Genomic DNA, 65,160 nt, shown 5'->3' with positions numbered 1-65,160 from the left:
AAAGGAAACAGGAGAATATATTTAACCCAGTATATCCAAAATATTACCATTTTCCATATGTAATCAATATAAAAATTATTAATGATGTACTTTACAATCGTTTCTTCAGGTCTTCAAAATCCACTGTGTATTTTATACTTACAGTACATCTCAGGACAGACAGCCTCAGTGTATCAGTTAGGATTCGTTTCAGTTGACAACCCAAATAACAGTGACTTAGACAAGACAGAATTTCTCTACAGTATATATGAGGTCTCAAGGTAAGCAGATAAGAGTTGGTATGGCTACTCCATAATCGTTGGGTCCCAGTCTTCTAGAATTTTGCTCTACTATCCTCAACACATAGCTTCCTATGTGGTCCATGATGGCTGCTTAAGCTTCAGTATCACAATTGTATTCTAGCCAAGAAGGAGGTGGAGGAGAGAAAGATACCTATTATGAGAAGTTTCATACAGCATTTCCACTTGCACCTCTTTAACCAGAACTTAGTCATTTGGCCATACCTAGCTGCTAGGAAGGCTGGGAAATCTAGTCTTTCTTTCAGGCAGCCAAGTATTCAGCTAAACAAGGACAGGAGGATGGATACTGGGGGGAAGCTAGCAATCCTTCCATAGTACCAATCTCATAAGGTTGATGGAGGATTGATTGAGAGTACATTGTACAGTCATTAGTGTTACATGACGAATGCTTTAAAGTGTGGTTTTATTACTATGATCTCACTCCATTTTAAATCCAGCCCAGTCCCAGAATTAACAAACACATGCTAAACTCCAATGTATTGTTCATCTGGTGCACCCTAATATTACTGAAATATAAAATAATTACTTTCTTAGGTCCTTGGATATTGGGTGGTTCTAGATGCTTTATCTTCATAAAGGCACATAAAAGGAAAAAACTTGCATAATTTAAGCGCCATGAAAAATTGTTACGCTGAGTTAAGGGAAATGTGCTCAGCAAAATGTATATAAGCTTTTATTGGTCCCCAAAGACATAGAGAAGTTAGTTTGAGGCATTTGGTGCATTCTAAATACATCCTCTTCCTAATCCAAAATGAACATTCAATGACATTCAAAATGGTTTTGTGAGACAAAGGAAAGGGAGACCTCTGATACCTTTGTGATTTTAATGAAGACGTGTGGGTCAATAATAAACAGCAAAAAAAATTTTTTTAATAAAATTTTTAAAAATCTCAGTAGATCTGCATTAATTTGAGCCAATTAGGTTGACATCAGTTTGTCTAATTGTCTATTTGGGCTGATTTTATAATGAATTTTTAATGCTAACGTGACTTCTCCCAGCCACCAGAATGTCTGTAGGCTATTCATCAGCCTTCTGTATGGTGTGCATGTAGAATGCAGAATAAGTTAACATTGGCCTAATTCACACATAGTTAAAAGGGAAAACTGGAGATTTGAATCCACAGAAGAGGACGGGAACACTGGACCTAGGGGTCAGGAGACCTGGGTTCTAGTCCTGGATCCACTGCCGACTTATCTATATAAGACCTTGTACAAGCCTCTTAACCTCTCTTGCTTCAACTGCCTCCCATGTAAAATAAAAGTTTCAACTAGAAGTTTATTTCAGCACTCAGTGTCTTTGATTTTCTAAGAATCCAATTATTTGATTTATATGTGTCACTGCTTCTCTCCACCATTCGATTAAAACTCACAGCATTGTCACATTTTACAATGTCATTTCTCCTTCATAAATGTCCTGTGGTTTCAGTCTGATTATGATTCTCTCTTGGCTGTGTAGTGGGCTGGAAACAGCTGCCTTTCTTGAGAATTGTCAAATTTGCTTATTGTACAACCCCGTAGCTTTCACTTTAAACTACTCTCACTTTAAACCCATGGTGGAAGTATCTCCTCTCTATGAACAGGACCTCTACACAAACAGAGCCTGGAGTTGAGAGGATGGGAAAGCACAAACTTCCCAAGTGGGTCACTAGGATGATGGTAAGTGGGGCCATTTCTATTTTTACACTTTGTTTACCAGATCCACGTGTTCTACTTTTGGGAGACATAGCACCATATAAGAATCAAGTGTTTAGGGAATGTACTACATCCTGGGGGATGATACCCCATCATCACATAGTATCATCCCCAACCTGGAGCCCCAGTTATGCCTTTAAAAAACCACTCCATCACTATCAGGCCAGCAGCTTCTGGATGGTGCAGTATGTGCTAGGACAAGTGGATCATATGGTCATTTACAAACTGCCACATCTCCTTTAAAATAGGTATTTTGGTCCCTTAGTCTGAGTAATGTTATGCAAGATTAATGTGTAAGCCCTTGGACAGTGCTGCTGGCTGAGTCCCCACTGGCAGGAAAGGGAAACATATATCCAAAATATATATCAATTCTAGTTAAGATGAGTCACTGATCCTTTCAGAGTAAAAAGAATCTATGTATTCAATTTGCTGCCAAGTAGCTGATTAGTCTTCTCAAGGATTTGTGCCATAAAGATCTCACTTGATATTGGTCTCTACCACTAGAAAGTTGGAGATTTGTTAGCAACAGTTATGATCAGTAATGGAAAGCAGGATTCCATGCTTTTGGGTCCATGCATAGCCTCTGTCCCTGCCACCATGACTACTCTATTCATGAACTCATTGTGCCAGCACTGGGATTGCCAATGACAGAGGCCGACTGACATCAACTGGCCAAGTCATTCTGTCTACTTGATTGGCCAGTGCCTCTTCCATGGTTGATGCCCTTTGGTAGATGTTATACAATACAAAAATATTCACATTTAATGACCACTCCCACAGAGACTTGTGCCCAGGTTTTAACTTAAAAAAATTAATTACCTACATTTCCTGAGAAAAGGGGGCAAGCCATGCCATGCAGGGCCACAGTGGAAACATAAGGTTTTGGTTAGGAGACAGAAGCAGAAGCTCAGGGAAAGCCTAGGTTTTGTTGGGGTAACCGCTGTAAAGACCAGGCAGGGCAGAGTAAATAGTTTAAGGTTGTCTGGTTTGAATAATTCCAGCAGGCTTTTGGGGCATAGGGGCTATCTCTAGCTCTCTGGTTCCTGGCCTTGGGTTGACATAGGGCAGGGGAAGTATTGGCTTGGTGTTTGATTGTTCAATAAGAAGGTGGTTGACTTGCATATGAGAGGCATGCTGTCAAGTAAGTTGTTTTCTCTCTTTAGGTACTAGCTACCTGTGGGAGGAGCAATCTCTCCCTGGGTCTTTAAGGCCCCCAAGATGTCAAAACATAAAATACAGAAAATTAAAAACATGATTAATATGCACAGATCCATTCACAAGCCTCTTTTTTTCTCCCCAGCCTTCCAATCTTTCTCTTTTCAGGATCCTTACCAACCAATCAGGGCATTTGCCACTGCCCATGAGTTTATATATTATCTAAAACCACTTTTTTCCCCCAAAGTAGATGACCCTTTGGGGCATTTCCTGAAGCTTTATTCGTTAGAAGGATTTCCCATCACCACTGTCATAAGAAGAGTGTGGCTCTTACAGCCACGAGAGGTGCTGAAGCAGTGGTGTATGATGTGGAGATTGGGGCCATATGCCTTTCTTGTGTCCTGTAACCCTACTTGTGCCTAATCCTGGATCTATCACCTCCAGCTTACAATGGATTGCTGCTAGGCCGCCAGACGGTAATACTTGATAGGTTTGATAGAAACCAGCTCCACCACAGAATCCCTTGCTTCCCCTTAGTCAGACATTTGTCTTTACCAAAACCCAATAACACACTGGGAGCTATTTTTCAAATGGTCAGTAATTCTCTGCTACAGATAGTATAGACTTTCTCTAGAATCCTAGGAGTCTGTCTTATAATTTTCCTACTGGGACTTACCATAAATCCCATATCTTCCACAATCAGAGACACCTCTAATAGCATAGGCTCTGCTGATTCATATGGCCCAAGTAGCAGGAATATTTGTACCCAGCCTGGACCTGTTGCAGAGCCTTTTACTACTCTGGGCCCACACAAAACTGGAAGCCCTCTTTGTCACTCAGTAAATGGGTTGGGTGAATATTCCCATTGGGATATCCCAGTGGAACATGACGCCTCTGAAACCTGGAGAGACTACTAGGCACAGTGTTTTCTTCTTTGTGGTAGAAAATTCGAAATGCAGTAATGTGTCCTTTATTTTGGAAGGGATGTCCTGGAATGCCCAAGACTAGGGATCAAAAACATTTTCTATATAGGGCCAGAGTAAATATTTCAGGCTTTGTGGGCCAAACAGCCTGTTATAACTACCCAACTCTGCCATTGTAGCACAAAAGCCACCACGACAATATATAAGGAAATGGGCATGACTGTGTTCCAATTAAAACTTACAAAACTAGGTTGTGGGACAGATTTGCCCTAGACCACTGGACTCCTAAAAACTTCACTAATACGGTAGGCCTGTGATGGGTTTCTCTACCATTCTCCAGAGAACAAATGTCACTTTTGCTCTTCCAGTCCAATTAACATGATATTATGGATACAATGGACCAATGTGATGTTCTGAGGAATGTCCAGATGGTCCAGGTCACATATACAAATAGTAAGAGAGTTAATGTAGTCCTAGGGCAAAACCATAAACGTATACAATGATCCATCCCATGCAAATGGAAACCACTTCTTTTCTTCCTTGATTGAAAGTCTGATAGGTTTTATCCCATCAGCACCCTCAGTATCAAGTCCCATGTATAATCCTCCAGATCCTGTATATATTGATCGAGTCTTTGCTCCTCTTTTGACCTATAGTCCCTTTCCTCCTGCAGCAGGCCCAGCATGTCTCTGGGTGGTGTACGATGTGAATTGATCCTATTTATAGGTCTGGTAGCCAGGAGGGGAGGTGGGGATACATCTCAAGGGGGCACATGTTTCCTTGCCAGGCAGAAGCCTCTGCCTTGTCTTCAGGCAAGGAGTGCAGTGCTAGCTTTTAACAGGGAGGATTAGGTCACTTCTGCAGGTCCAGAGAGTTGAGGGAGATCTGAGGATTCAAGATTTCAGATGCATCACTCAGGACCCTAACCTTGGGGTGGCAGACCTGTCAGGGTTGAAAACTCAATCTTTCTTGGAGCTCTGCTTTTCTTAGTTAAGTCCTGGGCCCAGTCCTAACTTTTTCTGCCATCTGGCTGTATCAGCAACATCTGATATATTGCCCCTGCCAGTATATTCCTGGCCTCTAGTATCACATCCCAATTCAACTCTGGTAAAAGTTGTAACAATGGCATGACTACAACATTCCGGGGGCTCATTGCCAGCTGGCCAATGGGTGTCCCAGCTCCTAAAATCCCATTTTACAGACCCCTTCCTATACCCTGCTATCACAGATAGTCTTGCCCATGAAACACATAGTGAGACCCTGAGATTTTCATGCAGGACGTTTAGTGAGGAGTGCTCTCCAGAACAATGCCTGTGAGCAGACAGGGACACAGGATTGAGCAGAGGGAGAATTTGAGCTATGATGCATTTGCTGAAGCCTCAGCCAGTCAGGAGTTATAGAGCTGGAATGACCCTGATGGGTTGTCTCAATTGAGGCAAGAGAATGAAGATTTTGTTTCTCCCACATTGACCAGCACTGGATATGAGCTGCTCCCGGGGAGTGGCTCTAAACTTGGGTGAGACAACCTCCTTCAGCCAAGGGCAATTCCTGCAGAGGGAGCCAACTATAGGCCATCAGAGACCAACACTTCTGCCATCTGAGTGCTTTGGTCCCAAGGGAGACCTGGGTGGGTAATATACCACAGCATCTTTAATAGGAGCTTTATCACCCATTTTGTGTCCATGGGGGAACCATTACCACGCACTGGAGACAGCAGAGCAAAAGATGACATGAGCCCGAGTTGCCAAATCAATCCTGGATAGCTTATCTCTAAACTTAATAAGAAGGCCTTTCCGTTTAAGACACTGTAAGGTATTCAGTTGCTGGCAACCAAAAGCATTCTAATCCATGCATTATCTCAGTTAATCCTCAGTTACTCTGAAGTAGGTATTGTTACTCCCATTACAAAATTAGAGAATTAAAGTTTAGGGTAACTTCTCCAAGGTCATACAGCTTAGAAATTGGTGGAGCCTAGTCTAAAATATCACACTATCTAAATCCAAAGTCCATGCTCTTTTCCATTTTAAAAACATCTATGTGATCAAACTGGGAAGGGGATGTGACATCCCCAGATCTGCAAGGAACAGTAGCCTGTGTGTAGCTAAAGATTCAATATTTACCAGAAAAGCTGCCCTCAGGAAGCTTACTCTTCCCTGAGTGGTGGCTCCAAAATCCTGTGTCTACATCCTAATTGCCAGAACCTATAAGTATGACCTTATGTGGAAAAAAGGTCTCTGTAGTGGTCATTAAGTTAAGGATCTTGAGATGATGAGAACACGTTGGGTTGTCTGTGTGGGCCCTAAATCCAATGACAAGTGTCCTTATAAAGGTCAAACAGTGGAGACTGACAGAAGAGGTGATGTAATTAAGAAGGCAGAGCTTGGAGTGATGCAGCCTCAACCAAGGAATCCCTAAAGGTACCCAAAGCTAAAAGAGTCAAGACCATCTCCTCTTAGCACCTTTAGAGAGCACAACCCTGTCAACACCTTGATTTTGGACTTCAGGCCTCCAGAACAATAAGGGAATAAATTTCTATTGTTAGGTACACCACCAAGTTTGTGTTACTTTGTTACAGTAGCCTCAGTAAATTAATACATCTGCGACCATTCTTTGATTCTAAACACACATATATCCTTTCTCATATAAAGGTAATCAGTATGCCTTTCTTCTACATTTGATTGAATATATTCCTTATGTGGTAAATTTCTAATGAATCCTTTATACTTTAAAGACAGAGTGTAAACTTTTTCCTTAACAGATGTTGAGCATCTGTAGAGATGTGAATGAATGTTTTGCTGAGAAGAAGGTCCATAGCCATTATATGTACAATAGGGTCTCCGTAGGATCCAAAGAACATTAAGAATTTCTGAGAAAGAGTTGGGCAAATGGAAGAATGAGAGGCACCTGAGCTCTGGGAGAAGCAAGAACAAAGACTATAAAAAATAAAAGTTGAAGATTCTAGTATTTGGAAGCAGGAATAACCCAGTGCGTCTGGTTAGAAGACTGGAAATCCATGTCTTTAGAAATAAGCTTTGGTTTCCTCATACATGCAGGTGAGGAAGCAGGAGTTACAAAGGTTTCATAAAGGAGACTACAAAACGAGAAGTCCAGACAGCCCCAAGTCCAAAGGAAAGAGAGTGCTTTCTCTGAATAGAGGGTTAGGAGGTTAGAGAAATTCAGATTTTTGCAGTTGAATCTCGCAGGTGATTGAAAAGGGTATATTCTGTTTCAATGACAAAGTAAAATGTTGTTTCAATAGTTATTTCTATTATATTGGGGGGGAAAAGGGAGAAAAAGCAGGTTACTAAGAGTAAAGAATGGTGTGAACTTAAGTCTAACTGTAAAAAGGAAAGGAAGGGACATTTTCTGAGACTGTCTCTATGAAAACCTATGAGATGAGATTTAGAGGATTTGGACTAAGTCTTAGCCAGAATCTTGGCTGCCAAAACCCCAAGCCCCATGTGACAGCTGCTCCACTGAGACCGTGCAGACTGCCTCCCAGGTAGTGAATGGGCTAGAATCGCCTGCTTTATTCCTCTATGAAAGTACTTGAGGGGTTGGGCTAAACACGTGGCGATGAGAGGGAAAAGTGATGTGAGAGCAGCTCTGCTTCCCAGAAAATTGGAATAGAGTCCATGTGACCCTCCATAACGAAATTACAAAGTGTTTTGATACAAATTACCTCACAGGTGTTTGCAGCTCAGGACAGCCTGCTCCTCTGCCAGTGCTGAGAGGAGCAGGTGAAACAGGAAGCCTGGTTTTCTGCATATAATTTACAATTCTAACCACAAAAAGACATCTATTGGGCTGCACCCTGCAGGCCTGCAAGCCTTGTAATTGCCCGGCCTTGAGACTGAGGAAAGAGCCGGGAGACAGTGACAGAGGCATCAGTGGCTTATTGGGTAGGGGATAGGGGGTCTTAACACGTCCAAAACAAAGGGTCCACCGCATCCGGCAGACGGCAGGCAGGACATGGCGGCGACCTCCGCTTCTTGGGGGAGAAGGAGGCTACCGTTTATAGGGGGAATTGATGTCAGGTTGGCTTATCACTTACCTGGGAAACCAGCAGCTGGGGCAGGGGGCAAGCATGTAGGCAGTTACTGATTAAGCCCTATGATTCATAGGATTGGATGGTCACGGGAGTGAAGCAGGGACTGGCTGAGCAGGGGACGCACAGAGAGCAAGAGAACAGCCATCTGGAGGGGCTGACCACACGCTCCATCCCCACGCATCCTGCACGGCCCTAACCATCTGGGTCTGCCCCTCTTCTGCAGTACCCCTGGGGTCAGGTGTGTAGAGGTACACTGCAACCAGATGCCGCAAATGCAGCACACACGCCAGCAGATAAGGAGTATCCACAGGAAGCCCGGCGCTTATGTCAGGTGTCCCTGAAGTCCAGAGGAGGACGACAACAGCGTCTCACTGTCGACCCAGAAATCAGACTCGTTTTCAGTGAGGCCACCACTGCTGCCCAGTAGGAACAGATTCCCTCTGCTCAGACTAGGGACGAAATGTGAGATGTTTAACAGGCACGATACCGGGAAGATCATGACCGTTAAGCGACCTACAAGCAGTAACAGCGTTCTAGATGACACCACCCCTGCCTGTGCTCTTGTCCTGGCCGGCAGCGCCATCCCGTCTGTCCGCCCTCAGTGCCCACAGCCGGTGCCGAAGCCGGGAGGGGCAGTGTAACAGCAGACCACAGGGTTAACACAGCGGTGCCTTTCTCAGTAGGGCCCGGGTTACTTACCTCAGTAGTCTCGGCTGGGGCCAGGCAGAAGACAGGGGAAACCGGCAAGTCCTTCCTAATCCTGTTACCCACAGGGTGGCAAACTCAAACCACCGGGGGCTTACCTGCCAGTCCCAGGGCCTTTCCGTGGTGGGTTCCCCTGGGCGTAGATCCTGTGGCCAGGGCAGAAGCGAGTTATTGTCCTGACCAATAGCTGGCGGTGGTCCTTCCATGGTTATCAGTTGAACTTGGATGATGTGGACTAACTGCCTCTGGGTTAACATGGCGGAGGCACTGGGACAGTTGCTCCTGGGGTGTGTCCCTGTGTTGGGAGCCTCAATTGTTGTTGAAGTCGCCCATTCCTCCTTTCGATTAGCCCGGCAGCGGTGGGGTCTTAAGGCAGGTGGAAACGCCAGTGTATGGTGTTTTTATCAGCCCATTTCTGAACTTCATGGCCAGTAAAGTGGGTTCCTTGGTCACTCTCAGTGTCCATGGGCATCCTGTATAGCGTGCATAGCTCTTTTAGACCACAAAAAGTGGTTTTTCTCGTTGATGACTTGGGTAGGCCTTTTGTAACGTCTCCCACCTGTTGTAAGGCACTGTAGGCCGCATATGGCTGCCGTTCCATCACACTGTATCCTGGCTCTGCCCTCTTCCAGAGCTGGGGCTGGAAGTCCAAGGGCACCTATTGTTTTGCCGTTGCCACAAGCCGCAACCAAACCCTTCCAGGTAACTGGCCACGTCCATTTCACAAGCCTCTCCCCGAGTAAAGCCTCTGTCTGTAACTGTTTAGGAGTGGTGGGTCAGGGGTTTGCTTGTGTTTTGTAGATAATCCAGGTTGTTGCATTTTGTCTGTGTTCACCAGCCACCCCCATGCAGTCAGATGAGCCATGAGCACAGGGCTGGAAGTATCGTCAATGTAATGGAAGAGAAAGACATCTCTCATGGTGGTCGGCTGCCACAGGGCCCCGCATGCTAGCGGACGGCCACCTCCGGGGTACCCCCTCAACTTTCCATTTCCTGTCCTTAGTTCCTGACATCTTGGTGCTCACAGGAATCTCCTTGGCCTCTTGGCTGACTCGCCAATTGTTGGGCTGCACCAGCAGGACTGCAAGCCTTGTAGTTGCCCAGGCTTGAGACCAAAGAAAGAGCCCAGCAACAGAGACAGAGACATCAATGGCTTATTGGATAGGAGCTCTTACACATCCAAAACAAAGGGTCCTGGAGCAACACCCTACCATGTCTGGCAGATGGCAGACAGGACATGGCAACAACCCTCACTACTTGGGGGAGGAGAAGGCTACCATTTATAGGCGGAATTGACATCAGGTTGGCTCATCAGTTACCAGGGAAACCAGCAGCTGGGTCAGGGCGCAAGCACATAGGCAGTTACTGATTAAGCCTTATGATTCAGAGGATTGGATAGTCATGTGAGTGAAGCAGGGACTGGTAGAGCAGTGGACTGAGAGGAGCTGGACGCACAGAGAGCAAGAGAACAGCCATCTTGAGTGGTCTGACCATACAACATCCTTCACAAAACAGTAACCTGGTCCTTGAAATTTTCACAGACTACAGGCTTTCCTGCCACACACCTAGGATATAATTTCCAATAGCTCATTTGCAACTCATTACAATAAATGTTTTAAGAACTCAGGAGAAGCGAAATGCATATATGTATAAAATAAGCCACAATTTCTAAGAATTCTGCTCTTCTTCTCTGAAACAAATACAGTGTTTCTAAAATTTATATGACCAAAACATATCGAGTAAAAAGGGCCTAATTAAGTTTTTTCTTTTTTTGTTTTTCTTTTAGGAAAAATCATGTTAGAGTCTAAATTCCTCTTTGCAGAGAATTATCAAATCAGCAGAGGAATAAAATGTACTAGCCATTTGGCCATGCAAGTTACATGATGTAGAAGCACATTTTGTAACATGAGTAGTCAATATAGCACAAAACATTCCTTATCACATTACTTCATCCTTCTTATCTCATGTTCTTTGCAAGTAGGCAGCAGCTCTAGAATGGCCTGTGGCAACTTCTACGGTTTGCTGCTCTCAGACCTCCCATCTCTCATCTCACCCATAAAGTCCAGTGATGACTTTCCATGTAGGTCTAACAACAAATGAAAAGAAGGTAGGATTTTTCATTTAACAAACACAGAAATTTCTATGTGTCGGGCATAAATACTACCATTGCTCTTTACAAACATTAATTCATTTAATCCTCAAAAAAACCTATCAGGTAGGTTCTATTTTCATATCCATTTTACAGATGAGGAATCTTGTCACAGAACTAGTAAGAGATGGAGCCAGGATTTAAATGAGTTTGTGCAATCAAACACGGCACCATACCGCCTTAAGTAGCAGTATCATAAAGGTGAATGCAGAATTATCAAATAATACTAAATACTCTTAGGTAAGTATTTATTAAAACTGAAGACAAAGGGCTTCCCTGGTGGTGCAGTGGTAGAGAGTCTGCCTGCCGATGCAGGGAACACGGGTTCGTGCCCCGGTCCGGGAGGATCTCATGTGCTGTGGAGCAGCAGGGCCCATGAGCCATGGCCGCTGAGCCTGCGCATCTGGTGCCTGTGCTCCGCAACGGGAGAGGCCACAACGGTGAGAGGCCTGCGTACCGCAAAAATGGAGACAAAAAGTTTAAATAAATAGAGATTTTTAAATGGAGGAAGGTTATCTAGAATGTTCATGTGCACAAGTTTTCGTCATGGATTGCTAAAATTATAGTTTATGAAGCTTTATGGTATATATACAACAGTAGTGTTAGATAACTGATACAAAGATAACCACCACTCAGATCTGCATACATCTTTAAACCATCAGTTAAATTTATTACCCTGATTATAAAATTAATAAATGTGAAAATCACATGACAAAAAAAATAAAAATCACTCATAATCCCACCATCCAGAAATCATCATTGCTGATATTTTCATAAATATAGTCTCTAGTCTTTCTAGATGTATATTCAACCACCTGGGTATTGACTTACCACTTATTAAATGTGGCTCTTTGTGCCAAAGTGATGCATTCTTCAAAGACAAACCATTTACACTTTTCTCAGTGCCTCAGTGTATACTAAATATTCTTTAAGGGTTGTAAAAGTCATAAAACCAATACATTAAGATTACAAAAGTACTTTTAGAGTGGAAATATACTCCCAATGATACATATGCTAGAGCATTCTTAAGGACTTAAGTATTTAGTCTAATTGAAGTCACAATGGTGATATTTTTCAAAATATGATATTATCATTACATTTTCTGCATTACCAAGGAGCAAGTTTTAGCATCAGTAGGATGAAAACAATGCTGACTTCTTAAATTTGTGCACAAAATTAACTGGTATCACGCCTCCATTGATTCATGATTATCTTCTTAATGAATGGATTTTAAAACTTCTCTAAGATAGGAAGGAACAAGACCACTGAAATATTGATTTATGATTATTCTAATACTGCTCAGCATTTGTGAAGTAAACTGTGTCCACAAAGCATGTTATAATTACTCATTCTGAAACACCTTGCTGAGCTAGTATAGAAGAATTCTTTCATGTAGGCATGAAATGAACGCTATAAATCAACATACTAGTTGAAATTTTGCAGGTCTACACACTATGATTTCCAGCATCACAAGTGGCTTAAGGAATGCCTCAACTGAGAATGGACTCCCACTGGTGGCCACAATGTTACAGCTTTGAAGTCAGCTTCCTCTTGACTGTACCAGTAATTCTGCCATATGGATTGTCTAATGGTAGCAAGACCTGTAGAAAAACCACATGGTAAATTCAGAGACATTAAAACAGACCTACCCTTTTTTCTACAAATCAATATGAAATCAACAACAAAAAACAACTTGCTAAGCAGGAAACTGTATAGGCCCTACAGTAGTTACTTCAAGCAAGGTAATACCTTACTTTTCTGGCAATAGTTGAGACATGAGGCGATTTTGCAGAAAATTAAAGAGTTGTTTGAAAAATTTTAATCATCAGGATATAAATGTTTCTCAAATTCATTACATTTCCCTGCTTTTTAAACAGAGTGTGGTGAACATAATATGGCATTTGCTTAATGACTCGCTCTGAACGCCAATCATTGTCAATGCTAAATACTGCCGTGCCCTCAGGAACATTTGAGGTCCTCAGGGCTCTTAGCCCAATGCTAAATGGCTCCAGACAGCTGTGCATTTACAGTTCTTCTGTCTTCTTACCCTGTCATTTGTCACTTCTCTGCTGTTCTTATCGTGTCCTAACTCACTGAGGGCTTCTCATATGTTGCCCTCACTATGTACACACCTGCTGAGTGAGGGCCCGAGAGTGGCTCCGGCCGTCCCCAGAAAGCAGACACAGACGTGGGGACAGCTTGTTCAGCCACTCGGGTGCCTTTATGCGGAGCCCTGGCCCAAAGGGACTCGGGCCTTCCTGTCTCCAGGTCTCCAGAGGAAGCTTCGTGTCTTACTTCTTGAGCAAAAGACACTGTGGCCTCAGTCTGCTGGCACACCTTCGAGCTAGGATCACTGCAGGCCCGAGGCATCAGGGGGCTCTGGGAGACCCTTCTCTCTCCATCGGGGCTCCTGAGCTAAGCACTGCTCTAGTCATGATGCCTGACCCTTTCTCTGTTTGGGGCCCATTGGTTTCACCTTTGTTGAACATGGCCAGGTCCCTTTCCTGCCCTTTAGAAAGTAATCAGTCGGGACTTCCCTGGGAATCCACCTGCCAAAGCAGGGGACACGGGTTCGAGCCCTGGTCTGGGAAGATCCCACATGCTACGGAGCGACAAAACCCATGCGCCACAACTACTGAGCCTGCTCTCTAGAGCCCGCGAGTCAAAACTACTGGGCCCGCGCACCACAACTACTGAAGCCCATGTGCTCTGGGGCCCCGTGCTGCAACTACCGAAGCCGGCGTGCCTAGAGCCCGTGCTCAGCAACAAGAGAAGCCACTGCGATGAGAAGCCCGCTCACCGCAACTAGAGAAAGCACATGTGCAGCAATGAAGACCCAACACAAGAAAAAAAGAAAAGTTCTGGAAATGTATAGTGGTAAAAAAAAAAAAAAGTAATCAGTCAAAAAAGTCTTTACATTCTATTTAACGGCATTCTGGGAATCTACATCCTCTCCTTCCTCTGAAGTAAATAGTGCTGCCTCTCCTTCAGCTGAGTGGACAGCAAGTGGGATCAGGATTGCATTCCTCTTTAACTCAGGGCCCTATACCAGCTCCACCTGGCACCCGAGCATGACCTTAGGTACCCAGCACTGCTCCCCAGCCTCCAGCTCCAGCTGTAATGGTACAGAGCCCGATGGAGCCATCAACATAATTTGCAGAACAGAAACAAGGTACCTGGCCAGAGGGGCTGTGACTAATAAGGCTCCTGGATCAGCAGGCCCAGAATGTAGGACCTTTTGGACTCCCTTCATTGGCCTTTATCCACCAAAGGATATGAGCAGCAGGGCCATGGTAATAGACAGTCCCTTCCTATCTCACTCCCCCTACACACTAAAAGCAGCCAATAGAATGGTATTTTTTTAGCATTCTAGAAGCCCATGGGAAGATGGATCCGATAGGGGAAACCTGCCATTGTGAGAGTGGTCCAGCTGGGGAAGGGACAGTTCTGATCTCCCAGGACTGACCACAGCAGGCTACCTGTTGGGACTTCAGGCTGGCTAGTCAGACACACTGACTTGGCCTAGCCTTTTGCATGGCTGAAAACAAGTCAGGGTAAGTGCTTTTTTCAAGGCAAGGTTTCCTTTCAAAAAATGAACTTCCTCATCTTGCCTGCTGTAATGGCAACTAGAAACACAAATATCTTCATTTTTTGTGTGTATAATGTATTCCACTTAAATTGACTACTTAAAAGTTAAAGATGATAGAAGAAAATGAAAATAGAATCTTTCTTTCCTCCTCATTGCTTCATGATAGAAGAATAATGGAGCTGTGACCTTCTGTGGCAATTTTCAGAGAAGTAGATCTCAAAGCTATTTCCTTGGGCACACTGTTCTTTCTTTGTCTTTTACTCTCTGCAACTTCCAACCTTCCTTTATAAGTATTCATCCACTTCTAGCATGCTCCAGCCTCAGATAGTGAAAGGCCAGAGTCTAAGAGGGCTCTAAACAGTGGCAACTATAAACATTCCAAAAGCAAGAGCTGTTGGGGATAGTATCATCCCAAGTTTATAAAGAGGGGTAAAGAGGGGTAAAGACTGGGTGGGGGGAAACGTGCTTTAAATATGTTTGAGGTTCTCTTACCTCTTCCCTGTTGATCAGTCCCATTTGGGACATGTCTATGGTAAAGTAGTGAATATTTGGCAGGCTGATTTCCATAGCTTCTATCTGAAATCCACAACAATATGCATTACATGGGGAAACTGTGAATCTGTCTCCGTTACTCCTTCCCCACAACTACCCACTAGCTCATTACTCAGATTCTACCTGTCTCTGAGATGTTCCTCTGATGTTCCTCTACTGCTTGACACTATTCTCTCCTGCTAGTACTATTATTAAATGATGGACCCACTCTTCTCTCTGTGTATGAAATCCGTTTCTCAGAAAAGTAAAATCTCCTTGGGTCAGAAACCTGGGACACGTGCAGCATCCAACTGGCCTCCTGGTGCTGGCTCGTCAGCCTCTTAAATTCCCTCTCCATCCATTCCCTCCTCTCCAGGCTTGTCCCTAACATTTGCAGGTCCTGGAGTAAGAGTATAATTGGACGTCCCCATACCAGATGTTTAAAGACTTAAAAGTTATGAATCAAGCTAAAACACTTTCAAGTGAAATATATTCTGTCCCTCTAACTTGACAAATATTCCTTCATCACAATCTGGAAGGTCAGGATCGAATTTAAAATTCTCTGATTCCTTGTAGCATCATGCCAGGACCTGGCATCATGGGAAGAGCCAGCCCTCAGCCCTGGCCATCCCATCTCCTCTCTTGGACTCATGTGGGTGGTTACCCCAGCTTGCATGTCAAGGCCCATTCATACCTCTAGCAAACATCTGCCCCTTTTCTCACTCTCGGGCTTAAGGGTACACTGATGGCATGACCTGCACTCTAGGGGATAAATCTGGGGAACAGGCTTACGCAGGTTCTGGGAGTAGTCTCAGGGTTATTTGGGCAGGACATTCTGGGATGTAAACATCCAGAGAATGGTCTAGAAGGGGAAGCACGGGCTCCTGAAGTGTTTGTTGCCTTGGTCCCACCAACTCCTCATCCAGCGGAGAGAGGCGTAGCTAAAGGAGGGCTTGGAGGGGGTGTGTGGGCCGTGGCAGGAGTCCCTTGTGCCCAGGTCTAAGGATGGCACTGTTCCTCTCCATCCCATCATGGCCTTAGTTCACATCCTCATTGCCAGTTTTCTGCAACAGCCTCCCAACAGGTCTCCTTGTCTATGGCCCATCATCCCTTTAATCTATCACATGTCTTTCAGAGTGGTCTTTGTAGAGTGAAAATCTGGTAGTGCCACACCTTGCTTAGATCCCTCAGTGGCTCCTAAGAGTTTTCAGGGTAAAATACAGACTCTACAGAGAAGCCCACAAAGGGCTTCCCAATCTGCTTCCCAACTCATCTCTAGGCACATGGAAAGACTTTAGCTCCTGGAGCTTCACTTGTGGCAGAGCCTCAGCAGTAAATGACTGTTCCATGTTGCCTCCTGTCTCCATCCCTACCCCCTCCCTCACCCTTGAGTATGAACTCAGATAACCCCTACCTGTCCCTTAAGACTCAGCTCAAATACCTCTCCTCCAGAAAGCCTGGCTTGCACTATCCCTTACACTGGAGTTAGGTGACTTCCTCTGAATTTCCATAATATTCTATTCTCTATTGAACTGTAAGTTTAATTATTTTCTTCCTTTACTTAATGATGAACTCTTTGAGGGTAGGGAGGATGTCTAATTTATCTCTGATTTCCTCATGTGCTGACAGAGACATAATAACCATTCAATAATATCGAATGGATGGATGGATGAAATCTCTCTGCATTTATCCTTCATTCTCTGGCTCTCCTGAAACATAGACCCTTGGGATAATTACCCCTCCTTCGGGGCATTTGAGTGTCCTAAATTGTAGCAGGTTGAAGAGACTCAGAATTTTCAACAAAACTAAAGAACTACAGCAGTGGCCTGTGTTTTCAGGTCAGACAGATTTTTACTTTTTTTTATTCTCTTCTCACTTTCTATAACAAGCTTTTGAGCAACAACAGATGTCATTTTTCATGTGTCTTCCACTTTCTTATTTTAACTCTCTTTCTCAGAGCTGACAGGAGACACAAGTTCTCTCAGTCCTCGGAATGGCAAGTGACAAAACCTACCTCAGGAACCTGGTTCAGGGAGAGCACCTGGATGTCATAGAGGGTCTTCTGGATAGAGGGCGAGTACTCGCCTTTGTCATAGGGTCCAGCAAATTTCTTCAGGACAACGTCCCTAACAGTGTCCCTAAGACACAGAAAAGAGAACTGAGGGCCCTCACAGGGTGGTCTTTGGGGAACATATTATGAAGCTAAGAAGCGGTACCCTCTCTGTCTCCCCGAAAACAATTTTATTGCTGGTTTTAGAGAGGATTAATATCCTGTAACGCCAAAAAGAAAAAATAAAAAAAACCCTAACTTCACATTTCCCTACACACACACACACAAGTCAATAAACCTATTGAGCATAACTAGGTTATCTTCATAATCTGGCACCAGGGCCCAGTGGGCCTTCCAGGGTGTTTCCCTCCATGCTGGAAGAATTTTTGAAGAGGACTTCCTAGTATTCTAATCTGCTTGGCTTGGCCCGTTGCTTGAATTGGTGCATTTTCAGGGGTATTACCGTGTCAGGCTGTGTGCTAAGTATTTTATGTAATTACTTCATTAAATTCTCTCAATATACCTGAGGCAGGTACTATTATTATCTCCAGTTTAGAGATGAGGAATCTGAGCTAAAAGTTAAATGATCTACTCAGTCCCCCTCCTTAGTGGGAGGCCCAGCTTGTACCCCGACTGGCTCAATTTCGTGCTCTTTTCAACATAAATACATCAGACTGCTGCCCATGGGGAACACTTGAAAAAAGGAGAAAAAAAGATTGAGGTGAGGTTCTCTTCAAGCATTTCCAACCTATCACATAATAAAAGGAGCAGAGTAACACTCTGCCCGTGGGAGGAAGCTACCAGGGGGCAGATTCCAGCTTATCACAGGGTAGAAGTTTCTAACAATTAGAGCTTCAGCAAAGGAATGAGATACCTGCTCAAAAAGCAAACTGGGATTCAGAGGCCTAATCACTGCTTGTTGAGGATGTTAAAATAAGAGTCACACCTTACAATGCTCAAGCATTTATCACTTATAAAATGCTTCTGTAACTTCATCTCATTTTGAGTTTAGCCTAGGGTGGCCGCTTGTCCCAGTTTGCCTGGGACCAAGGGGTTTCCTAGGACATAGGACTTTCAGTGTTAAAATCAGGAAAGTCCTTGACAAACTGGGACAATTTGGTCAGCCTGGTTTAGCCCTCTCTGCATCTGCCATGAAGTAACAAGGCCATTATCCTCATTTGATCCCGTGTTTCTTAAAGTGTGGCCTTTGGTCCAGCAGCATGAGCATCACCTGGGAGTTTGTTAGAAATGCATGTTCTCAGGCCCCATTCCGGGCCATAGAATTAGAACCTTTGGGGTTGGGCTCAGTGATCTGCAGTTTAATAAGCCCTCCAGGTGATTCTGATACACAATCATGTTTGAGTACTACTGATTTAGTCAATTAAAAAACAGAGGATCAGGGAAATCAGGTGGTCTGCTCAAGGTCATTATAGCTAATAGCATCTTAGCTAATAGTGCAGATTTACTAACTCAAAGTAAGACCAGTATTCTTCCTGTTATCCATCAGAAGGTGTGTCTTACAATGGGAGGCAGAATTGAATGGCTTCCAAGTTTCCCTTTCAGATGGAAGACTCCATGAACTCTGGGCCCCTGGAAAAGAGGGTGGACACTACCTCCACCAGCGCCAGGCCCTAGCACTCGTTCATACCAGGTGGCCTCAAAGTCCACGTCTCTGTCCTGGTGGTAGCGCCACTTGCAGTACACTTGGGTGGCAAAGCACCGGTCCTTCACCTCAGGGAGGGTGGTGAACTGGTCCCTGATGAATCCTTCAAATCCGGACTGGGTTGTTTTCAAGACTTTGAGGTCTTTGATTCCAGAATTAATGACTGGAGGTCCTGTTTTACGTCAAAAGGTAAGAGGGGATGAGGTCATAAAGAAAACAGTGCCTTCTTACTGCCTAGCCCTGAGGATCCTGGTCATTAAAACATGGCACACTCCATTTGTACAAAGAGCTACATCACTGCCTGTGTTTTCTCTCTCCCTGTCTCCTCTGAAGTCCACATGATGAAGACGGCGTGCCTTTCCTTCTCTCTGAATTCCACAACTCCCTGCCTTCTCATGCCCTAGGAGAACTTATGGTCAGAGACTAAACGTCCATGCTGTGTTGAAGCCCACAGGAACAAATACCTTCTTCTCAGCTATGTGCAGAGGTATCTTCTAGGCCAATTACCTTCCACATTTTGAGCTCCATCTCATTCAGCAGGCAGTCATGCTGGAATGAGTTAATAAACTCAAAAGCAGCTCCTCTGTCTGCTCTTGTGATGCCCTTTACTGGGGGTGGTCCTCATGTGGATTGTCTACACGGCTGATGGCTCCAATCACCACCAGACCCCTCAGTTCCCTTGTGTTTATGAACTCAGCAACACCAGAAAATTTCATGAATAGGTAGCATCATGGGCGTGGATGAGCCTAAGTAGAGACTGGGAAGATGAGGTCAGTGACCCATGAGGTACCAATTGCCTATGTGGATTCTCATAAAGGCCTTTGTTTTTTGGCTGAACTGAGAAGGCGCAAAGTTGGCTTGTGGGGACCTGGGCAGGGTGGGCAGAGTTGAAAACAATGGAGGAGATGACATGGCTCTCCGGCCGTCCCTACATTACCTCATGAGGTGCATCAGGGAGGTGGAGGGGAGAGAGGCATAATCAATCTGAAAAAGCTGTTTACTTATGCCTGGCAGTTCTAGGTCAGGGCCCAGATGACAGGTAGGGTACCGAGTTAGTGAGGGGAAGATTCTCTCTTTCTTTTTCTATGTGGAACACACTGTAGTTCCAGCAGTTTGGTGAAGCCTGAAGAACACATGGCACCAGGTGACACACTGGGAAGCCCCAGGGTACAATGTCTGTGGAAAGCAGCCTTCTTCCCAAGGAGGAGTGGCAACTGGCACAGCAAATGCTGGGCAGAGCCAGTGAGGCAGCAGTTGTACTCAGTGGATGCAAACTTCTCCCTGAGCACGTGTGAGACAGCCCTCCAGGCTGGGAGAAGGTAGGAAAGTTTGGCTGGAAAGGTACAGCAGTTTTGTAATGAGAGAGCAACAAGGTCAGGGAAATTCGGGAATTAACTTCACCATGGCCTTATTTGTATGTGCAGGCTGGTGAGGCCAGGACACTCAGGGGGCACTTGGGTACAAACTCCCAAAAGCATAGTCAAGGCAGAATGACTTAGATCACCTCTTTTCAGTCCTGAAATTAGTCCAGACTAATATCTGTGCTTTTTGACCTGTTGAATCTTAAGCCAAGAGCTGGAGGTATCAGGCATCACTATGTTATACATGGTCTTAGTTGAAGAATAAGAATGTAACCCACAATCCTCAATTAAAATCCAGGGCAGCTCTTAATAATCCAATGGTTTACATCATCCTGTGTGATTTCTATTGCTGTGGTTAACTCAGGAGTTGTGGACTTTCAGAAGTAGGTAAATAATGACTATATTTTGATATTTTCCCAACCACATGTGTGTACCTGCCAGAGAGAGCAGTGGCCATAGTTAGTGGTAGATTTGCTGATTAAATATGTGCTGATTAAATAAGGTGTTCTGGTCACAGTGTTCTAGGATAATGTGGTAAGAGAGAAAATGGTATTTTCTCAATTAGAAAATACTGAAGTTCTCATTGGAAGCTATATCTGAATCAGGATCAAGAGAAAGATACCAGCAATGATTTCATGTCTTAGGTTGGCTGGGTTTATCAGATTCTAAGTGTTATCAAGACACGATTCTGCAAAATCAGCATTTCTAACAGTGTAAAGCTGACCCAAGTGAGTCTTAAGTCTCAGACCCAAGAGAATTGCAGAAGCAATCAATAAGTATCAGTTAAATGAATGAATGAGTGCAGTAAAATTGACTCACCTTAACAACTTAGCCTTACAACTTAGTGTCATTTTCTTCTAGACAGTTCTCCTCCATCAATCTTTACCATTTCCCTTCCTGATCTGCCCCCTCCCCTCAACCCTCACACACAGACAGTGTGACAGGCGGAGAAGGGGAGGGCATCAACACTGAATGAGAAGGTCCTGACTGCCAGCATGCGTTCTAGTCATATGGCTAGACACTGGCAGAGGTGGAGTTTGAACTCAGCACCCCAATACGAGATTTCATGCTTTTCTTCCCCCTTTTTGGATCACTCCCCATCCTCAAAATGTTTCCTCCTTCCTTTAACTCTCTCTTCCCATTTCTGTAATAAAAGAGGACTTTCCAAGAGACAAGAAAGTTGCTACCGCCATTCCGCAATGCGCATTCAGGGCTCAGACAGAGCCCCCAGTTGAAAAATATCATCCCCGTTGGTTTGAAATGAAGATTGAAGCATCACTTTTAGAAATGACCCCACGTGTCTTGAAAACATTTTATCATTTTAAAATTTCCTATTGAAATACCAAGACCCCTTAGAGGAGTGACTCCTTAAGCCTTTATAAACTAATATCATAATTTACTTCCAACAGTAATCCCTTCTAGAAAAAAAAATCCTATAGAAATGAAACTTGAATTTGTAATCAGAAGTGGGGTTAGAACAAGTAGTGGGAATCCTCAAAGGGGGATAAAGAGAAGTCAAGGGAAACCAAAGGCAAACTTTTATCTATTTCTGCTTTTCCTATACAGCTGGCCTTGATCACCAGCATCTATGTGAGCCAACCAGACTTTGAATCCTCAGTTGTCTCCATCATAAAAGGATTTCCAGATGCAGGGTTACATATGTTTGAGTCCACAGTCTTGGGACTCAGGTTCCTTGAATTCAGCCTCAGTACTCTCCATGCCTCTCCTCCCGTATTTATGGGCAGTATTTCCTTGATAGAATGACTTAACCTCTCTCTACCTTAATTTTCTCATCTGCAGGAGATGATAATCATAACTATTTCCTAGAGATGATAGATGTCTAAGATGATACACATAAAGGACTTAGTAACTTAGTAAAATGGCTGTCCAGGAGGAAATGCTCTATAAAATTATTATGGTGATTTTGCCCTAATTGACCTTTTCTTATTGACATCAACTCCCTGTAAATACTTCCCATGTTTCACAAAAGTTCATTGGGTTCTGAAAACTCCTTCTGACATGCCATCCCTATCCACCTCCAGCCCTGTGATGAGATTTATTGATCTTTGGGGAGTGTCAGTCTGCTAGGCAACTTTGAAATGATCTACTTTCTTGCTAGAATCTGAAAATGGAGAAAGCAGTTGCATTTTCTAATGTGTTTTGACCTCAGTTTCACGTGGAATAAAACATCTCACGTTCTCAAAGACAGTTCACTACTGCCACAGTTTAGGCAGAACGCAAAACATCTACTCTGGTGTGCTCATCATTCTATGAACAACGACAAAAACCTATTCTCTTTGAATTTGAAAAATACATTTTCTTGGCACGCATCAGACACCCTGGATGAAATCTGGGAGCTTATTTTATCTTCTCTGTTGGCGGTGCCCCAGCTTTCTGAACACTGGTAGGAACCTGAGCCTTTCAAATTCATGGGCCCATCAACTAAAAATACGATGCTTCACACACTCTTAAAAAAAGATTCCAGTTTAGACTAACAAGAAGTAATTCAACCCAAAAGACTGTCCTTTTCTAGGTTACTTCCTATGAAACCACTTAATCAGCTCTTTTTTGCCTTTCTGCCATGGTTATGGAGTAACGCAAAAGGAAGATTTTCACATTTTACTTTGCTAGAACATAATCTTTTCTAACTTTCAGTGTCCTCCTACACACTTAACAGATTGTGGTTTATCTCTCAGAGAAGCATACATCCTACCCCTTCAGGTCTCTAAGAAACTGCAAATTAATAGAAACTAAGCCTGATTCCTTACCTACGCATCAGGTGTCACAAAGCACAAAGCTTTACCGAGCCAAGAAAAAAAAATCCTGTCATGAAGGGGATAATTGCTTCCACACTTAACACCTCCAAAAAGGACACAAATAGCTAAAAGAAGGATATTTTAAAACTATATTAAATCATTCTAGTAGAAAACCTCAAATTTGTAACGTGCTAGGAAAAGTGAAGATCAATTAAATATCATTTGCCTTTGAGAGTCCATTTAGCTCATGGAGGTAGGTTGAAAGCTCCCTGTGTGCAATTCTGGATGGGGAGAGATGATGCACCCAGATGGAAGGAAGTTAACTGGGTTTTTGTACAATAAGGTGATGATCAAGATGATTTTTAAAAGATCTTGTGCTTGCCAAGAACTTTTATTTTGGAATAACTGAAGAGTGTCTTAGTCTTGATATCAAAATGACACAAGCAGCCTTCTTGGCAGTGGCCATCTCTGTCCTGAGTCTCCCACTTTCCCCATCTCATTTCTTCCATCTGCCCTGCTTGACACCTCTTAAATCTCTTCTCCTCCAGGACTTTAGTTTTATCAATCCCCTTCCTAAAATCTTCCTCCTACCCCTACTAGTCTCCATGTCAATAGATCTTTTTTTCACCACTACAAGACAGTATCTCTTATTTGAAACCTCTTCTCTATCTTCCATTCCTCTATTTGGTTATGCTTTAGTTGAATTTTTATAATTAGTGTCAGATTGGGAGAAATTTGATGCTTAAAGAATTATGAATTATAATTCTAATTGTGTGTGTGTGTTTGGGGGGCGGGTGTTGGGGAGATTCTCTGCTTAGTTCAACTAGTTTAAATTAGTGACTCAACCATCCCAGTGACTTCAAGGCTTGGCTAAGCTTGTAGTTCACAAAGACTCACAGAGAAACAGTTTGGAAGATTGAGGTTCCATATAACACCTACATCAACAGCCTGTACCGCACACGCAGAGCCTAGCTCTCCTCTCGGAGCTGGGGAAGTCACAAAAATAACACCAGCCCTCATCCCTTTGGTGAAAAAATTTCTCTCTCTCTTCCAGATTCTCCCATGGAACTAGCAGACTTTGAAACAGCTAAAAGAACACTTAATGATGTAGCTTAAAAAGATACCCTAGGAAAAAATAGTGTAATGGGAGTTTTATAGCAATTCTCAGGGCCTAAAGTGGGTGCTTCAGATTCAGTAGGCTTTCTATAAATGTTTGTTCAATTAATAAGAATGAATCCAGTCCACCAGGAGAAACCCAGTTACATATCCTGCTGGGAAAATTTGCAGGCTGAATGGGTGATTAAGTACATGTGTTTGAGGGGGCAGAATTCTCACTATCCTAGCCAGCCCCCCACAAAAAGCCCTACTTAGAGGTTTGTAACAACAGCCTTCAGCATGTAAATTGGGGTGTGTGTGTTTTTGTAAGATGATTATTTTCTTTAGTTAAGCCTATGCAAGGGCATTTTTTATGACAGTGATTGTACACTGAATCACCTCATGATATCTGCAGTTTTAGCTCCTGGAAAATAAGCAAATTAAGAATTAAACTTTGTTACCAAAAAAAAACGGCATAGACCCCTACTCTCCAAAGAGGGACAGAGTACAAATGTCATCTTCAAATAGACAACACAGGAAGATACACACACTCAGGAACGTGCGCACACATACCGCACACACCCAAGCCAGCAGATGCCTGCTTCCCTGCTGACCCCTGCCAGCCCCCACATGCTATGGGAGGGGGGAGGTGCTGGACTCCAGACAAGTCAAGCTGGAGCTCTGGGAACACTGCCACAGTGATCGCAACACCCTGAAGTTTTCTGCAGAAAGAAAAAGCTTTGGCCTGATTCTGTTGATTAGTTTCCTCCCGGTAGCAGCCAGGTGACTAGAATTCAGGCTGATGATAGCTCCTGGTAATTCCTGGAAAGAACAAGGGTGTGAAGAACAGCCTGTTTTCTTCCTATGATCAGCTGAGTCCTATATTTGGCCACTGCACTTCCACCTCCAGGGGTCTGCTAAATATTCTTGCAGAGGGAGGTCACCAATGATGCCTACTTGCCAAACTGCACACTCTCTTCAGTCTTCTTTTAAACCAAACTTCTTAACCTTCCTGTGGCAGAGACCACTAGCAGGTCCTCTTCCTCCTGGGTCCCCGGCTAGACTACATTTCCTGGCCTTCCTTGCAGTTAGGTGTGGCTGTGTGATTGGGTTCTCTTCATTTGATGTGCTCTGTGCTACTTCAGGCCTTGAGCAGTTTCGCCTCCTCCTTTTTTTCTTGAAGGTCTTTTCTTCTCCTCGTTGTCTGGTATGCGGAATCTACTCTGAAGGTGATCCCAGAAAGTGAGGATCAAAACTGTCTGGTTGCATCAACCTGGATTCCTGAATAACTTCCCGGAGAGGAGCATCCTCCCAACACACACACACACACACACACACACACACTCTGAACTTGACTTTTACAAAAAGCTGTAAACTTCATGTGTGAAGCCACTACATATAAGCCTACTTATTATGCATTCTATTATCTCAATAACTATCCCTCATTTCTTGAAATGTATTTTCCCTTTGCTTCCATGGCACCACTGTCTCCAAGCCTCCGCCTGTCCCTCTGACCATTCTTCTCTCTCATTCTTTAAACTGTCCAACACTTAAACTGGGGAATTTTCCCCCAGGCCCTCTCATTGCTCTTCTCACTTTATATGTTTTTCTGGATTGTTCCTTCTTCACCATGCCTTCACCAACCAATTTGGAAATAGATAGTCTCCAAATCCATCCCTTATTCCCAAACTTACCAGCTTCCTCTGGAAACTTCCTCATTATATGTATTATTCTTAGTCAACACCCACAAGTCCCTGACTTTAGGATAACTTTAACCCCTCCTTCTCTCTAACCTTCCATCCTTACTCAAATACTCAGACTTATAAGCACACTTCAGAAATGCCTCACATAATGTCTCTCCCCAACTTCTGTAGTCTTTTCATCTCTACCTCTTCTGCCTTAGTTCAGACTCCATCATTTCTTCATCTCTGCAACAAGTCTCCAAATGTCTCACTACTGCCTGTTTCTCCAGCCAGTTTACCATAACCTTGGTCAGAATTACTAAACAGTACACACATACACATAAAGACCTTTCCTGGATCTCTATTATCATTCAAAATAATAATAATAACAGCTTTCTTTCAAGGAGTGCTTCTTATGTGCCAGGTACTGTGCTAAATGTTAAATTAACATTTATCTCCTTTCATTCTCTGGGTAATTGCTGAGGTAGGCACTGTTATTCTCATGTTAGAAATAAAAAAAAAAAACACTGAAGTAGTATATTTAATGTGCTCACAGTCACAAAGTTATTAAGTAGAGAAGCTCAAATTCAAAAACAGTTCAGTATTCATACAATAAAGTTAGGAAATCATCCACATGCAATGCTAGTAGGGAGGTTAAAAGACAAAAGTAGTCAATTCATTTGTATCCATGATAAGCAGTTAAGAGATACACAGAACAATTAGATGTAAAATATAATATCAAAAACAGTAATCATGAAGGGAGCAGAGTACAAATGCAAGGTATCTATATATAGAGAGATTGCTATACAAAAACCTCATGGTAAACACAAAACAAGAATACCCACAAAAAAGAAAAAGAAATCCAAACATAATACTAAAGATAGTCATCAAATCACAAGAGAAGGGAACAAAAGAAGAAAGGGGAAAAAAGAGAACTACCAAAACAAATCCAAAACATTAACAAAATGACAATAGGAACATACATATTGATAATTATCCTAAACATAAATGGACTAAATGGTTCAACCAAAAGACATAGACTGGTTAATGGATAAAAAAGCAGCATCCATATATGTGCTGCCTACAAGAGACTCACTTCAGACCTAGAGACACACAAGACTGAAAGTGAGGGGATAGAAAAAGGTATTCCATGCAAATGGAAATCAAAAGAAAGCTGAAGTAGCAATACTTATATCAGACAAAATAGACTTTAAAATAAAGACTGTCACAAGAGACAAAGGACACTCCATAATAATCAAAGGATCAATCCGAAAAGAAGATATAACAATTGTAAATATATATGCACCCAACATGGGAGCACCTTAATATATAAGGCAAATGTTAACAGACATAAAAAGAGAAATTGACAGTAACATAATAGTAGTGGGGGACATTAGCTCTCCATTACATCAATGGACAGATCATCCAGATAGAAAATCAATAAGGAAACACAGACCTTAAATGATACATTAGATCAGCTGGCCTTACTTGATATTTATAGAACATTCCATCTGAAAGCAGCAGAATACACATTCTTTTCAAGTGCACATGGAACATTCTCCAGGATAGATCACACACTGAGCAACAAAGCAAGCCTTGGTAAATTTAAGAAAATTGAAATCATATCAAGATCTTTTCCAACCGCAGCACTATGAGGCTAGAAATCAACTACAAGAAAAAAATTGCAAAAAAACACAAACACGTGGAGGCTAAACAATATGTTGCTAAACAGCCAATGGATCACTGAAGAAGTCAAAGAGGAAATCAAAAAATACCTAGAGACAAGTGAAAATGAAAACACAATGATCCAAAACCTATGGGACACAGAAAAAGAAGTTCTAAAGAGGGACGTTTATAGCAATACAAGCTTACCTCAGGAAACAAGAAAAATCTCAAATAAACAACCTAATCCTATGCATAAAGCAACTAGAGAAAGAAGAATAAACAAAACCCAAAGTTAGTAGAAGGAAAAAAATCATAAATATCAGAGCAGAAATAAATGAAATAGAGACTAAAAAAAAATAGAAAAGATCAATGAAACTAAAACTGGTTCCTTGAAAAGATAAACAAAATTGATAAACCTTTAGCCAGACTCATGAAGAAAAAAAGATAGAGGGCCCAAATCAAAATCAGAAATGAAGAAGGAGAAGTTACAACTGACACCACAGAAATACAATATGCCAATAAATTGGACAACCTAGACGAAATGGACAAATTCTTAGAAAGGTACAATCTCCCAAGACCGAACCAGGGAGAAATAGAAAATATGCACAGGACAATTAACAGTAGTGAAATGGAATCAGTAATTTAAAAACTCCCAATGAATAAAATTGCTGGACCAGATGGCATCACAGGTGAATTCTATGAAACATTTAGAGAAGAGTTAACACCTACCCTTCTGAAACTATTCCAAAAAATTGCAGAGGAAGGAACACTTCCAAATTCGTTCTATAAGGCCACCATCACCCTGATACCAAAACCAGACAAAGATACCACAAAGAAAGAAAATTGTAGGTCAATAACACTGATGAATATAAATGCAAAAGTCTTCAACAAAATACTAGCAAACTGAATCCAACAGTACATTTAAAGGCTCATACAACATAATCAAGTGGGATTTATCCCAGGGATGCAAGGACTTTTCAAAATCCACAAATCCATCAGTGTGATACACCACATTAACAAATTGAAGAATAAAAACCATATGGTCATCTCAATTGATGCAGAAAAAGCTTTTGATAAAATTCAACATCCATTTATGATAAAAACTCTCCAGAAAGAGAGAACATACCTCAACATAATAAAGGCCATATATGACAAACCCACAGCTAACATCATGCTCAATGGTGAGAAGCTGAAAGCATTTCCTCCAAGATCAGGAACAAGACAAGGATGCTCACTCTAGCCACTTTTATTCAACATAGTTCTGGAAGTCCTAGCCACAGAAATCAGAGAAGCAAAATAAATAAAAGGAATCCAAATTGGAAAAGAAGTAAAACTGTCACTGTTTGCCGATGACATGATGCTATACATAGAACATCCTAAAGATGCTGCCAGAAAACTACTAAGCTCATCAATGAGTTTGGTAAAGTTGCTGGATACAAAATTAATACACAGAAATCTGTTGCATTTCTATACACTAACAATGAAAGATCGGAAAGAGAAATTAAGGAACAATCCCATTTACCATAGCATCAAAAGGAATAAAATACCTAGAAATAAACCTACCTAAGGAGGCAGAAGACCTGTAATTCAAAAACTGTAAGACACTGATGAAAGAACTTCAAGATGACACAAACAGATGGAAACATATACCATGTTCTTGGATTGGAAGAATCAATATTGTTAAGATGACCATACTACCCAAGGCAATCTACAGATTCAATACAATCCCTATCAAATTACCAATGGCATTTTCCACAGAAATAGAGCAAAAAAAATTTTAATTCGTATGGAAACACAAAAGACCCTGGATAGCAAAAGCAATCTTGAGAAAGAAGAACAAAGCTGGAGACATCATGCTCCCTGACTTCAGACTATACTACAAAGCTACAGTAATCAAAACAGCATGGTACTAGCAAAAAAACAGACATATAGATCAATGTTACAGGATAGAAAGCCCAGAAATAAACCCATGCATTTATGGTCAATTAATCTATGACAAAGAGGCAAGAATTTACAATGGAGAAAAGACAGTCTCTTCAATAAGTGGTGCTGGGAAAAGAGGACAGCTACATGTAAAAGAATGAACATAGAACATTCTCTAATACCATATACAAAAATAAACTCAAAATGGATTAAAGACATAAATGTAAGACTGGATAGTATAAAACTCCTAGAGGAAAACATTGGCAGAACACTGTTTGACATAAATCGCAGAAATACTTTTATGGATTCACCTCCTAGAGTAATAGAAATAAAACCAGAAATAAACAAATGGGACCTAACTAAACTTAAAAGTTTTGCATAGCAAAATAAACCATAAACAAAATGAATAGACAACCTATGGACTGGGAGAAAATATTTGCAAACAATGCGACTGACGAGGGATTAATTTCCAAAATGTACAAACAGCTCATACAGCTTAATATCAAAAAAACAAAGAACCCAATAAAAAAAATGGGCAGAAGACTTAAATAGACATTTCTCCAGAGAAGACATACAAATGGCCAACAGACACTTGAACAGATGCTCAATATTGCTAATTATTAGAGAAATGCAAATCAAAACTACAATGAGGTATCACTCTCACAGGTCAGAATGGCCATTATTAAAATGTCTATTAATACTAAAAGCTGGAGAGGGTGTGGAGAAAAAGGAACCTTCCTGCACTGTTGGTGGGAATGTAATTTAGTGCAGCCACTATGGAGAACAGTATGGAGGTTCCTTAAAAAACTAAAAATACTAAAAATAGAGTTAATCATATGATCCTGCAATCCCACTCCTGGGCATGTATCCAGAGAAAATTCTGATTTGAAAAGATACATGCATCCCAATGTTCACAGCCACACTGTTTACAGTAGCCAAGACATGGAATCAACCTAAATGTCCATCAACAGATGAATGGATAAAGAATATTACTCAGCCATAAAAAAGTGTGAAATAATGACATCTGCAGCAATATGGATGGACCTAGAGATTATCATATTAAGTGAAGTAAATCAGATAGAGAAAGACAAATATCATATGATATCACTTACATGTGGAATCTAAAAAAAATGATACAAATGGACTTATTTACAAAATAGAAATAGACCCACAGAAATAGGAAACAAACTTATGGTTACCAAAGGGGATAGAATGAGTTGCGGGGGAGATAAATTGGGAATTTGGGATTAACATATACACACTACTATATATAAAATAAATAAACAACAAGGACCTACTGTATAGTACATGGAACTATATTCAGTATCTTGTAATAATCTCTAGTGGAAAAGAATCTGAAAAAGAATATATATATATACATATACATGTATGTATGTGTGTGTGTGTATAACTGAATCACTTTACTGTACACCTGAAACTAACACAGCATTGTAAATTAACTATACTTCAATTTAAAAAAAGGTTTAAAAAAATCTGTTAATAAAAATAGCAAAGCAGGAAAAAAAAACAAAATGAAAACAGTCTAGTCTGACAAGACCTATGGACTTAACTACCATGCAAAAACTGCCTCCTAGTTACACCAACTTTTTTTTTTTTTGGCCATCCTGCATGGCTTGCAAGATCTTAGTCCCCTGACCAGAGATCAAACCCGGGCCCTCAACAGTGAAAGTGCAGAGTCCTAACCACTGGACCGCCAGGAATTCCCTAGTTAGGCCAATCTTGCTAGTATGGTACATTAGGCCCAAACCAAGCTCTTCATCCTCATCTCTGCTCCTTACATTCTAAAAACTGAACCCTTCAACCCTACTACCGTTGCTCAAATTCTTTGCCCTTTCAACACTAAAATCATTTGCCTAGTATGGTGATCTACATAAGGCAGATGCTCGAAATATTTGTTTCCCTCTTCCACTCTTTATGACTCCTACCCATGTACATTCTGTTTCTTCTGCCTGTAATTTCCTTTCCCCTTTCTATGTCCAGCACATTCTAAATCATTTTTCAAAAGTCAGTTGGAATATTTCCTCCTCCCCCATCAAGCCTTCCAGACTGCCCTAGAAAGAGTTAGTTTTCTGCACCTCTTTACTCCCACAGCATACCTTTAATTCCTTCATAGTGGTCTTTAGCCCCTCATATTGCAATAAATCTATTTATAAGTCTATCTCCTACTATTCATCTACTGTGAACTCACGAGGGTCAGAGAATGTCTTATTCACGTCTGAATCTACCACCACTAGTATACCTAACAGGTCCTCAAAATCATTATTGAATGAATAGTATTTCAATCAATGACATAAATATATTTTATACAGACTCTTATCTTTTTAGTTAGTTCTCCTGAAATCTAATTCTAGCCCCTGCTATTATTTTACATAATTAAAAGTGGAATGAGAAACATGTTAAGTATTGCAAAAATCACTCAAAATGGTTTAAAGCTAACCAATATGGCAGCCACTAGCCACATGTGGCTATGAAGCCCTTGGAATATGGTAAATGGGAAATGAGACGTCCTGTAAATATAAAATAAACACATAAATTCAAATATTAAATATTTCATTAATAATTTTTATATTTATTACATATGTAAGTGGCATTTGGGATATATTAGGTTAAATAAAAAGTATTGTTAACATTAATTTGTTTCTACTTTTCTAATGTGACTACTAGGAAATTTTAAAATTAGATATGTGGCTTGCATTATATTTCTGCTGGGAAATGCCAGTTTAAAGTTTATAATTTTACAGGGGTATTCACTGTGATTTGGGTAGGAAAACACTGGCCTGGAGAATCAGGAACCTCTCTCCTCCAAAGTCACATACATAAAGCAAGAAAGAAGGAAGGAAAGAAAGGAAGTTACATTTTAACTAACAAACAGCTCAGTAAACAAGTTAATATATCACATGACTACATATTTGGAGGATTAAAAAAATCATTATCTTTTCAACTTAACAACTAGTTATTCAGTCTTCTTTATATAATAATAATTTCATAACTGTTAATCAAACACTGAAAAGGCCCTGGCTGTGTCTAGAATTTAATACAGATAGGGAAAAATATTAAATGATAGCTAAAACACTAGGACTTCCTAAGGGAAGGCATTATCCAATAGAACTTAGAATGAGAAGAACTTATATTTTATTAACCTTTTAAAATTTCTGACATTTATGAGATGTCACCTCAAATTCTTACTAAAGAGAGCTAGAGAAGAAAGAAAAAGAGATACAGAAAGGAAAAGAAATAAAATGAAAGAAACAAGCAGGAAAGGGAAGGAAAGGAGAAGAAAAAAGAGAAAAGGAAAATAGAAAAGAAAAAATTTCAGAGTCCACACTCTCAATTTATAATGATCATTAAAGTTTATTTTTTATTAGGATAGAGACATTTCTACCATGGTGGTTCTATGGTTCTTAGAGGTCTTCTAGTCTAAGTCTTAGTCAATTATTGAACTCTGCTCTGACAACCTCAACAAATCAGTGGAAGACACACTTTGCTAAGTTCAATAATCAGTACTAATAAGGTCTATATTGTAATTATGTTCCACAGTTAATTTTTAGATTTCTTGGTAAATAGAAAGAATTATATAATTGTCACTGCTATTTTTAAATGAGGTTTATTTTATGGTAACTATAATAATATCAGTGGTTTTATTATTATGACAAAATTTCAAGGAAATGTGATTGTTATTTTCTAGGTATTTCCTATAAAGGTTATTATAATCAAAGCATGGTATGGTACAAAAATTACTGGTCAGAAAATTCAGAGATTTGAGCTTTTGTCAGCCTGTGCCCTTTTTTCCCTCACTTCAAAATCATGCAATAAAAATGATCTACCCCACTCAACCCACAGATTTGTTGCAAAGGGTATTATTTCATTTTTATATTTTTAAGATAAAAAGCAGATAGTTCTTTAATGTAATCCAAGGTCACACTGTTCATTCCCATCTCAGATTTAAAAGACTTCAAAATTCTCTACAGTTTTCCTGGGTGTTAGTAAACAGAGTTGTTTAGAAGAAAAAAAAAACCCTGAAATTGCTATTGCAGAATCAAAACATGAAAAACATTTTCTCACCACTCCTCAACTGTTCAACCTCACAGAAGTGTGTTCCAGTGGGAGTATGAATAAATGCATGGACATGCTTAACTCCATTCTGAAAATTAGAAAAAAAAAAATTTCCAGTAAAATTTCAACATATGTCATAAAGCCAATTTCTTTAATTAAACTGAGAGCACGAATAAGTGAGGTAACCTTTTCAAAACGCTTCCAAGGGACTTCTTCCACATAGACTTGAACTCGAATAACATGGTTAAAAGAAGAAAGGAAATGCTCACAGATATTCACAGCAAAAGTTTCTATGCTTTTGATCTGTAAAAAGAAATAAATGTGAATGATCAGAAATACTTGTCCTACTTAAAAATCATTTTTAAATATCCATGGGACTCTTTTTCCTGATAAAGTGTTTTTTAGAATCAGAGAAACAAAGAATTAGAAAGAATTAGAGATGAATTGGTCCTAATCCCAATTTTTCACAAGGGCTCCTAAGTGTAGTTAATGGATCACCATCACCAGGTGAGACTATCCTGTTTTTGAAAGAAAACTGTGTGCAGGAGAGGATGTGTCTATCCATCAGTGGACGAGCAAAAAGGAACTTAACGTTCAGATTCTCCTCACGGTGAGCTCAATCATCACCCATGCCAGCTAAAGTACTGCAGGATACTTCAAAACACTCTGCTCTCTTCATGAGGCTGGGAAACAGACCTCCCAGTTTCCCAAAGAAAAATGTTAATGAAGGGTCACTTCAACTTCCTTGCCTTGCAAACAGGCCTTCTATTGACCATCCCCAGCTCTCCACCCCCATAAAGCAGCTCCCTACTTCCATCCAAATTCTTCAGGTTAATCTCTAGGCAATGTTTTATGGTCCTAGTACAGTCTAAAGATTATTTATGGCTTTGCCTATAACTAAGGTAGACTGTATAGGTTTCCCAAGGATAGTTTTGTTTTATACCTGTTGTCTCAGAATAATTATTAACAAGCATCCTATTTCACTCTGAAAAGTATCCTGGTTTGGATAAGAAATTATGCAGTCACTCTATCTACAATGAATAAATTTAAATTGTTTTTAACATCCAGGTCCATTCTTTCACTTTTCTGAACTTCTCACATAGTACAGGAAATATAAGAATTTGTGTTATATAGAGACCCTCTTCTCTAACACAGTACAGAGCTTATTGTCAATTCATTTTTAAAGAAAGCAATGCCTTTTTCCATAGCCTTGCCTATACTTGCTGGGCCATTCTGATTAGCAAGAGAAAGATTCAGGGTGTAGACAGACCTTGCAGAAATAATATTTCAATTAGTTTGTTCGGGCTTCCCTGGTGGCACAGTTGTTAAGAATCCGCCTGCCAATTTAGGGGAAACAGGTTCAAGCCCTGGCCTGGGAAGATCCCACATGCTGTGGAGCAACTAAGCCTGTGTGCCACAACTACTAAGCCTGTGCTCTAGAGCCCGTGAGCCATAACTACTGAAGCCCGCGTGCCTAGAGCTCATGCTCCGCAACAAGAGAAGCCACCACAATGAGAAGCCCACGCACTGCAACGAAGAGTAGACCCCACTCGCCGCAACTAGAGAAAGCCACATGCAGAAATGAAGATGCAATGCAGCCATAAATAAATAAATTTCTAAAAAAAAAAATTAGCTTGCTCATTTTGTGTAATATGGGTGTGAATTTCACGCAAAAGCATGAGAAAAGAAGCTTTCCAGTCTACATTTCTTGCCTTTCTAGACTTCTTAGCAAATAAAAGAATTATCTTGAATTGCCCAGAAATCTGCTGGTCGTCCAGCACAGTTTCACTCACACTTAGAGAAACCTGAGGTAAAAGTGCTAAGAGATTAGAGTCTATCCGTTCCAAGACCCTTCTGAAAAGTACAACTACCACCAAATGTGGATGCTAAGTGGTCACGGAGTTGGGAAAATCAGGAAGGTATTAAATGTTGGACAGATCTCGAAATGTATCTTATACTTGATTTTCTTCTAGAGTAATACCAAGAAGAGAAATGGTACTTTCTTCTATAAATGCACACCATTCTAAAAGAAAAAAATAATAGGACTCAAATAATTGCATGACAAAAATGTGTAAAATTCTATTTGGAAATCTTCTCATGGCCTTGATTTGCCAATGATCCTAATTAAGGGATAACATGTAAATTTGTCAAGTAGGATTCTCTGCCTAAAAGATGTTGTAGTGAGTTGAGAAACAAGAAAAGAGAACAAATGGGGAAAAAGAAGAAAAGAAAAGAGAATAAAGAGGTGAGTTTAAAAAAAAAAAGCAAGATTTTCTGTAAAGCTGAGACTTTTAGAATTAGAAAAGGAATTTTTTTCAATGGTTTAAATGTAAAAATAGGGTTAAAAAGTACAGGGAACTTGAAATAAGCAAGTAGTATCCTAATAATATAGTACGGTGATTTCTGCATCCAGATGGGCAGCAGCTAAGAAGTAGAACGACACATACGCCTTTGAACTTTGCCAGGACATGAACTGTGTTCTTGATGGTGTCTGTAGGGATGAGGTCTGAATTGTCTCCATGCAGGTAATCTTTTTTGGAGCTCAGAGTAAGTTGCACTGAAGTTGACACTTCTTTAATGCTGTGATATTTTCCGTCTCGCTGAATACAGAGAACTTTTACCATATCCTTCCCATAGCCAGTTCGGACAAGATCCAGCTCATCATTCTGCAATGAAAACAGTCATCTTAATGAAGAAGGCTAAATGAAAACAAAAAGCCAACTGCAATTTCTTTAAACCTGAATTTTATCATGTAATCATGAAAGGTAAGAGTCAGAGTATTCCTGAAAGAAAGATCATGCCCTACCTTTGAAGGAGAATGAGAATTTGTATGGAGAAAAGAGAATCACAAGGAAAAGATGAAAATATACCAGATTGGCCTGAAGAGAGACAGGTAGATGGCTTTCTTGATAATAATAAGCAACAACAATAATAACCATACCTCCTGAGCCAAACTATTTACTCTTATTTAATCTCTACTAACTTAATCCTTATACCAGCCCTATGAACTAATATTATTCCCATTTTGCAAAGGGAGAAACTGAGGTTCAAAGAATTTAAGTGACTTACCCCAGTTAGTAAAGGATAGAGCCAAGAATTCACCCTCAGGTCTGTTGACTTCAAATTGTGTACTTCTAACTACTACATAAACTGCCTTCCTCTATAAAATCTTTTGACTATGTTAACTGGAAATAATTATATCCCCTTTTTTATAGAGAGTAGTATTCTGGAGAAACTGCCCTGTGAGCAATAAAAACAATTTGAAAATTGCTTTTTCTACTTGCTGCCAGGAAGAAGAGTAATTAGTGACAGGGTCTAGACTACCTTCAGCAGTACAGAGCCAGAGCCAAATCGCTGCAAGGAAAGCTATGCTTTTAGTGAAGAAACACTTAATAAAAGCCTGTGACTGATTCATTAGTATCCCTGTCTGAAGCTGGAGCACTCGCTAGTGAATACGTCCATCTCCACTGCTAGACTCTGTAAGACTTGTCCCTGGGCTTTATTGGTGTTTGAGAGAAGAGGCAGGAGGGAGCAGAGGGACAGGAAAACCTATTTTATTTAGCATGAAAATTAACATTAAAATGGTAATGAGAAAAGGTGACAAAAATAAAAGTAAACCAAAAACAACATGCAGTGAGAATCTGGGGAGGGTCACAAAGAAGAAACGTCCTCTGCGAATCCCATGTAGGCGATATGCTCAGATAGGCCAAGGGCTGCCTAAATATCTACCCACATAAAAAAATCACCAAATCCCTTGGGAGGAATTTAAAAATGCTAGCCAACATCAGAAATTATTGTCATATTCTTAATCAAAGTGGGGTAGTGAAGGTTGTCTTAAATCTTGGGGATAGAGCCTGGTAGGGCATGCTGCTCTTGGTTATTGAACATACCCTGAAGGTCTGTGGTGTCTGAATTCAGTGCTTCCTCTGTACGAGGGACACATGTAAGGGACAACTCTTGGAGAGGCCCCTTGGATGCATCTGACCCAATTTTGGGGGACTCATCTTCCAGAAAAATATCAATAAGAAAACCTAAAGAGCAGACTTAAAGGATCCTAATAAGAACTATAATGCTGACAGGGAAAGAGGCACAGCTGTGTGATTGTAGTGGCTTTGAAATCAGACCAGGTCCAAATTCTGCCTTACCACTTATGGCTTTGTGGCTTGTGACAAATAATTTGATGTCCCTGAGCCTCAGTTTCCCGCTTTGTACAAATGGAGATAACTGCCCCTACAAGTTAGAGTGAATGTGAAAGGGCTGGCTCAGTCCCTGGTACCTGGTGGTACAGTGAGGTCAACCCCAGTAAGAGTGGCCATGTCAGGCCTGGCTGTGGATGTAGCAGCAGAAGAGATAACAGAGGGGAACTTGATTAAGGGCACTAGTTTTTAGAGTGGGGAGCACTGCTGGAAACAGCAGAAGGAAGACTCTGGCATGTCTCGAACCGCAAGGGATTCTACCTGGGCCAGGGAGGCACTTGGCTGGCTTGGGATCCCTGGATGGTATGGGCTGAGGTCCCAGACCAAAGGTCTCTGAGACCTTCCATCATCCTCGGCACACAGCAGGACTTAACAAATATTACTCCTCAGTCCCATCCCCTGCTACTAAATACCCAAGTAGGTTAGTCTGTTGAAAGCAAGTGGTACCCATGAGATACAGAGTAACATTAAATGATAGCTATCCTTCATTTCCCAACCCCTGCTCATCAGTTCAGCTTCATATCTTGCCACACCCTATTTCAAACTCCACTTCAGCTATCCTGAGCTAATTGTCGTCACCCAGGCCCTGCATGTGTTCTTCTTTGCCTGTAGGCCTCTGAATTTGCTATTACCTCTTTCTTGAACATTCTTTCTCTTCCTTGCTACCCATCTATACCAATCTCTTTACCTGCCTAACTTCTTCTGACTCAACTTTTTTAAGTCTCAGATGTCACTTCCACTAGGTAATTTGCCCCAGCCCTTCAAGTCTGGAGTAGGTGCCCCTTCTATGTGCTCTTAGAATGTTCTGTTATTGCCTTATCAGAGTCTTTATCAAATCACATTACAATAGCCTCTTCATGGGTCTGATTTGTTCAAAAATAGTAAACTATGAAAGCAGAAACAATTTCTATCTTGGTCGCCATGGCAACCCCAGTGCTCAGCAGAATGCTTGGAACACAATTGGTGCTTAATAAATGTATCATGAATGACCGAATGCTGCCCCAACACCTGCACCTCTTGTGTAGTGACATGGAATAGTTCATGAAAATCCCCCAAAGATTGCAATACAGGAAAAGCTGCTTCGGCTCAGACCCCAATCAGTAAGTTCCTCTTCCTGGGAAAGTGAGGAAAGCAACTTCTGCCCTCTGGTCACCACAGCCTGGAGATCACAGGCACAGCTGGCTGGAGAATAAAGGGCCAGGAAGGGCAGAATTGCAGGTAGACAAAGTTAGTGACACAGCACAAAGTGTTCACATTGCTAATAAGACAGAGCATTCTAGCACCGTGCAGCTATCCTGGGGTTCATGCATGACACACGTGGGAGAGGTCAGCACTCTTTAGCAAGCTCCCGCCTGGACTGTGACTTTCTGGCAAAGGCTGAGTAATCATGTGTACTGAGAAAAGAGTCAGAATAAAGAGGACAGGGCTTCCCTGGTGGCGCAGTGGTTGAGAGTCCGCCTGCCAATGCAGGGGACACGGGTTCGTGCCCCGGTCCGGGAAGATTCCACATGCCGCGGAGCTGCTGGGCCCGTGAGCCATGGCCGCTGAGCCTGCGCGTCCGGAGCCTGTGCTATGCAATGGGAGAGGCCACAGCAGTCAGAGGCCCGCGTACCGCAAAAAAAAAAAAAAAAAAAAAAAAAGAATAAAGAGGACATGACCATCTGAGACTGGAGCAGGATGGAACAAGAACGGTGTGGGACACCCAAGGTCCCTCAGCAGGACCTGACAGAACAGATAATGGCCCAGGCCAGACTGAGGCTGTTCTCATCAATAAGACCTCCCCAGTTCTGCAGTCTGAGAAACCGGAAGTAGGTGCCAGAATCCTATTGTGTATAACACACAGTGTAGGGCAGGGATCCATGTCCAAGATAACCGTACAGTAAAATCCCAAGGTTGCTCTCATCTGGAGGGTGGGCGGGTAGCTGAGAGGATGGAGTCAGACAAGCCAAGTGTGAGTCTCTCTTCCACCACCTATTAGCTCTGTGAATCGCGGCAAATTTCTTCATTTATAAAATTAATAATAGTAGTGTCCATCTAGCAGGATTGCTGTGAGGATTACAGGACATAAAAACATAAAACACTTAGAAAAGTGCCTGGCAAATAAGAAATGTTCAATAAATGTAGCTATGATTATCATTGATAAATAATAATTGTATGTCATATTTTCCATCAAAGGGTCCTTCAGTTACTGTTAGAGAGCAATAGTCAGACTGTACACCAATCCAGAGCTAGGGTGGCTAAAATCAAAGACTGCTGCTATGATATGGCCTACTTCTGCCTTCATACTTTGGTTGTCTTTCCTCAGGCTTGTGTGGCTTGAGGGAACAAAGTCATAAAAGGAAACAATTTCCTAGAGTAATACTCTGGACTTGTAAATGTCAGTAGGAGTAAATCTATACTTGGCTCTACACAAGAAAAATTCCCTTTTCTTAGACATGTCTTGAAATATAAAGGGATAGAGAATCATCGATTGCCTGCAAGTAATGTAGGAGAGAACTCTCAGAGATTTTAAATGAATCTTACGCATTTTCGCTTAGATACTGAGTGTTCTCTTATTTCCACATCATATTGAAAGTGATGTAGGTTGTCACTACAGGTCTAGGAGTTCTTAGCCTGGAGTCTGTTAAGCTCTATAAGGCCCAGTGGATGGATTTGAGGTGGAAAAAATATTAGGAAAGATAAGGGAAAACTTTTATAAATTTTAATTTTAAAATGACTAGAATTTTCTCTCAAGTATTAGAAGAGCTTTTGTAAGCATATCTCTACCCTCCAAAACAGAGGGCAATACAGAAGTGCTAGCTATTTTGGACCCATCACACATATTTAAACATCAATTCAGTTGCAGTGTGCAGTGATAGATGGAAGAACTATGCGTGGAGATGTGCCTCCCTCTCTATCTTTGGAATGTGCTAGAGAAGTCCTTTCAATTTTCCACCTAGATTTTTCCTTTGCCCGGCTATTTTCTTGGACATTTGTGAACAAGAAGACTTCTGAGAAAAACGCTGAACTAATATGAGAAAAAGGGGCACTCATATGAACCATCTTAATATCACTTTGTTGGATCTTAATAATACATAAAGATAAGAACAATAATGATGAATAATAATCTTAGAGGCATCTGGTATTTTTTGGCTGCTTAGGATCAACTAAATCTCAGATGGAAAAATATTGATATCTGCTAGCAAATGTCATGTTGCTTTAGGCTGTAGAGTGGCTTATTTTTACTATCAAGGGGGGATATGCCTTGAGTTTTGTTCAAAGTGTGGCTCCAAAGGGACTTGTCAAGCAGATGTTTCAAGCACAATATAACTACTCATATGCATAATTATTGCAGAAAGGGCGATCTGTCACCTAATGAAGACTCCATCTACAGGTGCTCCGTTATTTTCATACTTCTGCCTATTACAAAGGATGAGAGACTCATCACTAAATGTCAAGGGAGATGCTAATTTTCTTCTTGCCAGCCTCTCCATAGTACCAAGAGCCTTAGGGCAGGGGACTGGCCTCAGGAGCCTCTAGGAATAGGAGCAGAAAACCTCACAATGAAGAATTGATGGAGACCTCCAAACATGCAGTTGGAAGGAAATTCTACTGAAATGCATACACTGAAAGATTTCTCTTTCCTAATGTATAAGACTTGAAAATAAAAATAATAGTAGCAACAATTTAGTGAGGGTTTGATGGGAAATTTCTATATATGAGTTCCTCTTAACCCTTTACAAGAACCCTGTGAAGCAGATATCCTTAACCAAGTTTTACAAAGGAAGACACTAGGGTTAGGTAACTTGCCAAGGTCACACAGTTCCTGGGTGACAGAGGGAGGAGGAGTACCTCGACCATTTGCCCCAAAGTGACGCTCTTTCTCACTACGTCAGAGTCCCTACACTCATTAGGGAGAGAAAGGAAGCATTCTGATCCCGCCCAGAAGGAGGGAAGTGGGCAGGCTATTGCAGAAACTTGCATTTCTATACCATTTAAAAATTTTCTATCCAGTAAAGACCTATATTATCTTATCTATTCCTCACAAAACTCTGTGATTTGGTGGGAAGGACACTTATTTTAATATAAACTAGATCAGTGATGTTAAGTGAGCTTCCCAAAGTCACACAGCTGACAGGCAGACTGGTATAGTGTAAAGGGCCCTACTGAGACTGAACAGTGTTATTCTACCTACACTATACTAGGCAGAACTTACCCCAAACTGGGAGATGCCCCCTGCTCAAACCATTGGTTTTTCTAGCACTTCAGTCATTTTTCTAAATTACAGATAAATTCTAAGCTCAGATGAATTCTGTGTTTATTGCAGGTTTGTTTAAACTGTGAAATAGGGGAAGGAAAGAAGGGTGCTTCCCCTCTGGGGCAGGATTAAAATTCAGCTTCGTGCCTTCAACAACGTGGCACCACTATTGAGTTGAACGTTGACTTTTTTCTGGATCAGCACCATTGAAAACACGAGTAATGGAGGCTTCTTTGTAGTCAGTAGAACCATATCACTAAAGGACTGTTTTCAGTCCATCTGCAAGGACAAAGAAGTAACTACATAATGATAGAAAAGAAACAAGGTAAGAAGGAACCAACATTTAATGAGCACCAGTTACGTGCTGGAGGCTATGTACACGGCATCTCACCGAATCCTGATAGCATTTTGTAAAGGTGCAGCTCATGAGTCCCACCTTCAGAAAAGGAAGCTGACACTCATGAGGTTAAATAGTTTGGTCAAAACTGCATGTCTAATGAGAGGTAGGACCAGGCATGGAACCCAGGTTTGCCTGATTATTTTTATGATACTCAGCTATCTCCCTGATATAACATTATAGTGAAGTTCTTTATAATGGGATTTTACCTACATACCCACATTTATTTGTTTCTCTGATTTGGTTTAATTCATTCTAAAATCTGCATAACCCCAAAACTGAAGTCTCTGAAACCTTTTTCATTCAATCCATACATTCATCTCTATTTATTTAATTCCTTCTAGTGACAAGCACCGTGGTAAGTGCTGGAGATAAACAGCAAACAAGGCAGTCACTATTCTGCCCTGATAGAGATTAGAACAAACTTTAGAGTAGAATAAACTTTTCTGGTAAAGAATCAAAGAGTATTTTAGGTTTTACAGGCTGTATGATCTCTGTTGCAACTACTTAGCTCTGCCATTATGGCATAAAGTAGCTATACATAGTACATAAATGAATGAGTGTGACTGTATTCCAATAAAGCTTTATTTACAGGAACAGACAGTGGGCCAGATTTGACCCACAGGAGTTTGCTGACCTCTGCTTTCTAGAGGAACTTCAGAAAAGAAACCAAGTATTTAGAACACATTGTGATAATTACTCTAATTGAAAAAATACAGTGGGTTTTGGGACTATATTGTAAGGGACACCTAAGCTGGATTGAGAGAGATGGAGGATGGCTTCCAGGAGGACCTGGTATCCACAAAGCCCCCTAAGTGATGAGTAGGAATTAACCAAATAAAACTGTCTGGTCCTCTTCCACTTATTCTACTTATATTTCCCTTTAACCACATTTTTCATGAACAATTCTTTATTTTACAAATGCCTGAGTCGTTTTGTTTGTCTCATCCCATTTCATTAAAATAATGATGCAACAAGCATTCAACTTTCTGTCACATTCTAGATTTTACTCTGTATATTAACAGTCTTTTAACAGTTTGAACAAAAATAAAGTTGAACTTAAATATGAAAATTTTATGGTATGTAAACCATACCTCAAAAAGTTATTGAGGATAAATAAATAAAACCAACAGTCTAACTCCCAGGAGTCCTCACAGGATGACTGCACTTTGATGAAGCCAGCACAGACCAGGGTCTGGAGAAACCCAACTTTATTTCAACCTCAAATTCTCACACATAAAGCTTTAAGGAACATGAACTCATAATCAAAAATCAAAGGTACACATGGTTGCAAAGTATCATGAGAGAGAGTCATAGAAATAACAGGTAGCAAAGTCTGACCAGCAAAGATTGGAATTATCAGACACAAAATAAAAGTCATATATTTAATATTTTTGCAGAAATGAAAGAGAAGGTTGAATAGCTTCTCTGGAGCAAGAAATAAGGCACTATAAAAAAGACAAAGAAAATTTGGAAAATAACCCAACAGAACTTCTAGAAATGCACTAATAAGTGGATTAAGAAACAGATTGAACACAACTGAAGAAAGAACTAGTTATTTGTAAGAGGTAAAGTAACAGATTAATCTTGCCAAAGAGAGAATTAGAGAACTGGGAGATTGATCCAAATAAAGAATCAGGGATTAATGCAGACACACATGAGATAGAATATATGAAAGAGACATAAAATGTACTAGAAATGAACTTATTTACCAAACAGAAACAGACTCAAAGACATAGAAAACAAACTTATGGTTACCAAAGCAGAAAGGTTGGGGAGAGGGATAAATTAGGAATTTGGGAGTAACATATATACACTACTGTATATAAAATAGATAAACAACAAGGACCTGTTGTATAGCACAGGAACTCTACTCAATATTTTGTAATATAACCTACATGGGAAAATAATCTGTAAAAGAATATATATATTCAGCTACTTTTGAGTTGAACATTGACTTTTATCTGGATCAGAATATATATATTCTTTTTCAGATTCTTTTCCAATGTAGGTTAGTACAAAATATTGAGTAGAGTTCCCTGTGCTATACAGTAGGTCCATGTTGTACGCTGAGAAAACCATAATTCAAAAAGAGACATGTACCACAATGTTCACTGCAGCACTACTTACAGTAGCCAGGACATGGAAGCAACCTAAGTGTCTATCGACAGATGAATGGATAAAGAAGATGTGGCACATATATACAATGGCATATTACTCAGCCATAAAAAGAAACGAAATTGAGTTATTTGTAATGAGGTGGATGGACCTAGAGTCTGTCATACAGAATGAAGTAAGTCAGAAAAAGAAAAACAAATACCATATGCTAACACATATATATGGAATCTAAAAAGAAAAAAAAATGGTTCTGATGAACCTAGGGGCAGGACAGGAATAAAGATGCAAATGTAGAGAATGGACTTGAGGACACGGGGAGGGGGAAGGGTAAGCTGGGACGAAGTGAGAGAATGGCATGGACATATATACACTACCAATTGTAAAATAGCTAGTGGGAAGCAGCCGCATAGCACAGGGAGTTCAGCTTGGTGCTTTGTGGTCACATAGAGGGGTGGGATAGGGAGGGTGGGAGGGAAACGCAAGAGGGAGGGAATATGGGGTTATATGTATACATAGAGCTGAAACTAACACAACATTGTAAAGCAATTATACTCCAATAAAGATGTTAAAAAAAGGATATATATATATTCTTTACTGTGCACCTGAAACTAACACAACATTGTAAATCAACTACAATTAAAAAAAATTTTAAAGAATAGTATTAAAAATGTACTAGAAACATACGATAGAGAGAATGTGGAAGAGGCAAAATTTGAAGAGATCAGGACTGAGACTTTCACAACTAGAGATTATAATACTAAGTGAAGTAAGTCAGAAAGAGAAAGGCAAATGCCATATGATATCACTTATATGTGTGGAATCTAAAATATGATACAAATGAACCTATCTATGAAATGGAAACAGAAGCATGGACATAGAGAACAGACTGATGGTTGCCAAGGGGGAGAGGGTTGAGGGAGGGATAGAGTAGGAGGTTTGGGTTAGCAGATGTAAGCTTTTATATAGAGAATGGATAAACAACAAGGTCCCACTGTATAGCACAGAGAACTATATTCACTATCCTATGATAAACCATAATGGAAAAGCCTATAAAAGAAAAGAATATGTATGTATAACTGAATTACTTTGCTGTACAGCAGTAATTAACACAACATTGTAAACTCTAATTAAATTTAAAAAAAAGACTGAGATTTTCTAGGATTATTGGATGAATGAATGCAAACTTTCAACCATTAAAAAGGAAGCTCATTACCAAGTAAAGTACTCGTCTTTGTTCACTATACTTGGCCAAATTACAATGAAGGGATTTTTCTGCTAGTTCTATTATATAGAGGTAATCATATTGTGAAGGAGACGTGATATTTTCATAATATTTTACTAATTGGGCTTCAAAAGTGGGTAATGTGAAAAACATTCTGCTCAGTTTGTGTTTTCTCCATCCACCGAATTCACTGTGCTTCCTTCCACGACATTGCTTTGCTGATTTTAGTAAAAACCCAGGACTGGAATCTAGGCTTTAGGGTAATGTTGAAATTCCTGGAACCCCTCAACCACCGGTACAGTGTTTGACACCTAGTGATTGCATAAGGATGGTTGTTGACTGACCATCAGCATGACCAGTTCAGCAACAACGAGAGATAAGAAAGCTTATTGAAAGTGACAGCTGAAAGGAAAGAACCTAATTGCATTTTTCCAGATCTTGAAATAAAATTGGCTTTAGCAAAACCATCCTAATACACATATCCTGCAGCTCAATCACGGGAAGGGCTCAGGTTGTAGTAAAAATAATCTTAGCTAACACTTATGGATCATTTACTATTTGCCAGGCACTGTGCTAAACATGTAATGAGGAGAAAACGAGAATTATTTTATATCCTATTCAACAAATGTTATTTAGCCTACATAAATGAAAACAAGTTGCTTGTATTCTGTATATGAATTAATGAATCCTAAGCCTAGTGTACTCACCTGTTATCATTATAATACCAAAAGTTATCACAAGATAAAATTAAATTTATTCCACTTTAACTTAGAAAAGTAAACTTCATGCTATGAAACTTTCTAAAAAACTGATGAAATTTTGGGGTTGCTGAAATCCTTTTTTTCTGAGTGCAGTAAACACATACATTAAATAAAATGATACCCATGGAGGAATGGTCAGAAAAATGCTTCTCGGTTTACCAGTTTGGTAGGTTGTGAAACCAGATACAGCACAATGTTGGCCTCAGGGCATTAAGTCTCAAAGTTTAGGGTGCCGCAGCATCACCAAAAAACTTGTACATAATGTAGATTCTTGAGCCCAACTGGAAGAATTCTTATTTAGCAGGTTTGGGCTGAGGTCCCTTTTTGCCAGCACCACAGGAAAATGTGGGCAGGTGGCCCATAACATTCCTCACAAAATTCTGTTTTAGGAGAAAGAGCTCTAAGCCCTTCGTTTTTTATGAACCCCAAGGATCCTGAACAACACCAGCTCAACCGTAGAAGTGATCCAGTTTGCAAGGGTCCAATTTAGTCTGAATCCCTAAGTGACTCTGATCTGGATCCATAAGCAAAGGGACAGATCAGAGCCATAAAGACTTTCAGGCATAAAGTAAACTGCTATTTATTATTATAGCATCTTTAATAATTGATTCAAAGGCATCATGCACTTAAAGAAATGTTTTCATATGCCTATCTACTTCTTCCCTCCTCCAAAAAGAGAATGGTCTCACCTTTGTATAGTCATGGAAATGAGCCATTTTCCCTTTGCCTTCAACTTCAGATTCAGTTTCAAGAATGGGAAAGAATAATTTGGGCAAAACAGATGCTTGTAACATTTTTATTTGATCTGAAGCATGAGCGGTCAATATGTTTACCTGATTGCATTGCAACCAATTGGACACCAAGGCCACTTTGGTGTAAAGCACCATGCTGAGTGGCTAAAACCAGGAGGTGGAGAGGCTATGTAAACATCTTCAGTAAAATACAACTGAATTTGCTCTTTCTTTGAAGCAAGCCTTTGAAGTACCCTTTAGGAAATGTTTCCTTAAGATAGAGAATATTACAAGTGATAGATCCTAATTATTACTAAGATATAAAGTTTTGTCATTTTTGTGTAATGTCTGAACCACAAACATTTGCTCTCACTCACAGAGAGACAATCATAAGGGAAAAAACATGAAACAGATTTTATTCAACATCTATTTATCAATACAGAGTTCTCCTGTCCACTGAATTTCATACTACATGATGTTTACTCCCAAGAGTTAACGATACATCCCTTTTTTCTTGCCAGGACTTTTTGATGACGTTGCAAACTATTCAGCAGTCAACAATTCAGCACAAAGGCATTCAGAGTCACGCCGGCATGTTGTGACAGAATCACACAATTACATGGGATTCGTCCCATTCTGAAAATGCCTAAACAGCAAATGGCAGAAGCAAATGGAATCAAATGTCAGAGCCAGCACAGTCTGAGAGACTTGAAACTCAGACTCCACGATCCATGGGGAAAGTTTCCTGCTGTGCCATGGAATAAAGGTGCCAGATAGAAAATGACAGCAAGACTTCTAAGAACACCCCTGGCTTTGCTCTTCCTTGGCTTCTTTGGGATCCTGAAGGCGACAACAATATCGTGCAGAAACGAGGAAGGTGAAGCTGTGGATTGGTAGGTAAATGAAATGTAAGGCTTGGTGCGTGCAGATAGAAAGCCAGAGTACTGGTGGCTAACTGGTGCACTGTGAAGTTCAGGAGACTTCCACTCCACCTCTCCCCTTAAAAAGAAAGCAAGTTGAAGTGTATAAATGAGCCACGTATCCAGATAGGGGTAGGCTTCTGAATGAGAGAGCTTCCCTTTGAGAAAGAGCTTAGCAGCCCCTCATGGGCCTGATTCATGCTCTCAGCAGGGCAAGGCTGGTGGCCACAGAGGTGCATTAGAGCTGACAGCTTCTCTCAGTTGGCAATTTCCTTTAATTGCATTGTGGCTTTCCTAACAGAACCCTTCCAACATGAAGGAGTTGATGAAGGAGAGAGGTTTTTTAGAGTTGATGAAGGAGAGAGGTTAATTTTTCCCTGACACTGGAGCGTCTCCTTATGTGAAGGAGAAAGAGGGCTTGATGGTACAGAGCACTGTTTGGTTAACCTTATTTATTGGACAGCACAGACAGCTGTTGGAGTGGGTGGTAGGTCACCAGTCTCCTGCAGTGTCAAAGAGACGAAACACAGCTTTGAGTTACAGTCATGGATTCTCTGAAAGCTTTGATCACTTTTTCACTCTTTAATTAGGGTGTTTAGGTTAGCCTTTATGGTTGGCATCAAGCTTTGTGTAAACTTCAGGCTAGAGAACATAGATCCACTCAATCAGTCTCTCAGCAAACAGTTACTGAGCTCACACCAGCCCTGTGCTGAGTTTTGAAAATACAAATATGAACAAAACATAGTTCTTACCCTCGAGGAGCTCATCGTTATGTGGTAAAGGCATATATGGGGCATTAGATGGGGCATTGGGGAGGATAGAGCCCAGAAGACTTCTCTGGGGAAGTATTGGGCTGGCCAAAAAGTTTGTTCGGGTTTTTCCATACCATCGCATGGAAAAACCCGAACAAATTTTTTGGCCAACCCAATAGTTTTGAGCTAAGTTTTGAGAAGAATTATGAGTTAGTTATAAAAACAAGGGAGATGCAAGGGCACCTCAGGTCAATGAAGAAGCAATGAGGAGGTCCAGAGGCAATAAGCAATGGGGAGAGTTTGGAAGCAGTTAAGTAAAGTTGGCGCTTTGGGAGAACGTGGGGAAATGGCAGGAGGGGAGAGGGGAGCTTAGAGAGATAGGTGAGAGCCAGGTCATGAGGGGCTTCATGTGCTGAACTGCTGAGTCTGAACTTGACCATGAAAGGGAGCTACTGACAGACTTCAGATGGGGACTTGATAAAGTCATATTTGCATTTTAGAAAGCCCACTGGCAGTACTCTGAAGGCCAGCTGGCTGGGGACTAGTCTAGAGTCATGGAAACCAATAGGACTTCACCAGTGTTACAGGTGAGAAGAAGTATGGACCCAAGTTAAAGAAGAGGAAATAGAGAGGAGGAACACGCTGAGAGGACTTGGTAATGGATAGGCACAGGGGAGTAGGAGAGAGGAAGAAGTTAAGAAAGACTTGCAGGTTGCTGGCTTCTGTGACTGTGTGGATGTGTTCCCTAAGAGCAGGGGATGAGTAGAGTTATCGCAAAATATTGTGAACTTGGTTTCGAAGATATGGAGTTGGAGGTCTCTGAGACATCTTTGTATTTGGGCTTATCTAGACCTCAGCATAGAGATCTGGGCTAGAAATAGATTCAGAAATCTTCAGATTATAATTGGAGATAGTCACCCAAGGAAAATGTTTAAAAGCACTAGTCCTTAATTGGTATGCCATGATAGCTGACAAACATTTCACTGGTGGGCCACCAAATTGTGATCAATATATAAAATTTATTTTTGCCACAACCGAATGGACATATTACTTAGCAATATCTGTCAGAGAGAATGCTGTGCTAAGCAGACAGGGAGGTACAATCTCGAGCTGCTACAACTACCTGCAAGAGTTAAAGGGCAGAGGAACGTGAGGTCAGCATCAAAGAATAATTTCATGTTTCCTGCCATGTGTGAGGACCTGGCCCTGAGAGTAAGAAAGCCTGGACAGGGCAGGAAAGAGCATAAATGGAAGCATGAGACTGATGAGAACCAAGTGACCGTTGAAGCTTTTCTCAGCAGTGTGAGACACTGTTGTGGGGTAATAGTGAATGCATTACAATGTTTGGTCCAGTGTGAGTATTTGAGGGTTAATTGTGGGGTTTGTGCTATTAAAGAGTGTTTGGCTAGAACTGGTCAATTTTGCCTTCCAGGTACTTTTGACAATGTCTGGAGACATTTTTGATTGGCAAAAATCAGTACTTGGGGAGTACTGTTGACATCTAATAGGAAGAGGCCAGGGATACTACAATGCACAGAACAGGCTCCCAGAGAATAATGGGGCCAAAAATGTGAATACAGCACACTGAGAAACCCTGGGTTAGATGATCCAAGAATGGCTGAATGCCATGTGGGTCTAACAACCTCACCTCCCTGTGAGATAACCAAAGGAGATATACAGATAGGAGACAACAGTAAAGAAAGCAAGGCATTTACTCAATTGGCTGGTCTTGGACCTGAATCCTCAATGCAGAGCATTCTGATAAACTGAGCTGAAGAATGTGGCTTAGGCCAGAGGCTCAAGAAAGCCTCCACTGACTCTGATGACTAAACCCAAACCTCAGACCCAGCCAGCCCACTACAAAGAGATGAGCATGCCAAGCACCTAAGGCAGCAGAGAAAAACAGAGAAGAGAAAGGAAAGGAAAGAACAGAGTTCTGTTCTTTCTGTGGAAAGAACAGAGAAGCCATTCTCAAAGTGTGCGAACTTCTACTATGGGGATCCCACCACCCAGGCCAGTAAATGTTTTTAGAACACGTACAGTCAGATTTGCATTTCCTTCATTGGGAAGGAGCAACAGTAAGGGTGGAAAGAGAGGCAGAGAGCTTGCGCAAATCCCCTTCCTTAGACTTAGAGGCCTTCTGTGAAACATAAGTGAAATGATACGTTTAAGTGCTTGACACAGTGGCTGCCATCAGGGAAAGAGTTAGGAAATGTTAGTAATTCATAATTATTTCTTTTGTTAGGTTTACATTTTATAAGTTGCCTAAAAGGCAAGACAAGGAAAGTAGAGAGACTGGGGTAGAGTACCTATACCTAGACTCTGCAACCAGAAGCTGGAGAAGGAGTAAGCAACTAATGAATACCACCAAGAGTGTTTTGGGAAGGACATTACAACAGCTATATGAAGCATATGCTTCCGAGGTATGTTATAGTTATCATTTATTTGAATCATATAAAATGCATAATACAGACTCCAAGGCTTCCAAAAGATTTTAACTCCTTGTCTACCCAGTGCCCAATCCTAGCAACTGGAAGTAAGCTAGCTCAGAATCTGAATCAATCTAACTAAGACCTTAGGGAATACATCAACATACTCCATAGCAATGCCAAATTGTTGATATGTTCGGCACTATGTCCAATGGCATCACTGGGCAAAGTGTGAACTAATTACATATTGAAATCTTTTGGCTGCCAAACTCTGCCAATGTGCTCAGTACTTGCTATCTTACTCCTTTAATGGAAATAGAGAGAAGAGCCCTCTCCTATTACAATGCAATATAGATCTGTGATCAATATGCCATGAGTTATGGGTTGTTTAAGCCATGGTGGGATGAGTTTGGTGGGAAAAGTAAAGGGTTCCACTTGGTCTTCCTTTTAATTAATCATTTTCAAAATAGTAGGTTGAGAGCTAGGGCTCTAGTTCAAGGCCCTGGAACTAACTTGCCTGAATATGGAGCTTAAACCTGCTATCTGGACTCCATCAGGCAATGAGTTAACTACCTCAGTGTGGGCAGTCTCCCAACATTCCAGGCACCATCTGCTGTTCAGTGACAAGATACTGCTTTTCAACCAGGGGTGACAAGTAAAATCGAACAATAATTAACATCCAATTATACTCATCTATGCATTTCCTAACAATAATTTATAGAGAAGTAAATATGTAAAATAACTCAGCACTTACAACGTGCTGGGTCTTTACATATGTCAACTAATTTAATCCCCACAACAATATTGAGTTAGACTCTAGCACCACTATTTGAACATTTACTGAAAATATGCAGAGAGCTGTCACCTTGTGCACAAATATCCACTTTATTCACCTGTCATTAAGACCAGCCATCGGAGCCAAGTTACAAAGTCAAAACTTATTTGTAAGCTGTTTGAGTACATGTGATGTTCCAAACACTGTCCTAGAGGCTTTTAGAAATTGTTCATTCTCAGCAACATCCCTGCTTTGAATTAGTCGATTATTGTATAAAAGCAAAACTACCTATAGCTGCTTCTGCTTTCCAAGGTTGGGGATGGAAAGCCTGGAGTATAACCCATCAGTGAGAAAATAAACACATTCTTCCCCTCCCAATTGCAGACTGTCCAAGAAGAGAAAGGCAAGAGCAACATTGCAGCCTCTGTCATTTATCTTATTTGGGGAAGATGGGTCTTCGTTTGGCAAACTATAATAATGATCTTTGGAAGTGCAAAAGTAGCCCCAGAGCCTAGGAGGGAGTGAGAGCTAAACTGCTCTACAAAATAAAGAAGGAGTAGATGGGAGCTAGGAAATAAAAGTATACAGAACATGGAGGGAGATTGGAGGCAGGTCAGCTTGGTGATGTAAAACCATTCAATGTTTCATACCTTCTGTAAAACCTGCTCACACGCAATGTCTTGAGTGGTGGATTCTGGGAAGAAAATGGCAGTAAAGGGGCTGATTTCCATGTCTGATTGGCATGGAGCCCAAAGAAGAACAACCAAAAAGACTGAGTGTTCTCTGGAAGTTGGAACTATGTGCCAGAAGTGACCATGAGAACACAACTTCCCCACCTTCTGATCTGGAATTGAACTTCTGACAGAGAGTAGAATGCAAGATCAGACCAACTGGTTTTAAATCTCAAATGTCAAGTTATGCCAATATTGGGGTTATGTTGGAAAATATCCCTTCTTTGCCTTTGTAAATGAGAACCTTCCATATACCTTGATAATAACACTTATCAAACTATATCACAGTTGCCTATATTTACCTGACTATTCCCTGCTAGACTGGGCTCAGAGACCGTACCCTTCTTATTCAACATCCAGTAGTCAAAATAATACCCAACATAAGTGTTAAAGGAATAAAGATGTCCTGGGAATTTGCTGGTGGTCCAGTGGTTAGGATTCCATGCTTCCACTGCTGGGGGCCTGGGTTGGACCCCAACCCCTGGTGGGGAACTAAGATCCTGCAAGCCACGAGGCCAAAAAAAAAAAAAAAAAAAAGGTCTAGAGGCACAAGCCTAGGTCTGCCTATTCTTCTTTCTTAATTTTAATTTTATATTGGACCATAGTTGACTAACAATATTGTGTTAGTTTCAGGTGTACCGCAAAGTGATTCAGTTATACATATACATGCATCCTTTTTCAAATTCTTCTCCCATTTAGGTTATTACAGAATATTGAGCAGAGTTCCCTGTGCTACACAGTAGGTCCTTGTTGGTTATCTATCTTAAATATAGCAGTGTGTACATGTCAATCCCAAACTCCCAATCTATCCCTCCCCACTATCCTTCCCCCACTGGTAACCATAAGTTTGTTCTCTAAGTCTGTGAGTCTGTTTCTGTTTTGTAAATAAGTTCATTAGTATCAATTTTTTTAGATTCTGCATATATATATATGATAATCTTCAGGTCCTATTCTTAGGTCATGATTTTTTCGCTTTATGAGAGAGCTTCTTTTCACTAGAGCTACATCCCATTTACCTTAGCTGGCTGTTATACCTCTGGTTAGAATGTTAAACTTCATCTATTAGAAGAATTAAGTTCCTTACTGAATTTTCCCAGAGGCCTTCCACATTGTACCCCAAAGGCACACAATGGCCTTGTTACCGCATTCCATACAGGCTCACAGGATAACTAACTGTCAGAGTTCTCCAGTGGAGAATCTGAACGCCAACGGTAGCGATGGTCAATTACAGAAAATGCAGGTAAGAAAACAGCTTAATTTCCTAAATATTCCTAAACATAGTAGCCAAGAATGCTGTAGAGACTATGTTGTGCCTTTTTTTAAAAAATGGTTTTAGATTATATCAACTAATGAAGCAACTGTAAGAAACTCAGTTATTGATTTTTTTTTTTTCTAAGAGACAAGAAAGGGTCTTTTTTTAAGGGGATGGGTTGTCCTTTCCTGCTTTTAATTATGTCACTGAGACTTTTTAATATTGACATCATTGGCTTCATTAAAAGTCACTGCATCATGACACAACTGAAATGGAACGACACAGAAAAAATATAAGCAAGTTTCCAAAACATGACAAAGAGATACTATCAAAATAATAGCTTCACTTTGACTCAGAGATTTGACCAACTGTTTGGGGAATGTACTCGCATGTTGCCTTACCAGAGGAAATCCATTATCACATTCAACTATACCACTTTTTTTAAGCAGGAAAATGTCAAGTTGAAAAGGTGAAGTGACAGGAGAAATGGATTGAAGAAAAATCCTCCCCTATCAGGGAGCTAGTAGAAGCAGAGAATGAGGAAACCTGATTAAACAGGAAGCTATGACCAAGCAGTGAAACACAAAGTAGGCAGAGGAAATCAGACCCTGACAGCCAATTCCGCATTGTGCCTATAATATCAATGGAGAAAACTTAGCTGTAATCCTTGGCTGGTTGTTCCTACTGCATTTCCTGAATGAATATTTAAGTACCCCTTTATCATACACTAGTTGCCAGATCAGAAACATGGGTCCAAAATAACTGAAATAGGAATATTGCCCTCACACACACATCACAATGCACAGGGCTCCTGTCACACAAGACAAGACCATGTGTGGTTGAGAATGGACTTCTTGTCCCTTGTCTTGCATGTCACAGAATTCATATCGATGGGAAAGCTGCCTATTAGAACGGATGACTTCTCATGTGTATTAATGAAAGTTCTGTATTGCAGGCCGGTTAGCTGGTAGAAATGTTGTGAGCATTTATGAGTGAAAGATTTATGCCATTATAACCCTAAAATGTCCCTGCAGGATAACAGCACAGCCTATCTAATATACAATGATGGAGTCCCTAAATCCATGAATTACAGCAGAAAGTATGGACACACCAAAGGTATGACAAAGGCTCTTATTTTCTCTTTCCTACTGGAAATCAGTATTTTTGTAAACATTCCATCTTCAGTAGTCTTATACTCCATACTAAAAAGATAGCTTTTCTTTTTAATGGTCTGAGTTATCAAAATGAGTGATTTCTGTATCACAGGTTATAATGATATACTTTGACTTTGCAATATCCTTCTCACAAATTCCATTTTATTTCTTAATGTATCTTTTAATATATACTTTAAAGAAGAAATCCAATATTGACTACTGGGAATACCAGCCAGACTATATATATATGTGTGTGTGTGTATACTGTACACACATTTTAGTCAGGTTTATAGAGGTATAATTTGCATAGAGTAAAATTCACCCTTCTTAGTGTCAAGTTCCATTTGAAATACAGTAAACATTTTTGAAAAAGTATTTAAAAATATTTTTTATATTATAGTAATTTTTGTTGTTATATATTTTGTTCTATAATTATAATAATTTTTATTATAGTGATTTTTGGTATTTTTCAATTTATAAGCTATGTATATATATGTTATTGAAAAATTCAAAATGATAGTAAACAAAAAATCTGTAATCCTAATACTCATTAGATAATTACACTTAATACTTTCTACTTTTTCTATGATACATATTTTGAAACATTTTTATAAAACTACTGTAATGACTACTTCAAACTTTTTTCAACTTAATATACCATGAATAACTTTCCATGGCAACAAGTATTCTTCAGAAGGTTCCAAACTCAAATGTCTTCAGAGGCAGGCAAGTGATGTCAGCAAGCCAAGGGGGCTGAACTGGCAGGTAACTAGAGAACTGGAGAGTATATACTTGCTCTAAGGAAGCAGTTACTATTCAGCTTGCCTTGTGGGAATGCAATTTTTCCAGAGAAAATTAGAGGTTGTGGGAAATCTCCCCAGTTTTTAAATGTTGGTAATAAATTCAAAGTTTTAAAAAATACTCTGCAAGCATAATAATACGTATCTGCAGGCTAGATTTGGCCTGTGGGCTGCCTGTTTGCAACCTCTGATTAAGAATATCATTTGTAATGGCTGTCAAATGTCATGAGCATTGAAAGCCTTTGATTTAGCTAAGTTGCCTTCTTGATGGTCCTATTTGCATGGAACCCAACAATTTTTATAACATGCCGCATTCTGCAACCTCTCCTTTACCAACCGCCCACCACCATTTTCGCTCCACCCTGTTAGTTGATACAAGGGTTTAGAAAAAAGGCTGGAAAAGGAGTGGGACCTGATGTCACATTGGGGAGTTCCCTGCCAACAGGTGTCCCGACATCCTGTGGCATTTGTACCAGGAAGTTAGGATTTCAGACAAACAGCAATACTCATCTGGGCCGAAGAGAGTCCATGAAGATCATCCAGCTCTGTGAGGCAACTGAACTTTGAACATTTTCCATCTCGACACAGGTATTGATTCCATAGCCACTGACAAAGTCACTGACAAATACCCTGCTTCCTTAAAGTGTGTTCTTTGAAAAAGAAATAACTGGTAGGCATTTGGTTTCTGTTCTAACACTAAGGCAAACATGACTTTTATGTCTCCATGGTCGTATGCAAACTGGAAAGTCTAGTTAGCATACCAAAACTGTCTTGATATATTTATAAACACAGAAATAGTCATAGATGCCTGTTGGACAGGGTTCTTTGTGCCATGTCACAAGATGATGAAAATCTTTCTGTTTTCTTCTTTTCTGGCTTTCATGTTAGTCTGCTCTAGAGATTTTTACTAAATACAATTAACTGGGGTGCTTTAGAACATGGCTTCCCTGTTTTTTTTCTCTCTGCCTCTTTTTTCAATCTTGTGGAACTGGGTGAATTCTGCACATAAATGAGCATCAGTTTCTGACAATAAATTACTGCAAGTACATGTTTTCATTTGATATTTTCTCTTTCAACTCTGCTTTTTAGCTGGCTTTTGAAAATAGCTTAGCTGTTTAGCAGTAAAGACATTATCTGAAGCTTGCCAGGTGACTACATAGTCTAACAAGGTCAAATACCAATTTAGCAAATTTGCATTCTGCCAAAACAAATTTTCCTTGTAGTTTCAACATGAAATGCCTCTCAACTCTTCACAGGGTGGCTGCCCTAGCTCCCTTTTGTGGTGGGTTATTAACAGTAATGGGGCAATATGATGTGTACCTGAATTGGTTCTGAAATTATTGAAAAAAAACGTGATCCTTGTAATTATTAGCCTAATAAAAAATTAGCCTGAAGTATAAAGGGCTTAAATGTTGTAGCTTTGAACTCTGTTTTTTTTAAAGGAGCTTTGTTTTTCTAATTTATCTGTATTTACTGTATCTTTGGTAGGTTTACTTCTGTGGAACAGAATCCAGGGGTTCTGGTTGATTCATTCCATTCCCCATTTTCCTCCAATTCCTGAAGAAGGCTATGAGTATCCACCCACAGGGAGACGAAATGGACAAACTGGCATCTGCATAACTTTCAAGTACAACCAATATGAAGCAATAGGTAACACTAGAGTGTGTAAAAAAAGAGAGAGAGAGAGAGAAAGAGAGAAAACAATATTGAAGAAGGGCTTTGGAAATATATTAATAAATTTATCACTTCATTTGCTTCTCTATTCATAAACCCTCTGATACCTAGATTCTAATATTGGCTTTGGTGAGATCTCGGGCAGGCTCACTTACTGGACCTTGCTTTCCTGGTCCACCAATGAAGTCTTTGAACTTGATCAGAGACAGTAGTTTCAAATGTCTACAGGGGCCAGGCAGGTAACAAAAATGGGTGACACAGGTGGACATTGCATGGGCAGTGGGGACAGTGACAAACTGGGTTGTTGACTCTCCCCTAGCTTCCCTCAAAAGCTTCAGCTTCATTATACTGTGGTTCTGTGGGAATACAGACCTACATCTCCATATTTTTTAGAGGAAGCAGAAACCTAGGGGAGGATGTAAGAATACAAGAGAGGGAAGGAAAGAGGGAGATAGATCCTTTGATTTTCAAATATGGTCTCAATCTTATTTATTTTTTAAATTGTGTTGACCTCATGTTGCCTATAGGCCACCAACATGACACTTCGGAGCATAAACCAGATGATCTTCCCTTAAGATCTCAAGCTCAAAGGGCCAAAAATACTTGGATTTGGAAAATCCAAAGTAGGAATAGGGAAGAGAAGTAGGAATGGTATTTTACCAATCACTTTTTACTGAGGAAGCTGCTAAATAGTAAAGAGTGATTATTTGCCTCTGGATATAGGAGGTTTAGAATATTTTTGTTTTTTATCAAATTTCCATCCTATGGAAAGGATTATTGAGCCTCTCACCCAAATTAAGCCCTAGTCTAACTAGCTGAGTTCCTATAATGATTAGAGAGCTTAATAGCATAGAGATTAGGTGTGCATGCTGATGAGTTGGTCATTCTTGGAGCTGGATGATCAGTACATGGGTTTTCTCTACTTTTGTATGTGTACACATGGGAGAAAAAACACATGGCCTCCAAGACCAGACTGCCTGGGCTTTAATACCAACTCCTTCAGTTACAAGCTTATAACCTTAGGCATGTGACATAAATTCTCCATTAATTTATCTATAAAATGAGGATAATGATAAAAGAACTTACCTAATAATAAGGTTGTTCTGATTAAATTAGTAAACCCACATAATAATGCCTGGAAAGTAGGGAGTGTCAACTATTTTAACCAAAAGTTTGAAGGCTATTGGCTTAAAGAAGGGAATACTTTTGCTTTTGTTTTTCATTCTATTTAGTTTTTTAATTCACAACAAGACCTAAAATACCAACAAGCATTTCCATTTGTGTCTTAATTCTCAACTTTTCTTTATTGTTTCTTGATTCAGATTCTCAGCTCTTGGTCTGCAACCCAAACATTTATAGCTGTTCCATCCCAGTAACCTTTCACCAGGAGCTCGTTCACATGCCCCAGCTGTGTGCCAGATCCAGCTCATCAGAGATCCCTGGCCGGCATCTCACCACACTTCAGTCAGCCCAGGGACAAAAATTCCTCCATTTTGCAAAGTCTGATTATTTTCTTGACGGTATGAAAGCCCATCATCAAACAATATGCTATTACACTGCTGCTGGACTCACTTTGGATTGCAAAGAGGAAATATTCTGATTATTCAGGGGAGTAGAAGTAGAAAAGGAGGGAGGACAAAGAAAGGAAAGGGAGAAGGGACACCAAGGGCCAATTAAAATATTAGCCACTTGAATAGAAGGGTTGCTGATCCAACCACAAAAGTATCTCACAACCATCTAGCCAGAGGCCAGTAAAAACTCAGTCTCCAGCCTCAGCTGGGCACAGAACCAAGCTGTCTCCTTTTTCTTTCACTCCCTAAGTAGTTATTTTAAGCCTTCCTTACCCTCAAGTCCTGCCTCTTCACCTTTTCCTTCATAGAGAGAATAGAAATCACCAGAAAGAAACCACTTCAAGAGCACACCCCACCCTCAACAATCTAAGCTATTTTCATTCTTTTTTTTACCAGTTTTCTCTCATCCAAACAGAAGTAGTGCACTCCGTGCCCTGGAACCTATCCCAGCCTCAGAATACTTTCATAAACTCAACCTGTTCTCCCTCTTCTACTTCAGCTCTCCTGCTCTACAAGCCCCTTAGAATATAAACATTCCTAAAAACCCTCCCTCAATTCTAGATTCCCTATATCTCTGTTTTTTTTTTCTTCTAAATTTACTTTTAGAAAACTCTTCAGGGTCTTTACTTGCTCACTGCTCCTTGACTACAGTCTTGCTTCTCTCTCTGTAGACCTTACAGTCTCTCTGCAGTCACCAATGGCCATCTTAATTGACCTCACTGTCTTCCTTCCTTCCTTCCTTCCTTCTAACTTCCTTCCTAACTTCCTTCCTTCCTTCCGTCCTTCCTTCCTTCCTAACTTCTTACCTTCCTTCCTTCCTAACTTCCTTCATTCATTCCTTCATTCGTTCCTTCCTTCCTAACTTCCTTCCTTCCTTTAATATTGAATAAAATTTACTGAATGCCTACTACTTGCCTGTGTTAGGCATTAGAGATCCCAAAATTAACAGGACAGAAATAGCTTCCGCAGAATTTGGCACAGTTGGAACCCTTTCTTTTTGAAACATTCTCCTCCCTGAATTTTGGAAGTACACAGTCTTTTGGTCTTCCTCCCACTTCTTATAAGTCTCTTCTGCCAGGTCCTCCTCCTCTGCATACTCCTTATGTGACTAGGTTGCCCTGTGGTCCTCTACTTACCCTTATCGCATATACATATTCCTGCTAGGTGATTCCCAAGTCTAGATCTCCACCCTAGACCTCTGTTCTGACAGAAGTATTCATCAGTGAGTGGGACATTTCTGCTCGCAGGGTGGCACAGCCACACAAAATTCAACACGCCAAACTCATCTCATCATTATTCCTAACATATCTCACTCTTTTTCTCATATTCTGCATGGTCCCCTAGAACTCTTGATCCCTCTTTTTTTCTCTTCCCCCTTATCAAATCATCAAATTAAATCAGTTCCCAGTCCTTAATAACTCACATTTACCTTACCCCCTCTAAACTTTCTGCCATGGCCATGGTTCACACCTGTGTTTGTTACCACACTTATTGTGACAAGCTGGTGGTTTTCCTCTCTCCAATCTAATGTAGCCTTCCCAATTCATCCTGCACATTGCTTCTCAATTGATATTTATGGTCATAAATCAGTTTTTATTAATCCCCCAATAACACTCCTTAAAAAATTTCCCATTGATTTCAGGAAAATTCAAACACTTTGGCATGGTTTATAAAGATCTCTAGATGCTGGCCTCTGGTTACTGCTCTATCCTTATTCTTTCCAAAGGTCTTTTCAGGACAAAAACCTATATTGCTCTCTTGTATGTGTGGAATAGAAGACATTTTCAGAGACCAATATCATCCTAGTAATAATGATAATAACTTTTATTTGCATATCACTTTAGCGTTTACAAAATGTTCTCCTATCCACTCTCTCAGTCATGTTGTTATTAATGTGCTTGTGACATCCACATATCAGGGGTGCGTGATGATTCTATTCCTGAGGATATTTTCAGGGATTTAAAAATACTAACCTCACTATTTTTCTCTTTATAAACTCTAGACATCTTTGCAGCCTGGATGGCTCAACGGTTGAAGACTCACTTGCTAACAGAAACCTGGCAGCGAAAGAGACAAGAGCTTCCTTCAAACTGCTCCCTTCCTTACCATGTCTACAATGTCAAAGCAATTAAGTTATCTAGACAATCTTATTTCAGCTCTTATCAGGATCATGCCAAATGGTGTATTTCCCAAAAGGGCACCAAAAATCGCTGGACATGTATTGGAGACCTAAATCGGAGCCCACACCAAGCCTTCAGAAGTGGAGGATTCATTTGTACCCAGAATCAGCATATTTACCAAGCATTCCAAGGATTAGTTTTATATTATGAGAACTGTAACTAAACTTGGTGAAAGGACATATGTGCTATCATTTTCAACACTGATATGGTATCTTCTTCTACTAGATCTATTCTTTATATATTAAAAGCCTGTGAATTTACTTATGGTCCACATACCATCAAATAAAATGTTTTTCTCCCATGCTTACCATTTTATCTTCCAAATAGTAGCAATTTATCTACTTAGCATGTATTTATTTATTTATTTTACATCCTTATTGGAGTATAATTGCTTTACAATGGTGTGTTAGTTTCTGCTTTATAACAAAGTGAATCAGCTATACATATACCTTTATCGCCGTATCTCCTTCCTCTTGCGTCTCCCTCTCACCCTCCCTATCCCACCCCTCTACTTAGCATTTATATGCCATAAACACACTCTGTTATGTATACCTAAAGTGAGAATAGAAGGAGTGAAAGAAAAAATTTTGTTCCAGATTAGTCAGCTCTCAATTGTCCATGGATTGACTGGCCATCTCTTAGAGTAATTTCATCTTCACAAAGAATTCCCTGACTCTCCTCCTCACCCCTTTTTGAAGAAAAAAACATTTCTATCTCTCTGTACATCAAACTACTTAGTCATATTCCTCCTAGAGTTCTTTTCAATGGTTTATGGTCAAGTCTAATTGGTCATTCTTGAGCTACTACTTACTAACTGTACGATCTTGGACCATTCACCTGAACTCTCTGAGCCTTGGTTTTCTTCTCTATGAAATGGAGATAATATCTAGGTATCTTCAAGCAAATAGCACACAGCCTGGCCCAGTTGACACTTAAAAGACTGATGGAATTTGAATGTGAATCCCCCTACAGTGAGAAAAGACAAAAGAAAATTTAGAAATGAGTAATATTTTTCCAAAAGGAAAAAATAAGTCAGGGACTTCTCTGGTGGTGCAGTAGTTAAGACTCCATCCTCTCAATGCAGGGGGTCCAGGTTCGATCCCTGGTCAGGGAAGTAGATCCCACATGCGTGCTGCACCTAAGAGTTTGCATGTGACAACTAAGGAGCTCGCTTGCTGCAGTTAAGGCAACCAAATAAACAAAATTTTAAAAATAAATAAATAAAATACTTTATAAAAAAATAAAATAAGTGACAGCCAAAAAAAAGAAGTCAGATTAGAAGAAAGAAATAAAACAACCCAACAACTTGGGGGGAAATAAAGAAGTGTAACATAAGGAAATCAGAATCAAATCTAGTAATCTTAATTCCAGTGTGTTTCATTTTCTGGAATTCTTATCACTAAATATAACAATTATATAAGTGAATAATAATAAATTTGTATTAAGCACTCATTGTTTACTAAAATTTGAAACATGGTTCCTAATTTCAAGAAGCTTACAATCTAACAAAAGTAATCATAAGAATAACTAAAGCTAGCGCTTATTGAGTGTTTACTATCTAGTAAACAGTCAACCCACATTTTCTTATTTGATCTTCATAACAGTGCTATGCAGTAGGAAATGTTATAATCCTTATTTTACTGACAAGGTAACTGAGGCCTACAGAGTTTCAGTAACTTGTCCACTATCACAGAGGTCTATCTGACCTCTAAGACTATGCTCTTAACTTCTATTTCAAGAGACAAGTTTTAAAAAGTGATGTGATATAGGATAATACATATCTTGAGGTCTTAATCAACCAAAATTCATAGGACATAATGGCACTGGTTCAATGGAAAGCAGAGAAAAAAAACAAAGTTTGTCTTCCTGTCAGTAGCAAGCATAAGTGATGGGAATGTTGAATACTAGCTAACTAACTTACATGCTTGAAAACATAAGGAGGTTTGAAAAATATGTTTTAGCTTTGCAGAGAGCATCTGAGCATAAATAATTCCAATAAAATCAGATTAGAAGAATACAAAATCCTGACTTTAAAAATGAAGAGGATAAAAATGTTACTGAGCCCAAGCTTGGTAACAAATTTTGGCGAAGCCAGCCAGGAGCGCTGCTGCTTGTGCCCTGCGAGCCCTAGTTGGGGAATTTTCATGTAAGGCCCTAGCAGCTGCCAGGACCACTTGTCCTGAGGGTTTTCCCTTTGAAATTCCCTGAAGTGGCACCAGCTCCCCCAGCGCTTGGCAGTTGGAGCAAGGAATCAACATTTGGGAGCCAATGGGCCCCATATAGTAGGGTAAGTCACTCCGGTATGTACTGGGAACTGCCAACTGGGAACATTTTCTCCTCAGTTAGGGCTTTTCCTTTAAGGGAAAAGCCAATTTGTTCATTTGATTGGGGTACCCTGTTGGAGGGGGGAATTATTGTTGGACTCTACCTGATTTGTAAACCGGTTTGTTGGCTTTTGTTTTGCGTTCATTCATGATGGAATCTGTTTGTGTTTTTGGTATTGGAATTTGCTTGTGCTTTTTGTGTTTTGTTGTTCTTGAACTTATAAATATGGGAAATATTCCATCTGTCCCTAAGGAAAGCCCTTTGGGGTGTATCTTAAATAAATGGGCAAAATATAGCTGTGGGCCTATGACTAAGGAAGAGAGGATATTCTATTGTAATTGTGTGTGGGCCCAATATATGTTAGGTTGAGGAGAGTGATGGCCCTTGAATGGCTCACTTAATTATTATACAATCTTGCAATTAGAATTGTTTTGTGAAAGAGCAGGTAAAAATGATGGGATTCCTTACATAGAAGCATTTATGCTATTGCATCAGGAGGAAAAGAAGTCAGAAGGCTCCCACCTTATGGTACAGCAGTCTGAAAGGAAAACCAAGGGAAAACCTGCTCTTCAAGAGGGAGAAAGTGAAAGTGAGAGTGAGGACATGTTATTCCAAAACTTAAAACGCCCCCTCCAGCCAACCAGACTCCCCCACTGGCCAACCAGGCTGCACCAGCAGTTGTTCCGACCACCCCCATGCCACCAACATATTCACTGCCTCCTGTTTCCCCTACTTATGGGCATCAATTAGAAGTTTCTATGTTAACCCCAGGGGCACAGGGGCCTGGTTTGGTTTTACCATATAAGACCCAACAGGGCATCCAATTTGGACTGGGAGTCACTTCTGAAGCAGGGCAATTTCCCTTGTGCTGATATCCTGTGGGAGGCCTTAATGCAGATGGCCAACCAGCTGGGTTTCTATGGATGCACAAGCCATTGTCAACTTCAGATCTGTTTAACTGGAAAAACCATAACCTTACGTACTGAGAGGTCCCCCTCCATATGACTGAACTTTTCACTTCTATCTTTGCCACTCACCATCCCTCTTAGGCAGACATTCACACTCTTATGAATATGATGCTTACTGGGGATGAAAGAAGAATCATCATTGACAAGGCGAGAGAGGAAGCATACCAGCTTCATCTAGCAGATGCAGATGGAGCTCCAGAAGCAAATTTGGCAGTTCTTATTGCTGAGCCTGACTGGGATCCTAATAATGGAGATATGCCACTCTTAAAACATTATAGGAAGTGTATCTTAGCCGGTCTTTGAAAAGGAGTACCTAGGCAAAAGAGCTTAAACAAAATTCAGGAGACACACCAAAAACCCAATGAGGATCCATCAGCGTCTCTAGAAAGAATTTATCAAGCTTATAGGTGCTACATTGATACAGATTCTGAGTCCCCAGAAAATATGAGAATGGTAAATATGACCTTCACTGGGCAAACTACCCCCAGATATAAGAAGAAAATTGCAAAAGTTAGATGGTGCATTTTGAATGAACCCTTCTCAATTGGTAGATGTTGCTTTTACAGTGATCAACAACAGTTGGAGCAACCTTAACAGGGAACAA

At 40.5% G+C, this 65,160-nt stretch overlaps 2 protein-coding genes across 4 annotated transcripts; one reads left to right on the top strand and one right to left on the bottom strand.

Moving 5' to 3' along the window:
- Window positions 1-11,620: 11,620 nt before the first annotated feature.
- Window positions 11,621-47,074, bottom strand: LOC101275718 (uricase). Of its 2 annotated transcripts, XM_049709045.1 has the most exons (9): window positions 46,984-47,040; window positions 38,628-38,741; window positions 35,811-36,029; window positions 33,550-33,666; window positions 33,373-33,451; window positions 18,793-18,979; window positions 17,109-17,232; window positions 15,056-15,139; window positions 11,621-12,575 (listed from the first exon to the last, which is right to left on the bottom strand). In XM_049709045.1, the coding sequence occupies exons 3-9, from the start codon at window positions 35,985-35,987 to the stop codon at window positions 12,501-12,503; spliced, it is 843 nt and encodes a 280-aa protein (XP_049565002.1). In that variant the 5' UTR covers window positions 35,988-36,029; window positions 38,628-38,741; window positions 46,984-47,040; the 3' UTR covers window positions 11,621-12,500. The 2 variants fall into 2 exon arrangements, with proteins under 2 accessions (XP_049565002.1, XP_004263006.1); XM_004262958.2 differs by lacking the exon at window positions 38,628-38,741 and having other exon boundaries at window positions 46,984-47,074.
- Window positions 47,075-47,501: 427 nt separating this feature from the next.
- On the top strand, window positions 47,502-61,566 carry DNASE2B (deoxyribonuclease 2 beta). Of its 2 annotated transcripts, XM_004262959.4 has the most exons (6): window positions 47,502-47,918; window positions 50,943-51,120; window positions 54,919-55,000; window positions 57,327-57,488; window positions 58,835-59,032; window positions 61,086-61,566. In XM_004262959.4, exons 1-6 carry the CDS (start codon window positions 47,806-47,808, stop codon window positions 61,424-61,426), a joined length of 1,074 nt encoding a protein of 357 aa, XP_004263007.1. In that variant the 5' UTR covers window positions 47,502-47,805; the 3' UTR covers window positions 61,427-61,566. The 2 variants fall into 2 exon arrangements, with proteins under 2 accessions (XP_004263007.1, XP_033287580.1); XM_033431689.2 differs by lacking the exon at window positions 50,943-51,120 and having other exon boundaries at window positions 47,805-47,918.
- The last annotated feature ends 3,594 nt before the right edge of the window (window positions 61,567-65,160 follow it).

The sequence above is a fragment of the Orcinus orca genome, chromosome 1 (assembly GCF_937001465.1).
Source record: "Orcinus orca chromosome 1, mOrcOrc1.1, whole genome shotgun sequence".
NCBI lineage: Eukaryota > Metazoa > Chordata > Mammalia > Artiodactyla > Delphinidae > Orcinus > Orcinus orca.
Note: the sequence above shows the minus strand (reverse complement) of the source record. Positions and strands in the feature narration are given on the sequence as shown.

Coding starts and splice junctions, on each gene's coding strand:
- DNASE2B (XM_004262959.4), top strand. CDS start 47,806: ATGACAGCAAGACTTCTAAGAACACCCCTGGCTTTGCTCTTCCTTGGC. Junction 55,001..57,326: donor AAAGTATGGACACACCAAAG/GTATGACAAAGG, acceptor TATCTTTGGTAG/GTTTACTTCTGTGGAACAGA. Junction 57,489..58,834: donor CAACCAATATGAAGCAATAG/GTAACACTAGAG, acceptor TTCTTGATTCAG/ATTCTCAGCTCTTGGTCTGC.
- LOC101275718 (XM_004262958.2), bottom strand. CDS start 47,010: ATGGCTCATTTCCATGACTATACAAAG. Junction 36,030..46,983: donor ATTTCCATGACTATACAAAG/GTGAGACCATTC, acceptor TTTTCATTGCAG/AATGATGAGCTGGATCTTGT. Junction 15,140..17,108: donor CCCTGAACCAGGTTCCTGAG/GTAGGTTTTGTC, acceptor TGTGGATTTCAG/ATAGAAGCTATGGAAATCAG.